At 40.4% G+C, this 72,089-nt stretch overlaps 2 protein-coding genes, 1 long non-coding RNA gene and 2 pseudogenes across 4 annotated transcripts in view; 3 read left to right on the top strand and 2 right to left on the bottom strand.

Annotated features, from left to right (window-relative positions):
- Positions 1–36,515, bottom strand: part of LOC110045142 (uncharacterized) — a 109,863-nt gene extending 73,348 nt beyond the window's left edge. The window contains exons 1-3 of one of the 2 annotated variants that reach the window (XM_020750736.2): positions 36,242–36,515; positions 20,003–20,086; positions 14,019–14,096 (exon numbers count right to left, since the gene is read on the bottom strand). In XM_020750736.2, the coding sequence (XP_020606395.1) occupies positions 14,019–14,096; positions 20,003–20,086; positions 36,242–36,466 (387 nt within the window). In that variant the 5' untranslated portion in view covers positions 36,467–36,515. The remainder of the gene's footprint in view (positions 1–14,018; positions 14,097–20,002; positions 20,087–36,241) is intronic. The other variant, XM_089279784.1, reaches the window with a different exon arrangement.
- On the top strand, positions 24,703–28,095 carry LOC149097258 (uncharacterized; annotated as a pseudogene).
- An 8,066-nt stretch (positions 36,516–44,581) lies between the features above and the next one.
- LOC149097257 (uncharacterized) lies at positions 44,582–45,295 on the bottom strand (annotated as a pseudogene).
- Positions 45,296–57,606: 12,311 nt separating this feature from the next.
- LOC149097256 (uncharacterized) lies at positions 57,607–57,988 on the top strand. The gene is made up of 2 exons (XR_016204194.1): positions 57,607–57,803; positions 57,853–57,988. It is a non-coding gene; the product is annotated as an uncharacterized LOC149097256 (long non-coding RNA).
- Positions 57,989–60,811: 2,823 nt separating this feature from the next.
- LOC110045176 (uncharacterized) lies at positions 60,812–62,364 on the top strand. Its single transcript, XM_089279658.1, has 3 exons — positions 60,812–61,036; positions 61,143–61,297; positions 61,572–62,364. Exons 1-3 carry the CDS (start codon positions 60,968–60,970, stop codon positions 61,729–61,731), a joined length of 384 nt encoding a protein of 127 aa, XP_089135784.1. The 5' UTR covers positions 60,812–60,967; the 3' UTR covers positions 61,732–62,364.
- Positions 62,365–72,089: the final 9,725 nt, after the last annotated feature.

The following is a 72,089-nucleotide window of genomic DNA, read 5'->3' as shown; positions in this document are numbered from 1 at the left end:
AGTCCCGCAGAAAGGGAAGAATCCTATCAGTGGTATGACGTTAGAGACCGAGAATTTACCGAACAAAGAATGAAGCTTTGTGAACAAATCCAGCGCCTTGAAAAAGGATCGCTTTTCACCAAATCTAGCGCCTCGTCGAGCCATAGATCAAAAGTAAGATCCAAGTCATCTAAAGGGTCGACTAGGTCCTCCTTGCGTTCCGTTTCTCAAGCTAGAGCGGACGCTGCAGCAAAGGCAGCTAAAGTCAAAATAGAAATGGAATTTCTGGAAAAGGAAAATGAACTCAGGCGCATTCAACTAGAAAAGGAGTATGCGCTCGCAAAGGCAGAAGAAAGTGTGTTCAAAGAAATTCTAGATGAAGAATATAAATTAAACACGCAAACAAAACAGGGAATTAAACTCGAGGACAAGGAGATAAGCCCCCAACAACCGACAGCCATCACGACAAGAATTGCAAAACAGGAAATGAACACCAACAGCCCTCCTTTTGTGCCTAACACGATTCCAGACAACTTTGGCCAGCAACCAGCAAACAATATACAGAACTTTTAACCATCATCTAGTATAAGTTTCGCCCTGAACCAACTGGTCAACCTTCAAGCCCAACAAACGCAATTAAGCTCAGCACTAGTCAATCAACAAAGGACCTTTCACCTCCCCGTTAAGGAGACTCCGACATTTTCCGGCAACTCATTCAAATATCCAGCTTTCGTGACTGCATTTGATAGTATTATTGCCGCCAACGTCTCCGCTGATAAGGACAAATCGTTCTTCTTAGAAAAATACACAACCGGCAAGGCCAACGAGGTGGTTAAAGGTTTCCTAGCGACAAACTCTGAAACTGCATACAGCGAAGCCCAGAAACTGCTCGATCAGCGTTTTGGAAACCCTGTGGTGGTAGCCGAAGACTACAAAAAGAAACTTAGAGGTTGGCGACAGATCAGTGATGGCGATAGTAAGGGACTGGAGGAATTCTCTGACTTTTTGGTACGCTGTGAAGAGGCTATGAAGACTATGAAATCTGTCGGAGCTGGATTCTGCTCAGATCCTACAGTCGATCTCCGCCAAGTTGCCATCGTACTCGGGCGTCAAGTGGTGTAGGTCCGCTCATGAGACTCAGGTAAAGGGAAAGAGGCTCGTGGGTTTTACGGACTTTGTAAAGTTTGTCAAACAAGAAGCCGAAGTAGCAAACGACCCGATCTTTTCTCCAGACGTGCTTAAGAGAGAAAGGAAAAGGAACGGCCCGGTTAGAGACAACACCCATGGCACAAGGTCGAGGCATCAAGGTGGAATCAATCCAAGTCAATCATTGGTCACTTCTACTACTCCAGTAGGCCACTCTGAACAGACACAATCAGCAGCCACATCGTGGCGCAAACAGTCCTGCCCAGCCTGCAATGGCAAACATACAATAGCGAAGTGCAGCAATTTCACCAAGGCTACTGCAGACAAGAGGTTGGATCTCATCATCGAGAAACGCCTATGCTTCAGATGCTTCAGAGCAGGTCACGTTTCCGCTGACTGCACATCCAAGCAAACCTGTGGTGAGTGCGGAAAGCGTCACACCTTGCTACACGGAGCGACTCTAAAGTCAAAGACACGCAGCAAGCAAACTCCGCCAAGCACTCAGTCGTCACGCAATCCACCCCAACCCTTGCAACCAGACCACGCTGCCGAGTCTGCTCACTCAAACGCTGCCAGCGTCTCCCACAGTTCTGTCGGTACATCGAACGCCATCATCATGTCTCGAATCGTGCCTGTAGTCCTGTACCATAAGGATAATCCCAGCAAAGAAATTAAAACGTACGCACTCTTGGATGACGCTAGTGACATGACGTTCGTGACAAATAAGGTAAAGAGCGAGCTTGGAGTTGAGGGAGTCGACACAAGTCTCAATTTAAGCACAATGCATAGCCGCAAAGTAATCCCTGTATCCCGTATCGACGGATTGATAGTGGAGCGCCCCAACAAACACGCGCAGGTCGAACTCCCTAAGGCATATGCAAGAGACATAATCCCATCCAGAAAGGACCAAATCCCAACCCCAGCAGTAGCAGACAAGTGGCAACACCTGAAGAAAATAAGGGACAAAATACCTCCGCTAGACGAAAACCTCGACGTTGGAATACTGATCGGATCCAACTGCCCGAAGGTGATTAAACCAAAGGAAGTGATAGCTGGTAAAAGCGAAGATCCATACGCAGTCCGAACACTCCTTGGTTGGTGCATAGTCGGACCAGCCAGTCTTTCAGAGACCCCCCTAGACGAAGACGGCGTAGCAACGTGCAACAGGATTATAGCACATGAGAACACGCCTGAAACAAGCCACATTAGTTTTATCCTGGAAGACAAGACAAAGGAGGCTCTAAACCCCTGCTATGTAAATCAAATGTTTAAGATGGACTTTGCGGAAAATAAGCACATGGCTCAGCAAAGTCTCTCCAAGGAAGGCAAGAGGTTTCTAAACATCGCAGAGACGCACATACACAGACGTGATGATGGCCACTACGAACTTCCACTCCTGTTGAAGGAAAGCTTCAAAGGTCTCCCTAACAACAGAGATGACGCTGTCCAATGCATGTACCACCTCAAGAAACGGTTTACGTCACCGAGTAACAGAATACAAAGAAGAGTACATGAAGTTCATGGGAGACATGATTGAAAACGGCTACGCCGAAAGGGTTCCAAGTGATGCTGACGCGAACTCCGGCATGACCTTTTACATTAATCATCATGGTACAAGACATCCGAAGAAAAAGAAGTTAAGAATAGTCTTTAATTGCAGCCAAGAATACAATGGGAAATCTCTGAACAAGAATCTGTTGCAAGGTCCTCTACTGACAAACAACCTTACTGGTGTCTTGAGATTCCGACAAGAACCCGTTGCTGTGACATGTGACATTGAGGGCATGTTCCATCAAGTCCACGTCAATCCCGAGCACCATGACCTGCTTCGCTTCCTCTGGTGGGAGAATGATCTTTCTAAAGATTCTGTAGACTATCGCATGACAGTTCACCTGTTCAGTGCGACGTCATCACCAAGCTGTGCCAACTTTGCACTCAAGCAAACCGCGAATGACTTCGAGGGAGAATACGGTGAACAAGCAGCCAACTTCATGCGAAACGATTTCTATGTAGATGACGGCTTGAAGTCAGTCGCTACAGCAGCGTCAGCAGTAGAATTGGTGAAAAAAGTAAAAGCCATGTGCCACCAAGGAGGATTCAATCTTCACAAGTTCTTGTCCAACAGCAAAGAGGTAATCAAGAACATCCCCGAGAGCGACAGGGCAGAGGGAGTTAAAGAGATAGACCTAGACCTGGACGCACTTCCCTTAGAACACACACTAGGAGTTCAATGGTGCGTCGAATCTGACAGCTTCGAATTCAGCGTTGTCCTGCAAGACAAACCATGCACGAGACGAGGTATCCTGTCGACCGTAAGCTCTATATATGACCCTATAGGTTTTGTAGCCCCCCTAATGCTTCAAGGAAAGTCAATACTGCAAGAGTTATGCAGTCTCCATTTGGACTGGGACGATCCAATACCAGAAGACACGAAGATGAGATGGGAGAAATGGAGAATGGAACTGATGAAACTACAGAGCATCACGATTCCTCGGTGTTACAAGCCTAAAGATTTCGGTCAAGTCGTCAGAGCAGAGCTGCACCATTTCAGTGACGCAAGCATCCGGGGCTATGGCCAGTGTAGCTATTTACGTCTCGTAGTTGATGCAAACAAGGTCCACTGCGCTTTCGTGATGGGAAAATCGCGAGTAGCTCCTCTCAAACCTGTAACCATCCCGAGACTCGAGCTAACCACCGCTGTTTGTTCCGTACGGATAAGTCAACAGATTCATCGTGAGCTAGAATACCGGATCGATGAGGACTTCTTCTGGACGGACAGCAAAGTTGTACTTGGGTACATAAGCAATGAAAGCAGACGTTTTCATGTATTCGTCTGTAACAGAGTACAAGAGATACAAGACAGTACCCACAGAAGCCAATGGCGGTATGTTGACACTAAACAGAACCCAGCAGATGAAGCGTCACGTGGAATGAAGACCGATGAGCTCCGAGATTCACGGTGGATTCTGGGACCAGAGATGTTATGGAAAGAAGAAGGCGAATGGCTGAACGATGACGAACAAGAACATAACTTGAAGTACGACGACCCAGAGGTCAAGAAATCCGTCGCCATGGCATCATCCTTAGTCGACCAAAGAATGGCCACCCTAGAAGAGAGAATCGAGCGTTTTTCTGATTGGTACCGAGCCCGGCGAGCAGTAGCACTCTGTTCGAAGTACATCCAGAAACTAAGGACGGGTGAACAAAGAACCAAGCGAAGTGGTCCAAGTATCAGCTGAAGATTTGGAGGAGGCCGGAAGGTCAATCATTCACGCCGCGCAGTCTAAGGCCTTTCAAGGTGAGTTTAAGTTACCTGCAAGGGAAGCAGAAGAACAGGGATCCTTCCCGAAGCAGAAAACTGCGAAGTTACGCAGTTCAATCAACAAGTTAGATCCGTTCATCGATGAATACGGAGTACGATGAATACGCATTGGCGGCCGCCTCAAGCATGCAGATCTCTCAGACAAGGTGAAGCATCCAGTAATCCTACCCAAAGGCAGCCACGTGACCAGCCTTATAATTAAGTACTACCACGAGCGCAGCAAACACCAAGGCAAAGGCAAAGGAATAACGCTTAACGAGATTCGATCCCGCGGTTTTTGGATCATTGGAGGCTCGTCCGCTGTGAGCAACGTCATTGCTTCCTGTGTGACATGTAGGAAGCTGCGAGGTGCCGTTATTGAGCAGAAGATGTCTGACCTTCCCGAGGACCGACTAGAAAGCTGCCCACCCTTCACATATTGCGGCGTAGACTACTTCGGCCCATTCACAATTAAAAAAGGGCGCAAGGAGCTAAAACGCTATGGAGTCCTATTCACTTGTATGTCGTCAAGAGCTATCCATCTGGAGACTGCAGCCTCGCTGGACACAGACTCCTTCATAAACGCATTGAGACGCTTCCTAAGTTGTAGGGGCCCAGTGAGACAGCTAAGAAGCGACAATGGAACAAATTTCGTAGGAGCTCGTCAAGAACTCAAAGAAGCTTTAGAAGAAATGAATGATAGCCGTATTAAGGAAGAACTCCTAAAGTCACAGTGTGACTGGATCAAATTCGAGATGAACGTTCCAGCCGCAAGCCACATGGGCCGAGTATGGGAGAGGCAAATAAGGACGGTGCGCTCAATCCTATCCTCACTTCTCTCTAACAATGGTACACAGCTGGATGATGAGTCCCTGAGAACGCTAATGTGCAAGGCGGAAGCGATAGTCAACAGCCGCCCCCTCACCACCAATCACCTTTCAGACCCAGATTCGCCAGAACCGCTAACCCCTAATCACTTGCTGACAATGAAATCTAAGGTTCTACTCTCACCACCCGGAAAATTTGAGCCAGCTGACATGTACACCCGCAAACACTGGAGATGTGTGCAACACCTCGTCAACGAATTCTGGACCCGCTGGCGAAAAGAGTATTTACTAAGTCTTCAGGAACGACAGAAGTGGACGCGGCCTCGTCGAAATCTACGTGTCGGCGATGTCGTGATGGTTAAGGACACCAACCTTCCACGGAATGCATGGCAACCCGCCCACGTCACCACGGTCTACCCAAGCCAGGATGGTCAAGTCCGCAAAGTTCAAGTAGCTCTACCAGATGCCTGCCTGGACAAGAAAGGAAGGAGGTCAGGACCCATACGGTATCTGGAGAGACCGGTACAGAAACTGGTACTTCTTGTGCCATCCCCTGAGTAAAGACCGGAGTAGTCCCGGCCGAGGAGCCTGCTGCCAACCATGAACTGTGACATTAGTTTTCATGATAAATATAGGTTATAAACATTGTAGACATTCATGTGCTCATCAAGTACCTATTTCGTTCTAAAGGAAAGAGAAAACCTTAGTTGTTGTTATCCCCCCCCCCACCGGCACCCTGCAAGAAGGTGGGCTCATCAATCATGGACCTCGGGCCTTTGAATTTTTGTGACAAAAAGTCTGGGCATTTTTTCTGTGCGAAGATTTTTTGGGGGAAACTTCCAAGCCACCCACAAATAAAGATTTGGCATTTGTGACAGTTCCCTTTTCCTTTATGCTACGATGACATTTACGACGATTCTTCTGCAACACCTTGTATGTGCTGAGAAGTGAAAAACAAACTTGTGGTCACATGATCTCAAAATATCGGGAAAAAAGACAAGTAAATACAAGAGTGAAGGGAATTTCTCACATATAAAAAAAGCTCCTAATGACCTGTGTGATCTTGGCTTGATAGGAGTCACATAAACAGCAAAATTCAGAGATTTCCCTTAACGCCGCGTTTATAGGTAATGTAAACATATTCAGAGAGTTTTAACCAAACAATTATCGTAAAGCCAGCAAATTCTTAGGATGAACATCTTGAAAATCTTGTTTTAATACAGCACTTATACTGGAAAAGAAACACCTTTTCATTCAGTAATAGATAAAACGACCTTGAGCAAACAAACACGCTCTTTCTACGTCAGAAAAGATATCAAAACGCTAGTAATTTTCCAAACACTATTTGCATACGTGTCGCTTGAATCGAATTAGAACACATGGGTGCTCTCGAATCAATGTATTGTTTTCTATTATTCTGAACAGTTTATTGCGAATGTTACTCCATGTTTCTACGAGCCGTACAGTTCTAATTCGGCTTGCTATGTATGGCTTTGTTTGTTCTTAAAAATGAGTGCTAGCGTAAACAACATACGTTTGAGACATTTGGTAAGATCAAGTAAGTTGCAGGGTAAACAATAAGTCCTTCCTCAAACGTTTGAAATGCTTGTTCAGGTTTAAATATTTCAAATCAAAGCAATGCAAAAATAAATTAAGCTCAAAACAATGAAATCCAAATTTATAATAACTAAACAAGAGGTTATTTTGATGGTTCTTTATTACATGTAAATATACACCTTCAAATTTTCTTTGAACACATGCAGTCCACCTAACGTGCACTACAAAAAAATGAATGTGTTAAGCTAAGTTCTAAAGGCGGCAAAATACAAGAAACAAAAACCCGTATCTTGTATATCACCGCTTAAAGGTGGCGACGATATGTTCAGTACAAAAACTCTCAACTTGGCCTATGTTTCGAGTTTTTCACCTTGTGTGATCAACTTTATAGTTGCAATCAGTACAGAGTGGGTCTAATTTGAGCAACAAATTTTGGCTTTGCTGCTCATTCATCAAAATCACAACTTGTCACGCATATAATTTGCTCACATTTCGTGACAAGTTGAGGGTTTGTGTATCTCGTGAAGCCACCTTAGAGCTTACCGCAGGAAGCCTTCCACGTAGCGAAAAAAATCAACCTTGAATGCGGATGAAAAGCAACAGGAGCCACCATTGGCTACAATGTAATTACCTGTAGCCAATAACAACTTGCGTTACAATTTGCAACTACCATGAAGGGAAAAAAACAAACAAAACGACCCAAATTTCTAACACGGATTGCTTCGCATCTGCATAACAAGGAATAACTACTACATACATATCACTTAGATGCGATTTTAGGCTCTCTTGATCTTTGATTGCTGGATTGCAAAATTGTCATCTGTATACGGGTCCTTCAACCCGGTGAGTTTTAAAGAGAATATCCATTGCCATCCGGCTTTCATGGTCACAGATGCTAGCAACTTGTTGGCATCACCACTCAAAAGACTGCTCAAAATCCACAGACAGCCATCACTGCTGCTATAACATACAGTTAACAAATCGAATGCAGTTTAGTGTTGTCTGTACTCTTATCGACAATGATACATGTCATCACAGTGGTCAAAATGTTCCAGACTCATGAGGCACAGCCGAGTGAGTCCACAACAAATTTTGACCACTGTGATGACACATATCATTGTCGATAAGAGTACAGACAACGCTAAACCACATTCGATTTCTTTTTTACACAATATCAACGTCAAAGAAAATGTTTTTTTCAGAGCACGACGAAGAGCGTGACACATTGACACGACCAGCGTTGTCTGTACTCTTATCAACAACGGCAAATTAGCCAATCAGATTGCAAAATTAGTAGCAATTGTGGTAAAAATCTCTTTTTACCGGAATTGCTACTAATTTTGCAATCTGATTGGGTAATTTGCCATTATTGATGAGTCCAGACAATGCTGCTTGCGTCAGTGTGTCACGCAATGCCTTTTTCAGCTTGCGCTCTGACGTCGATATTGTGGTAAAAAACAAATTGAATTGTGGTTTACAAGGTCTGTACTCTTGTCAACGATACGCGTCATCCCAGTGGTCAAAATTTATTGTGGACGCACTTAGCTGTGCCTCATGAGTCCACAGCATTTTTACCACTGTGATGATGCATATCGTTGTCGATAAGAGTACAGACCAGGCTAAACCACATTTGATTTGTTTAATTGAAACCCACCACAAAAAAACCCACCAAACACTCTGCCATTTTTGACAATGTTGAGTTGACACCATCATTGAAAAGTAAGCGGTTCAGTAGGTACATCATGTATGGTAATACAAATTGTTCCGTATAATATCGTCAAAGATGGCGGCATGTTTTGTTGTGGCTTTTGAAAGAAATTAATGTGTTACAGCAGTAGTGATGGCTCTCCCTGGATTTTGAACGGCCTTTTGAGTAGGATTATCGACAACCTGTTGATATCTGTGGTGATGAAAGCGGAATAGTAGTGGACGTTTTTCTGTTAAAACCTGTGTCAAAGTTAACAGGAAGGACACAAAACTGAACATCTTGAAAGGGTATCAAAATCCAAGAATCAAAGAGAGGGCAAAATCGGGTCAAAGTGACCTGTATGCAGTAGTTATTTCTTGTTTCCATTCTATTTTACACCTGAAAGCATAAGTTGAGGGAACTTGCGAGTTGAATCTTCTGCTGCAGTATTCACATCGATATGCCTCAAGATATAGCTCCAAATATATTTGAACCAAGTTTCTCAAGTGCTTCTTTATGCCAAATTTTTACTCGTAATCGATAGCAAAATACTAAGCTAGTTATTACTTGTTGAGTTCGAGTTAGGTTAAGACAGAGAAATGGCTTTTGTGTTTTATTGGATGTTATGAAATGGCCATAAATCGAAAAGTTATATCTAACAACAACAACAACCATTTATTTGTACTCACAATTTATAAAATAATTGCAATAAACATTAAATTAGTATAGAGTACTGCCTGCCCAAAATAACCATAAGGGCTAAAAAGAATGGGCAGACATTACGTTACATAGATTATTTATACAGTTATCGGTTGGTAACACACTTACACACACACACAAATATAAAGATACAAACAGAATGGAAACTTACAGAGGAACAGAATATATCCTTATGAATTAATTAAAATAATTGTAATATTTAATATGAATCAATAAAGTGTATTTTTAATTTCCTCTTTAATTGAAAATCAAGTAATTGTTTGTCAGACTCATCAAGAGAATTCCAAATTTTAGGTCCCTGATATCTAATGTTGAAGATTCCGAAATTGAAGGGGTGAGTGCAAAACCATGTTAAGTGACGATTTGGGTGAAAAAAAAAAATTTTCGTGAAAGGGCTTGAATTTTTGCATGTGGTCTTCAATGTAATAGAAAAACGCGGCCCTGTATTTTTGTCGCTGGTTTTTGCTTCGTTTTCGAGTTATAACGTATGCAAAAATACTTGGCTTTTCCTAGCCATGTCTTTAGAGTTTATTTGTTGAACAGCAAACAGGCAGACTGTTTATAGTGTATGAAGTCAAAATCAAATCTCCCAGCATATATAGAGCGGAAATCTGGGAACAGATTGTTTACATCAGTTATTGTGACGTGAGCACAACACGTGAATCGATCGAGCGGCAAACAAAATACCATCGAACAAAAAAGAGATGTGCTGCATTAGAGCTCTGTCAACTAATATCTTAAGCATTGTGTTAAAGTACCTTGTGTGCCTGCCTGGTGGTTGAGAGGCATCATAAAGCCTCGATAAACCCGTAAGTCATCAGCACGTTTTAAAGAATCAAAATGTGTTCTGAAACTTCGAAGGCAGCTGATATACCGTAATCCTGTTATCGGCGTTCGAAGTCAGATCGAGCCAGGCAGCAAAGTCCAAGAGCAGTTCTTGCCCAAGAAAAATACCCTCTGGTGAGTCGTGGCCCATTTGCCAAGCGTTGCTAGCGTCAAAGTTTGGAAAGCGAGAACTGGTTTTAGACTTATAAAATTTGTCTTGTATCGACCGCCATGTTTTCCCGCGCACGAGGTGTAAAGACCCTTCCCGGCATGCATTGCGATCATGTTCTGCTCGCATTTCTCGAACTGGTAACTAGATTGTTTCGGCTTTTTTCATTTAAAGATAATAATGGCCAACAAGTAGCGATCGATTGTAACATAGATCTGTGATCCAGGTTGCGTTGATTTTATTTCATATCGGCATGATTTGTAGTGTTTTGAACTTCTAGGATCAGCGGACATGCAGATGTATGGAGACCCGTACGTTGCACAGAAGGGTTAATTTGTTAATCTGTTAGGCGGTGCGTGACATAAAGCTACGATCACGTTTGTCGAAAAATATGTATTTATCTCGTGATTTTTAGCCATTTAAGACGTTGCTGTATTTGGAAAAGTGCTTATTTGATGTTTATTTGTTCAGTGCAGATAGTCATTGTCCCAGATAACCAAAGTAAGTTCCAGATGTTAACACTATTTTCCGGCCGCCATATTTTACCTATTTAAACCTGAAATCAACATTTTTGAGCTTATACGTTGCGTGAAATTAACATTTTCCTGTTTTCTAAGTGAAATCAACATCCTTGCCGTCACGCATTACGTGAAATCAACATATTTACCTATTTAGACCTGAAATCAACATTTTTGAGCTTATATGCTGCGTTAAATCAACATTTTTCTGTTTTCTAAGTGAAATCAACATCCTTGCCGTCACGCGTTAACATGAAATCAGCATTTTTGCCTATTTAGACCTGAAATCAACGCTTTTGAGCTTATACGTTACGTGAAATTAATATTTTGCTGTTTTCTAAGTGAAATCAACATCCTTGCCGTCTCGCGTTACGTGAAATCAACATTTTTGAGCTTATATGCTACGTGAAATTAACATTTTGCTGTTTTCTAAGTGAAATCAACATCCTTGCCGTCACGCGTTACGTGAAATCAACATTTTTACCTATTTAACCCTGAATCAACATTTTTGAGCTTCTACGCTACATTAAATCAACATTTTTCTGTTTTCTAAGTGAAATCAACATCCTTGCTGTCACGCGTTAACATGACATCAGCATTTTTACCTATTTAGACCTGAAATCAACATTTTTGAGCTTATACGCTGCGTGAAATTAACATTGTGCTGTTTTCTAAGAGAAATCAACATCCTTGCCTTCACGTGTTAACGTGAAATCAGCATTTTTACCTATTTAGACCTGAAATCAACATTCTTGAGTTTATACATTGCGTGAAATTAACATTTTCCTGTTTTCTAAGTGAAATCAACAACCTTCCCTTTACGGGTTAACATGAAATCAACATTTAAACCTTTTTTGACCTGAAATCGACATTTGTGAGCTTTTACATTGCGTGAAATTAACATTTTACTGCTTTCTAAGAGAAATCAACATCCTTGCCGTCGTGCATTAACATGAGTCAACGTTTTAACCACTTTTGACCTGAAATCAACAAATTTGAGGTTATATAAGTTGCGTGAAATTGACATTTTGCTGGTTTCTAAGTAAAATTGAAGTCCTTGCGGTCACGGCGGGCCGATCCTTTGTTATAATAAACCGAGGCGAGACTTCGACTTATAACAAAGGCTTGGCTTGGCTATTATGACAAAGGGTTGGCTCTGTTTATCATAACAAAGGCCCGGCTTCATTTATTTGAAGACCTCGGCGGGAAAAGGGCACTAGGTATTTTAATCAAAAGTGAACTTTGTCGAAAACGCTCCAAATTTCGCATGCAGTTTTGTTTAGGTATGTTTAACAATGTCCCATAGTTTTTCCGCTAAGCTTCGCTTCGTTTTCGAGATATTGCGTATGCAGAAAAACCACTCGGTTTTCCTAGCGGCGTCTTTATAAACAAAGCAAAAACCAGCGACAAAAATACAGGACCACGTTTTTCTATTACACTGAAGACCACATGCAAAAATTCAAGCCCTTTCGCGAAAATTTTTTTTTCACCCAAATCATCACTTAGCATGGTTTTGCACTCACCAGTTCAATTAGTTCTGGTTTTGGCCAATGAATAGTATGCCAGCACAGAAAAAATATTGAAGTCCCCAAAATTAACATTTTATGGCTTTTTTGAGAACTTTATTGATTTCTCTCACTATCCATGTTAGAATAATGTGTATTGGTTTTGCCTATTGCAGATATTTGCCATCAATTACAGTGTGTTTACTGAAACCAGGACCACCCAGACAATGGAAACCAATCAGATGGCACAACTGAAACAATAGATTCCAACATTTTCAAATCCAGCCAATCAAATGTCTGGTTCAAAACAATGAAATCTCGACTTGGTCATTGTGGTGCTTGTGCTACTATTACCAAGCTCAGGCCGTTAGTACTTTCGCGTTAGAAAATATTGTGTTACTGTACTTTAGATTTTACATTGACAAGCGTGATTAACTCATTAGATTGACAGTTTTCCACTGTGAACATATGCCACACAAAATATCACTTTTACGGTTGTTGTTTAAAACCCTAGAATAACAGATTTTGACATTTTTTTACATAATAAATTCCACTCCCAGCTTTCGGTTATTTACCATGCAGTTCTCGGAAAAACCATCGTGTCCACTGTCTCAGAAGCTGTACATTTTGGAGTTTGAGCTCCCTTTCTGGGTTATCGGTGTATTGAAATAACATCTAAATGGAGAATTCACACGAATTTTTTCCATGCTGTACTATCAAAGCCTCAGCGTGTAAAATCACTCAGGCAAAAACAAAAGACGATAGCGCCAAACCTCCCCCGGATGGAAAAGTCGAAGATATTGCGAACAAAGAATTCAAGTTACAAGTCCATTTTTGTATTAAGTTAACTTTTCATTTCTACTGCTTGAAGTTTGCTTTCAGCTCCTTTCAGTTACATCAAAAATAATCCCTGCCAATTCCTACATATTTTCAAACCTGTACACATGCGAAACTACTCAGAGACCATTTGAAGGGTTTCTTTTAAACAGCCACGACAATATTCAAACCCTACACCACACACTCTGGTGGTGATATATATTTATGAGTGACACTCTTAAGCGGCTTTTCTTTCCATGTATTTTCTAAACCAAACAACCCATAGAAAGTGGGGCAGTATATAATTCTTAAATCTGCAAGCACGTGAAACTACTAACGGTTTGGGCTTATTAATTGCATAAGCATCACAACGGACAAGTTAAGAGATTTCATTGTTTTGTACCAGACATTTGATTGGCTGGATTTGAAAATAGGACATTTGATTGGCTAGATTTGAAAATGTTGGAATCTATTGTTTCAGTTCTGCCATCTGATTGGTTTTCATTGTCTGGGTGGCCCTGGTTTCAGCAAACGCACTGTAAAGGCTATTCACAACACTACAAAATATGCACCTTACTTAAGATTAAGCCATGGAGAGAAATCAAATTGTCCAGTTGAAATGAATATCTGTGCCTTTAGACTGATAGTTGTACAGCATGATCCAGTGGATTTCATTTTCACATGGTTTTTCTTGTTGTAGAAATACTGAACCAAATATGGCTAATTAAATATGCATAAATTAGTGTCGAATGGCCATTTTGTCGGGGGTCCCCCTAACTTAAAGGGAATAAAATATTTTGACCTACTTTTTTGCCACAATCATTCCCTCACCAAACCCAACATTTGTGCCAAGTTTGAGCAAAATCAGTGATTTGAGCTGTATCACCTTCTGCCTGGTGCTGCCTCATTTTCTCATGGACACACTCTTAATACTAAATTAATAGGTCCTCAAGTAAACTAGACAGTACCTCTGGTGTCTGGGGAAAACCAGTGCAGTTCCACTTGAAATGTTTAACATCATCGAATGAAAGCTCTGGTAGGTTGTCCTAAAATAGATAATTGCACTTAAATTGAACCCACATTTATATCATTGGAAAAATATGAACACTAATCAAAATGACAAAGACGAATATTTTTGTCAACACACATTTTAAATTAACAATTTTTCAACTTTGTACCAAGTAAGACAATTTTCTCAGCTGAGAGAATCATGTTCAAAGGTATTTTTTCCTGTTCCTAGCTTATACTTTACCTTAGAATATTACTTAGGTGATTATAAACAGAGGTTATGTTGCAGTCACTGGTCAAGGATTAAGTCATATCTTACTTGAATCATCTGGTGCAAGGTGATAATTATAATGAAAATGCAAATCACTCATTTTCAAGCTATGATGTCATATGACGTCATTGCTCGATGTCAGGATGCAAAATTCCTTTGGATAAATGATGTCATGTACAATTTATCCAGAATCAAACTGAGGAGACCTGAGAACTAAGCCAGTTTCCTTGAAAACCACCATCTTGATTTTGGTAATCAAGCGACATTGTTTTGCAGCAGCTTGAGGTATCGACAATGTGTCGGTTAGATTTGAGATGGTACAAACCAGAAGGCAACTGACAGCAGCTTTTAAAGGGATTGAAAAGGTGAGTTGTCCAAAATCATTGTTTTTCTCAATCATGCAATATATTTGATACTGTAATGACCCATAATGAAAAGTTCTGATCTATGTTGTTTACATTTTATTGGGAAACAATGAATCTTCCAACTTTGAGTTTCAAAGTCATTTGCAATGAATGCCTTCATAGCAAACGACTTTTTTTTACACGCCGCTTTTGACTTACTGGCTTGTCAATGATATAGAAATATCTGAAATATATCCTGGGCCTTTGTTTTTCAAAATGCTTAAGGTCATTCCTCTTCATGAGATATTGATTGTTAATTCATACCTTCTTTTATTGTTAGCAGAACAGTGAAATGGTTAATGTGTATTGATCTTACTTCAGTTAGTTATCAGTGTATTTTCAAGTATTGGCTACATTTCAACAACAGACAGTAACAACCATGTTTGCAAGATACAGTACAATGTGAAATGTTGTACTTTAAAGCTAAATTATTTAGCTATAGGATTACAGAGTCATATTTGCCTCAGTGTAAATACACTGCCAAGTTTTGACAAAAAAGCAAAATAGCCACCTTATTCAAGTTCATATTTTTCACAATCAAATGAAGCGATTTTGTTCCACTTTTCAGCAAATGTGGTTCATGTGCATAAAAATAGCATGCGCTCCAAATGTGCTTCCCATAGGCCCGGCAAACATATACTAGAGTGACTCAATTAGATTTGTTTCATGTTACCAGTCAAAAACTTCAGCCAAGATTTTTTGATAGAATTTGCTTAAACTCGCTACTCATCAGGCACACTATCTAAACTACAAGTACAGTAGACAGTTTAGAAAGAAAACCTCTAGATGTCAAGAAAATTGACCATGAGTAAAAACAGCATTAACGTCATTGCGTTGCTATGGTAACTCCCATCTCAATAAAATACACCACACCCGAAACTTTGGTCTATCCCTAACAAGAGTGTGGATATCAATCTCCTGTATTATGCTTTAGTGCACTGTGATTTATATTTAAAGTTGGAAGGTATCACCATTGAAAAATCCAATCAAGCCACCTTAATGCTATGGATACCTGACTGGATACTAAGATAATATACCCAGTCCGTTTTATGAAGCTCGCATAGGTGTACAAGTTTTCGCAGAGCACCACACCTCTACGCTTTTACCACCCATCACTTGGGTACTTCTTCTCTTGTGTGTGTATATAAAACGGTGGCATGTTACCATGGTTACCAATAGTTTTTGGTCCATTGTAAAAGTTTTTATTCAACCCTACGCCTGAACTCATTCATTAACAATCATTTCTACATAATGAACTGTATGGCTCTACGACCACACATATTAAGATAATGAACTGTGTGGCTCTGTGACTCTATGATCACACATAACTTATCTAGATAATGAATATACGGTCGTACTAATGTTCTAAAGGAAAGTAAAATATACAGTCAAACTAACATTCTGAAGGAAAGTAAACAAACTATACGGTCATCCTAACATACTGAATGAAAGTAAAATATACAGCCATACTAAAACACTGACTGAAATTAAATGAACGACCATAATGAATGAACACACTGAAATTTACAAAAAAAAAATTATGGCCGTACTAACATACTGAATGAAAGTAAAATACACACAGCCATACATCTACTAACACACTACATGAGAGTAAAATATATGGCCGTACTAACATACTGAATGAAAGTACAATATAAACAGCTGTATTAACGTACTGAAGGAAAGTAAAATATGTGTGCCGTACTAACACAATGAATGAAAGTAAAATATACAGCCATTCCAACATACTGAATGACGGTAAAATGTATACATGTACAGCAGTACTAACACACTAGATGAAAGTAAAATACATACGGCCCTACTAACACTGAATGAAAGTAAAATGTGCCCAAGTACATGAAACTCGACATGGTTAGTAAAAATTTTCGTTAAATTAAGTAGTAATTATCATTCATAGAAACTCTTCTTACAAATAAATATTAATTTTCATGAAAGGCTGAGGTTTCCTTTTTTTGCATAAGATCATTTTCTTTCTTGAACAATTTGTTGTTCTATAAAAAAATATGCTTACAGCATAATTGAACAATGAAAAACACTCTTCACAGAACTCAAGGTAACCAGGCCTTTGTTGGATGGAGAGATCTGGACACAACCTTCATAAAATTACTTCCGCCATTTTGCTTATTTCAGCATTTGTTTTTTTGTTTTTTTGTTTTTTTGTTTTTGGGAGTGGCTCATTAGTGTAAACTGGTTATTATACAGAACAGATGCAGAAACCATTGGATAGCTTTATCAGAAAAAGACTGCCACCCAAAAGTTATGAAGAGGAAACAGTAGATCACAGAAACAACAACGAAGTCACAGAACAGGTACAGTTTCAAACACTACAAAAGACTACCAGAAGCGCTATGAAGAAAAGCGAAAACAAGAAGGAAGAACTTTTTGCCAGGAATGGGAAAAGGTATTTGCCTGGTTGCAGTTCGATGAGTCTACACAAACAATGTCTTCCTCACTCACAGACAAGAGCAGTTCCTTTTTCACAGGTACTCAGGCTTTCCATATCGGAAACATAAAAGCACACGCAAACAATCGTAAGGATGAGACATCCTATGCCGCCAACAGCAAAGGGCCCAACAGGAAAAAGACCATTTCAGAGACATTGTAGAAGCTTTGAGGCAAATGTCACCTGAATCTGAGGAGAAAATGAAAAAGCTTTTCAACATCTCTTAATAATTTGAACCATCCCTACATTAGTTTGTCCTATTTATTAGCACAATTTTCTAATATATTTAAAATTTGTGAACAGATTCTTGGATAATGAACTTCATAATTTGGTTACAGTAGTAAAATTTATGTCCACTAACCTGAAGGGTTTAGTAGTCCAAAAAATTAATTTCGAGCGCTGAAGGCTATTGACAAAGTGGATATACCCTGCCCGTTTTATGAAGCTCAATTAGGCGTAGAAATTTTTGTTGAGCTCTACGACTCTACGATAGTATTTTGAATGTTTAAGCTCCATTTCTCTCGGATATGCGCACACCATAGAGGTGTAGTGGCGTATAGTTATTGTAGCAAATATTATATCGCTTAGGAAATGTTGAGTATTATTACGGATTGCATTGTTTTAATAATTATTGTCAATTTACAATTCTGTATTGAGTTTACCCTGACTACGCTCTACGCTCTACGTTATATGGTATAAAATATAGGTATAAAACTCGGCAAAGCAACATGCCAATAACAGCTGAAATCATGCAGACCTAGACCTATGACCTACCGGTAATGACCAAAGTCTAATGGCTGAACTCTAGTTAAAATTCCTCCTTATGACACAACACAAAGTGCCCTTCATAAACACAAGTGAACCAACAAAAAAGGTCAAGAGACTGAACACAGAACAGCAAATGTACAAATTTCATGTATCATAGGAGTCGTCACAGTAGTGTTGTCAACCCCATTTTATATGTTCGTACACTGTAGATTGGGCATTGTAAACTCCAGGCACCACTAACATGGACAACTAAGTGAACAGGATGGAATGGTCCAATTTGATGATCATACAACAAAGGGACATGAGCAGAAAACTGAGAACTGTAGCTGGCTCTGAGTCTTCAAGTGGACAATGCTTGAAAGTGAGATATAAAATGTTGACACTAAACCAGCAGCTGAAAGTTCCTTGTGCCAACTTTCCAGTAAATGCAAGTCTTCAGATTTTTCGGCTTTACTCTGCTGCTTCTCCTGGAGTTTTCTTCGAAGGACATCCTTCAAATAAACTTGTCATTTCATGATCTTCTTTTTCACCATCAAAACCGCTCGTGCTATCAACGTCGCTCTCACCTAGATCTTTATGACCAAAATCTAAAGATTTCCTTGCTTTTGTCAGGCCTTGGCCTCCTGTTAGGTCCAAATTCCCTACAGAATGCCTCATTTTACAAGAAGTCACATAGCAACAACGAAAAACCACCAAACAAAGCACAAAAATCCACAACGCTAACAAACCAGACTAAGAAAATACAAGGCGGTTCAATATGTATGAATGCCAACTTTAAGTTGTCTATTACTTTTATTAACTTCCAGTTAGCTGATACATGTACCCAGATTCCCTTGGTGGTAAGATAGGAAAAGAGATAAAAATAGAAAGGAAAATGGGAAAAGGAATAGAGATCAGCCTTCCCCTTTGGCCGCCATTTTTTTAGGGTGTTTTTTGGGACGTCAGCGAAAACATGATTGTTTTCACGGGAAATGAAAGACCTCCCGCAGATATCACAGTTCTAAAAATAAAAAGATACAGGACAGGGTTGACTCAAGGGTAGAATTAGTATGGAGGCTCCAGGTAATGGGCTCCTGACAACCCTTGTTTCAATTCAAAACTTTCCTTAGTACATTAGTACGACCCTTGCTTCTATTCAAAACTTTGCATGGCAAGTAAGTACATTGGTACAACCCTTGTTTCAATTCAAAACTTTCCCCTGTAAGTTGGTACAACAGTACGACCCTTGTTTCAATTCAAAACTTTCTTTAGAACGTTAGTACGACCCTTGTTTCTATTCAAATTTTTTCTTAGTACATTATAGTATGACCCTTGTTTTTATTCAAAACTTTCTTCAGTAAGTTAGAACTTTAGTATGACACTTGTTTCTATTCTAAACTTTTTATTGCATTAATAACTGGGAGCAACAGAAACAAAAATTAGGTTTTGTTTACATTTTTCAGCAAATGTGTCAAGTAATTACTACAGTTTGAAGAAGTACAAGAGAAGAAATCGAGATAAACAATTCCTTTTGAGCTGTATCTTGAGTTTATTGTCTCAAAATGTGTGATCGTAGTGCCATAGAGCCGTAGTGTTTTAGATGTGTGATCGTAGAGCCATAGAATTTTATATTATCTAAAAATGTGTGATCGTAGAGCCAAAGAGTTTTATATTATCTAGAAATGTGTGATCATAGCGCTGTAGAGCTGTAGAGTTCATTATCTAGAGGTGTGTGATCATAGAGCCATAGAAATGATTGTCAACGAACGAGTTCAGGCGTAGGATTGAATAAAAACTTCTACAATAGACCAACAACCATGGTGACATGCCACAGTTTTACATGTACATGCAAGAGGAGAAGTACAAAGTGATCAGTGATAAATGCGTAGAAGCGTAGCGCTCTATGAAAACTTAGAACTACTAGTCAACAGCCAATATGAGGTTCATAAAACAGATGCAAGTTGTAAGATAAGCACAAGCTGATGGGCCACTTGACTCTAACACACACTTCACCTACACTGTACCACCAATTTCAATTGCCACAATTAATTAAATTACCATTGGTGAAGGCAACTTTTCAGTACAACTCCAGTTACTTATTTCTTTCTTGTACTGTTTGATTGAAATTTTTCCTCCATTGTTCTGTCAAAAAATAAAAACCTTGATTACATAAATTATTATACTGAAAGTAAAGGGTGAATTAAAATTCCAGTTATAGGCCCTAGGCTTACATCAATTTATCCAGGGAATTGGATTGGTTTATATCTTAATATATTGCAGTGGGATTTATAAGCAGCATAAACATGTGTTTGGAAAAATACCACCAGAAAACCCATAATGTGTTGAAATGTGTAATTTGCATTCACAGTTTTTGAGTCTTCAGTTGTGCTAAGTGTCATTTTGGAATTTCAGCAAAGTGCCAAATTGGTTTTAAATATTAACATTGTCTTGTTAACCAACTGCCTCCCTATGAGGAGGCTGGGTGCCTACGTCACCAAGGGGCTTCCATTGTGGCCAGATAGCCCATAGATAGAACACTGCTAGAATTGGAATACTGGATTCCAGTTTCCAAAATTCTGCATTTTAGGGTTGCCTACTCAGGTCTTGGTTTTTGAGACACCCTACCAAAACGGTATGATTTGGTATTTACTGTACCCAAATTCAGCCAAGTGAGCATGGTATCGTAGCCATATCAGGTCAGTGACTTGATATCACAGGATATCAGGACAGTAGACACACCTCTTGATTTGTTAATTGCAAATTCCTAGTAATACTGCATAACACAGACAGACTGGAAATTACTAGCAGTGAGTTTGAAGCCAATCAAATTTGACGTGTTTCATCAATACTGCACAATATATAAGTCTTAAGCTTAATATTGTTGGCCCCAACCCTCCTGAATGAATGAATGAGTGGATGAATTACTTTCTTACCGTGTCAAACATTCTAGTTTACTGTAAACAGTAAGCTGATTGTTAACACCAATGTATACATATAGGTAATCATATGGTTTCAAGTTCAATTTGGAATTAATTTGCGCGAGTGAGTTTTTCAAAAAGCTGAAATTGCACAAGCCGCTTCGGCGAGTGCAATTTCAGCTTTTTGAAAAATTCACAAGTGCAAATTAATTCCAAACTGACCGAGAAAAACTGTTTCAACCTTTCCACACAAAATTTTCATCATCATTTTGCATATCACTGGCTTCGAAAATTTCCTATAGTCTTTCAGCCAATCATAATCCAGAATTACGATGTGTAATTTGCACTGGTGATAAACTTTTTACACCAGTGTTACACTTTTTGCATTGGTGTTACACTTGAACTGCACTGCTTTCAGCCAATCAGAATCGAGTAATTTTTTCGTGTATATCATTATACAATCATGTAATACTAGTAGTAATCAAAGATTAGAGCAGTGCGTTCACGTGAGTACTTTGAATGTTTGGTCTACTTTGGTGGCCTTCGAATGGCTCAAGAGAAAACTAAGTTTGATCGCATGTCAGATAACAATCTGCATGATTGTGAAGTTGAACTGGCCAAAAATAGATGATAGCCTGCAGTAAAAGTGTTTTTAATCAATTAGGTACTAACTTGTACTGGAGAAAATATTTTCCAGGAAAGGTATTTGAACTGTTTCAGATCGCCAACACTTGTAACAAATATTTCTTGAGACAATAAAGTTTTGACCAGCAACCCTGCAAGACAGCACGTTGCCAAATGTTTTTAAGTTTTGTGTTTGTATTTGTTTACATAGCTCAAATTTACATCTTGTTCAGTTCACAAATGAAAAAAAGGTGAACTAACCTTTCTGACAACAAAACACAGCCTTTTGGTGAGTCACATAACACAGAAAGTTTGCTTTCTGACAACCAATTATGGGCACAACAAATTTGCTGAACTACAAATCAGAAAATATATTCCTGACCACAGATCTGAGGGTCATCATGGCGATTTGCCGAGCTACACAGAAGATTTGCTTTCTTACCACAAGTCAGGGCCATTTGCCATCGCTAAACTACAAAATATTCTTTCCTGATGATGCAGCCTTTAGCTACTTGTTGTCGAAGGCGAGAGGGTCAAAATACATGCAGCTTCGTAGATCATATGTACACTTTTTTCAATTCTATACAGCGAATACATGACTGCATGCATGCACTCATGATGAAATTTGGCCCTCCTGTGTGTGTGGGGGCAAATCAGTGAACAAATCCATCCCAAAAATTCTCAATATAGACTGGATTAGGATTGCATTACACTATGTGAACGCAAAAATAGGTCTGCAATGTGTACTTGTGGACTTATGCTTAGTTTGATTCCATTTGGTTGTAGTGTTGTTTTTAAAATAAATGTCAGTATCTGGGAGTTGAATTGCTGCAAGTGAGAAGGAAATCACTGGAAAGATAAAGGTGTAGAAATAAGTGACTTAGGAAACATAGTTTTTAGTGTAGAGCACACTTTTGGGATGGTTTAGGGGGGTTGCTGTTTGCTAAGGCACTAACGCAACAAGGCACAATACACTAACACAATAAGGTGTTAACTTAAATGTTTGTTTAATTAATTAACCCATTGACACCTGAATGAAATTGCCCGCAACCCACCCCTAATTCCCTGGCATTTTTTGGAATATTTCTGAGCGAGTGAAAGCACAAAAATAAACCATATGCGCAGTAACCACAGACACAAGATCAGGTTTCATGACATCGTTTATTCAAAGTTGAATGAATGAAGGGTCAAAATATTAAAAAACATTAGCAAAAAGAACTCAACCTAATGTGTTAAACTGATGAGAAAACAAGAAATTATATTCTTTCTTTACCGCGCGACAAAATGTCCACAGAAGCTGAGAAAATTGACTTTGCGAAAATGAGTTAATTATTGACTTTGGAGGACAAAAAACGAAACCAAATTCAACAGAATTTTATTCTTGTACTATAACGGCTAACATTTGAGAAAACAACAAAAAATAAAAGCGAAGAACTCATGTAAAAATCAATCTGAAAACAAGAAATCAAGTAATTTCTTCGCCGCGCGACAAAATATTACGGCGCTGCAAAAGAAAGATGAAAGACGACAAAAACAAGCCAATTATTTTGAGATCAGTCGTATTTCAACTGTGTTAAATTAGTGGCCATTTAGTTCTTTTCTCAGCGGTTCTGTAGCAGCTGAATAAGACTCCAAAAAATATTTGAATGAAGCAAATAAACTAAATAAACAAAGTGCCTGGAGGTCGCCATAAATTAAATATGCGGAGCAACTTCAGAATACCCGGCCACTTTATTTACATGTGTCGGTGGGCTTTGAAGAACGAGGTATATAACAATAGTTGCTATTCTTATTCACTGAGATGCTAATAAGTGGCCGGGTATTCAATCCAGCGTGCAAGTTACTGTTCGCTTTTAAAACCTAAAATTCCCAAATACAGGGAACCAAATAAAAGAAATGCGAAGGGAAGTTCAATAACAATAAATTTTCATCCAAGATGAGACGAAGAAACCTATTTCAAAGCAAAAAATTGCTCAAAATTTCGCAGATGTGCTTCGCTGCATGACCGCATGTTCAAATTAATTCTTCACGCTAACATGGAAGCTTGAGTTTTTGTCGACCGCTTTTGCAGTCATTTTAACGCCCGTGGCTTTATCAATCGTTCCAAAAGTTTAATTCAACTTCGAAGTAATAATGTACATTACCATTTTTGTTTCTGAAGTCCGCAAAGCCGCTTTAAACCTGCGATCTGTCGTCGAAACTTACTTGAAAGCACTCCCATCTTCACGTTTTCTCGGCGGTTGTAGGAAGAAAAACTTCTTCACCAGAACGTTTTGAGGACTCTGTACTCCTTGATCCTCCATTCTGAGGTCACCTGAACATTGATTTGTATTTTTCCTTTCTATTTTAAAGCCCAGAGCAGTAATTTATCCGTGTTAGGAATGAAAACAAGACCTAGGAAGTTTTTTAGATTTGGCCCACAACGCGCCATGATTGCCTGCACTTTTCGAGCGCGCGATTTTAAGAAGAAAAACCGTCTTTCTAGGACCCCTAAAGTCCTCTGAAAATATGCTCAGGAAGTCCATTCTGATTGGTTTATTTGTCCTCAGGAAAAATAGAACAATAGGAGAACCAAAAAATCTTCAGCGAGGGTAGGAAAGGCAATTGTCCCCACGTGCTTTTTTTCGGGCGGTTACAGGCGGCACAGGGAAATGGAGGAGTTTTTCGCACGGGCGGTTACGGGCGGCACAGGCGTCTTTATTCCGCTCTTAGTCCCAACGGGATATAACGCAACAACAATCTCTCCTCACTTAACCCTATTTTGTGCAGCATGTTGTGCCTTGTCCCATGTGACTTTTAACTCTCTGAGCTCGCCACTGTTTCCACTTGCCAAGTGAACTTATACATAAATGATGTGGTGTTAAGATGGTTTGCTTCAATAATGACTATTAGCCTGTTACATAACAACATCAACAACTGAGTCCAACATACACCTTGTAATTGTGTTGAAGTGTGTTGAGGTTCTAATAAGTTCTTGCCATGACTTTAAAAAAAAAATAGTGACATGCTAAATACCCAAAGTCAATTTGCATGTACAAAATGTGGTTTCTGCTGATGATTGCCCAGCATTAAGATGGTACCAAATGAGGTAAAATGTTACTGTAAGTGCAGTAAAAAGTAAACAACATTGCTGATGTACACTTTGTATACTTCCTATTGTTGACTGTTGTAAGGTTACCAGTGTGCACTGTAAAATGTAGACAGTAGTAATCAGTGATGACAGCTGTGTGTTCCAACTGCTGCGGAGCACACTACAAATCCCGTAAGGCTTGCTGTTTCATGTCTGGAGAGCAGGTAAGCTACTACACATTGGCTATTCATAGCTTAGTGATCAGAGGATTTTTCGATGCGCCCCACAGGTGCCCTGATATCTATAATGACGGACAACATGAATAAAAGGTACTTTTGTTGGTTTTCCTGTCTTTTCTTCAATGGGTGGCCATTTTGAATCGTTTAGGCGTGGTTGATTTCCAAGAGGCTTTGGACCTAGTTATAAATATAGCAGTTTATCCGAGTTTTGCGATCACCCGTTGAGAACGATTTCTGGATGGCAACTTGGTCCCAGTCCTAACTAAAATTCAACTGCGCTTAAATAATGACTGCTTGAAGACAGCAACAAGAACAAAAATGCGAGGGCGGCCTTTGGCATTGGCTAGGAAACACATACAGAGCTTCCACAGTTACATGTATTGGAGATCTTTGTGGAATTGTTACTAATCTTGTTCATAATTTGCTAATCCATTTTATTACACTTCAGGATCCTTACTCAGACACCTTGGTGATTGGAGACAATATCAAGGAGTCTGATTCCGCCACTTTCTCTGTCATTACTGTATGAGAGGAGACCACAATGCCAGCCTCGGTGTGTGCAGAGGTCTCAAGCACTGGTGAGGGGTCAGAAACAGTCTCGTTGCATTCCCATTCTTTCCACGCCTCGATACCAGAAGAAGAGATAAGTATATGGGTTGATGAGATGGAGGAACAAAACAGCAAACGGCAGAAATTAAACGAAGCTGTCCACAGCATCTCAGGTGGCCAGTACAGCCCTGTAATGTCCACCCTGAACATGACCTGGGATGACGTCTCTGACACCCAGCAGCCATATTACATCCGCAAAGCTAAAGAAGCTATAGGGACCTCATTGTCTGTCATCACTCCCCGCCAAGAAGAACTGGTTTGGAAGGCGTTACAAACAGAGATACTTTTGGATCCAAACAGAGACAACCAAGGAAAGCGCAAGCCTTTTGATCCCAACTCTGGTCTTGTCAACATTTTAGTCAAGGCCTATGAGCAAGCAGGTCATTCGCAAACAAAGCAACAGATCCTTTCCCACTTTGCCGACAACTTTTCAAGAGCTGAGCTTCTCCAGACCAGAATTTGTCCAGGACGTGGTGTTCGGGACAAAAACTTTTAAGCTTGACTCGGGAGAGAAGATTATCATACCAGCAGTCATTAGGACCATCAAGGACCATCCTTCACGCATCATCAGACAATATTTAGACTATTGTAAAGAACAAGAGTTCGAGCCAGCGAGCCAGCATTCTCTCTACCGAATGATTGAGGGGTGTTCAGCCTCTATGCAGAAATCCCTTCAGGGACTTGACAACACTACTGCAGAGGGTACAGAGGCATTTGACCAGGTATTTTTGATGTTGGAGGGCTTAGCAGATCAGGGCATCAGCGTGACAGCCACTCAGAAATTACTAAAGGATGGAAAAAGGTACTTGAAAAATGACTTCAAGACACACATCGGACGGGGTGAACATTGCGGTGATCACTGCATCGTCCACACACTAAGTGACAGTAGTGCATGGGAGTTTAGGGGCGAATGTGATCACCAGCATTGCTACGAATGTGAGCGCTGTGAGAGTCTGGAAGGAGTACTGAGAGAGGTGGCAGAGATGCAAGACAAAACGGCCATGACAGAAGAGGTGAGGGGTAGGCTGAGGTTTGAGTACACAGAGAGTGTGCGCAACATACAGGCTTGGAAGGCTCACTTGCTACGGTCAAGTAACCAGGACAAAGCCAAGCAAGATATCCTCCAGAAGCTAGACAAGAACTCATGTCTTGTCATAATGGAGTGGGAAATGAAGTTTCTGCCTGTGCAATACAGAGAACAGATGAGTGATTTTTTGGGCAAGAGGGGAAGAAGCTGGCATATCAACGCAGTAATTACTAGAGCAACAGTGGAGAGAAACCATGAAGTCAAGTGTTTTGTGCACATTTTCAACAACTGCTCCCAAAATAGCTTTGCCGTTCTTTCAATCGTAGAGGACTTGCTGCACAAAGTCAAACAGGAGTATCCAATTGTGACAATAGCCTACCTCCGATCACATAATGCTGGATGTTGCCACAATGGGCATCTGTTGCTAAGTCTTAGAGAAGTAGGGGTGAGAACCGGTGTCAGGCCAGTGCAATATGATTTCTCAGAGTCACAGGCTGGTAAGGACATCTGCAATAGGAAGACTGCTGCTATGAAGGCACACATAAAGCGATGGGTTAACGAGAGGCATGACATCGTCACTGCTGAGGATATGAAAGCAGTACTAGAATCCCATGGTGGTATCAAAGGGTGCAGAGCAGCACTTGTCGAGGTGGACACTACCAGGGAGAGAAACAAAGATAGCAAGATACCAGGTATTAGTGTGTTGAACAATTTCCATTATGAGGAGTGTGGCATCCGTGTGTGGAAAGCATACGACATCGGCCCTGGACACCTCATCCCCTGTAGTGGTCTTGGAGTTATACCACAAGGAGATACTGGGCTAAGGGTGATAAAGCCACTTGGTCAAGCCACACACAGGGGAAGTGTGGGTGAGAGCGTCAGGCACCAGTCCGAGATCTACTCTTGCCAAGAGACTGGATGTGTCCTGACGTTCAAGACCCAAGCAGAGGCAGACAACCATATGGACACCGGCAAGCACCATCTTGAGGTGGACTGCGAGTCCATGTATGACTGCCTTAGGAGGAAATCGGCGGGAATTATGACAGGGGTGATGTTTGCTCCGGATGTGCCATCAACCTCATCGCAAGGTGATAGTGGCAGCGCTGTCAGAGGATATGACCCTAGACCATTAGGGTGGGCTCTGAAGATAACAAAATGACCCACCAGAATGACTGATAACGTCAAGACTTTCTTGATGAAGAAATTTGAAGAGGGTGCAAGAACTAGAAACAAGGCCGATCCTGTGCAGGTAGTGAGGGAGATGAAGACCCTCAGAAATGAAGACAGAGAGCTCACGTTTAAGCATAAGTGGAGGACTGCGCAGCAAATCAGCAGCCTGTTTTCATGTCAGACAGCAGCCCTGCATCATAGGGGTATTGATGTGGAGGAAATCCCTGAGGAGGCCGCAGAGTTGGAAATGGCCTTTGACACCCTTAGAAGTTTGGTGATGGATGATATGGGTAAACCAAGCCATCCAATCATAGCGGGTGTTGGCAATATCTGTGAACTTGTAAAGAACAAGAACCTTGACTCACTCAAACTGGCAGTTCTGAAAGAAATCTGCAATCAGCTACACTTGACGACAAGTGGACCGTTGTCAAGAAAAGACTTTCTTTGAGGCCATTGAAAAATTTTCTGAGAGTTGCACATGTTTTCAAAACTAATGTCACATGGTTTCAGTAGGGAGGATCTCTTTGCTTCTACCCCCATCTTCTCCATTGGGGCCTTTTAGATAGGTGCAGGGAGACCCTTACATAACAGGGTTTATAAATACTTCTAAAATTGTGAGCAATATAAGACTGAAAACTAAATGAATGCTATGGTAAAAACAGTAAAACGAAACCTGCAGGGATTTTTACGTACTGCTAAATGCCAGCTGTCCATTGCTATGCTTAAATGTTATCTTGGATAAAACCAATCTGGGTTTTCTTCATCGACGAAAAAGCTGTGCTTAAAGAAATAGGAGGAAGATTTCAGCAACAATGAACAGGGAATGATCAGCTTTAGTAACGTTTTGTCACTTTCCCAGCCAGGAATCTATTACGTAACAGTGTATTAAGTTTCGACTCACTAATTTGCACAGCCATGTTACTTAATGTTTGAATTACGTTTCCTCTTCCACCGAATTGACTGTCATTTCGGCAACTTGTTTGCCTTCCATCACACTTGGTGAAAACATAACTCTGGTAGTCTCCAAAACTGTTCACTAACTTACAAAACACAATCTTGAGTCTCTCTGGCATACTAATTTGCATGTCCGTGGTTATTAAAATGACAGAACTTGATTCGGAAGTGGTGTGTGCGGTAAAGAGCAGAAACTGCACCACGCTACCCTAACTCTAAGCAATTGAAAAATACAAATGGCCACCTTTACTCAAAAACAATCATGCAAAATACCGGTACCCAGTCTACCTCTCAGACTATTCATGCTCACAAAGATCTGTTGTCAAACCCTCAAGATAGGCTATTGAGAACATACCCGTGGGACATAATTTAGCTAATTACAGCATAAAACTAGGGAGACAATGTCAGATAGTGCAGAGTGCAATTGATACATTGTAGCTCTGGCATGGTCGTCGGACAGGTACTCACCCCTGCTCAGTTCACTTCTGGTTTGTATCTACCTTGAGGGTGGTAGTCTGCTAAGGCTTTCCCCCCTAACAGTGTGTATGTTTCACGGCTGTATTTTCATTCAAGGTCCAAAAATTACGAACAATTACTGTTTATCATGACAGCTTTTAAATTTTACTCTGGTGTTTTACGGTGATTTTTGTTCATTTTCAATTCAATAATACCTTGAAGCAGCAAACGTGACAATTTTAGCTCTTTAGGCCAACTTTGTAACTTGATACCTTTGTTTTCCTCGCAAAGGTATGTAAAATGAAACCCTTGTTTTGTCCAAAGCACATGGAATGATGTGCTTGGTTTTTGGACATAAATGAAAGAAAGCTAAATATCTGACAAAGAAAGAAACAATTTTGAAGAGAAACAATTTTGTTTTACTCAAAGCGCAAATTTTCTTTTCACCAATGAACAAGAATTAATTTAATTATCAGATAGTCACGGAATACCACTTTCTTTTCTGTTTCCACCTTTCTTGTTAACAATAAAACAATTCAAAATTAATTCACAACGATATCGATTGATACAACTGAGAAGCATTTCAACAAGAAGTATTGAAGGTAAACAGTGCTACTTGGCCGATATTATATCCTGAATCGGTGAATGACTGTCCTCAAAGACTGATTAAATTAATTTGTGCTTTCATTAGGTGCCACGGACTCAACAGCAATATTTGAGCACTTTCCTGGATTCTTTTGTCACAAATTTACAATTTGCAGAATATTAAAGCCGTTAACTCGGGAACTTTTTGGTCTCTCTCACAGATGCAATTAAGGCAAGAAATAGACAAGCCCTTAAAGTGGTACTATGACGAAAATCGCATCTTTCCTATCGCATTCATTTTAAAGCATAAACAAGTAGCCTGTGTGAGAAGAAAAATGCTGTTTACTATATTCAAATATCTCTTTTCGTTCCAGAGATATTCAAGTTTTTAATATATGCAAATTAGCCCAGTGATGACGTCATACACTCAACCAAATTTTGATCAAATATGATAAAAAAGATATCTCAACCAATTTGTATCAGAAATGTTTGATTCTTTGCAGTAAGATTCTACTAAATGTGCACCACAATATGAGCTTAACAGTTTGGTTACCATGGCAACATACTGGGTTCCAGACCTCCCCAATGTTAAAGGCATTTCTGGCCACCTTTGGCATTCCATTTTGATATTTGCTAATGGTGCCTCATATGCTTGATCCAGCAAGCATGTAAATATGTTAGCTCAAGTTTGTGGCCTCGTTTAATGTTTTGCGAGCTGAAAATCACTAACATATTGAAATCAAGTGGGTGGGGACTGGAAAAGAGTGAGTTGCCATGGGAACAGAATTTTATATAACAGTAGGTGTGTTTCCTGCAGAACTATTAGCCTATCAAGTTTCAATGGTCTGTGCTGCAAATTACCCAAGATAGCTCTATTTATATACTTGATATAAAATTGGGTTGAGTGTATGACATCATCAGTCATCTCATTTGCATATTTTACACATTTTTCAAACTTAAATATCTCCGGAACTGATGCAGATATTTACAAACGGTAAACAGCGTTTTTATTCTTTCATGGAATTCTATGTGATACACCTAAAAAATCGAGGGGGAAAAATTTGATCATAGTACCAGAAGAAGCAATACATTTCCCTCCTTTATTTGAACCCCAACAAAACACTATTGTAGTTTGAAACAGCAGATGATATTTGTTGAACTGACCTGTGGGTAATTCTAAAAGATACGCAGCCACAGTAACGTTTCACTTTTGCACTAAAAAGGGACAAGTTGTGCTACCTGAAAAGTATCTGCCGTCCTCGGCCACATCACATGACATATAAATAACCACGTGGAAACATAGTGTACAACACAAAGGCTGCTAGAACGCATGCGTCTCACATGTTAGGTTCTACCATAAGGAAAACCACTCAACATTTATGTGTGATCCCGTATGCAATGTATCTTCCACATAATATATGAAAGACACAAATGCTAACTAATCAAATGCGTTTGGAGCAAATTGGCTTAGTTCTAAAGAGAATAGTACCACAAGGAGAACAAGGGGTTACCTGAAAAACAAATATATAGCTTTGCGATGTTCACACCCAACTGGCATAGATGGAACATACTTTCAAGGGGTACACATGTTCCTTTCCCTCCCCAAGGTACATGTGTACCTTTCTTAACCCATCCTCACCACTTACCTGCCTCTAGACTAATTAATCAACCCATTGACTCCCATGCCACCCATAACCGCCCAGGTGAAAAGCCCCACCAATTTCCTGTGCCACCTGTAACCGCCCGATAAAAAGCATGTGGGACAATAGCTTTTTGGTTCTCTTATTGTTCTATAGTTCTTGAGGACAAATAAACCAATCAGAATTGACTTACTGAGCATACCAGTATTTTTAGACGACTTTATCCTAGAAAGATGGTTTTTCTTCTTAAAATCGTGCACACGTAAAGTGCAGGTTACCATGGCATGCTGCAGGCCAAATCTGCAAACTTCAAAGGTCTTGTTTTCATTCCTAACATTGAGGAATTACTGCTTTGGGATTTAAAACTCAGACCCTTTGCTCTAGTGTGAAGAATAAATTTGAAAATGGGGTCGTGCAGCCAAGCCTGTCTGCGAAATTTTGAACATTTTTTTTGCTTTTAAATAGGTTTTTTCACCTCAGCTTGAATGAAAATTTATTGTTATTGAACTTCCTTTGGCATTTCTTTCACTTGGTACCCCGTTTTCGAGAATTTCAGATTTAAAAGTGAACAGTATTTTTGCTTGCTGGATCTCTGCACACCTAATTTATCACGACCTCCGTGGTTTGTTTGATTAGCCAATTAGCTCGTTCAAATATATTTTTTGGAGTCTTATTCAGCTACTACAGAACTACCAAGAAAAGAAGTAAGTGGCCACTTATTTAGCACAGTTGAAATACGATTGGTCTCAAAATAATTTGCTTGTTTTTGTTTTGACTTACAATTTTAATCTTTCTTTCGCAGCACTGTAATATTTTGTCGTGCAGTAAAGAAATTACTTGGTTTCTTGTTTTCATTCTTGTTTCTACATGCCTTTCGTGTTTATTTTCTGTTGTTTTCTCAAATGTTAGCCATTATAGTACAAGAATGGCAATTCTGAAGTCAATAATGACTCATTTTCACATATTCAATTTTCTCGGTTTTTGTTGGGCATTTTGTCACATGGCAAAGAAACAATATAATTTCCTGTTTTCTTATCAGTTTTAAACATCAAGTTGAGTTCTTTTTGTTAATATTTTTTAATATTTTGGCCCTTCATTTATTTAACTTAAAATAAACAATGTCTTGAAACCTAAACTTGTGTTTGTGGTTACTGCGCATTTTTAGCACTCATGCTCATTGGGAAATGTTAAAAAACTGCCGGGAATGTAGGGGTGGGTTGTGTGCAATTTCTTTCAGGCGTCAATGGGTTAATTAAAATTGTTATACAGCCCAACTCAAATACGTTTTCGGACTGGAGGAGAAGGTGTCACATGTTGTGGGTCAAAACTCACTAACTCCCTAGGGTGAACAATACTCACTAACTCCCTAGGGAAACAACAACTTGGACTTTCGACTCACACGTGATCTGGTCGTGTTCCTTGAAACCATGGCAAATTTGTGAGCCAGCCGGCATCAAGCAAACTATTTCTTCGCAGTTTTTTTCTATTTTCAAGTTGGGAGGTATAACAAAACACTTAATGACTGGTGCCATGGGAAACAGTGAGTTTTGTTTCCCCTCGACCTCAATGTTCCCCTCGGCTTCTCGTCAGGGAACATTGAGGGCCTTGGGGAAACAAAACCAGTGTTCTATTTAATTTTTTTGGGCAAGGGGTTGTGTAATTTTTCAGGGGGGTTGCACAAAGCAGGTCTACCTGGCTAACTGCAGCTGCTGCACTACATAAAGCTAAGGGGGTGGGTTGGGGGTGGGGGATTGTTGGGCAAACAGATAAAGGATTGACTTTCGGGAGTCTAAAAATGTTTGGCATTTGATACCTCAGAATGCTTTCTGGTACTACAGGTGGTATGGGCCATGTTTAATATAGTTTGTACACATTCTGAAGAATACATAGCAAAAATGAACAACCAAATGTGGCATTTGTGTTTACATCAAACACTAGCAGTTTATTTTTGCATGCAACAGTTCGGGTTGCAGTGTAAACTGTTTTGTTCGCTTCATTTTGGGGCAAATGATTTCCTGGTGCTGGGTTTGCATGTTTGGGCCGTCACATCGGCCATCACGGCTTGGTTCTCATGCGAAAATATATTTGGATTTGACATTCCCACCAAAGCACGTAACTGGTAATGCGAGCAGGAGACTTTGCTGAGCTCTGAGAGAAAAATAATTTTTCCCCTCTTCCTTTACTTTAAAATTAACTCATCAATATCGAGAAAGTTGAAAGGTATCGCTTGTTTAATTCATGAAAAGTATCGTAAAGCGACAATAAATATTGTCAAGCTTCCACAATTAGTCAGGCGTGACTTCAGAAAATGACCTTATACAGACAAAAACAAAAACTTAAACTAGCTTTTTACAGACCTGATTTTTGGCAGATTATTTACAGTAGTTCTAAGGATTAAACAATGAATTTTCTCCACAATTTTCAATGATAGTCGGCCTGTTGGAGTCCGGCTGCTGTTCATGTAACATTTTGTAATCTTGTTTACAAAGAAATGAAATTCGATTGGGGAAGAAATTGATCAAATGCTACGTAACCGAGGAGAAAATCACACAGAGACATTTCTGGGGCACATTCTCTTTTATTTGCTAAATTAACAGAGGACCAAATGATTCGCAAGTCAAGTCACTTTTGGAATTTTGTTGAGTTGTTTTTTCAAACTTCTTTTCCTTGATATCTTGTATTACAGTAATTTTTTTCAATCGTTTTTCATTAGAAACTTCACTCTTTTATTTACTTTTGTTTTCTTTCATAATTATACTACTTTAATTTATATGAGTACTTTAGCCGATTTTCCTTTTCGTCAGTGTCGGGTCAGGTAGCGGTTGCCGTCGGGTTTTTGACCCAAGACCCATCTCTTAACTGGAATACTGCGAAACTCCCTGTTTCCGTTGGGGCCAGTCATTAAGTGTTTATTATTTAATTAGACCAACATTAAAGTTTACACCTTAGTGCCATAGTGCAACAGCGAATAGTGCGTTAGCAGCAAGCAGCCCCCAAAACCATCCCAATAGTGCACTCTGCACTAAAAAAAGACTAGGCTAATAAAAATGATTAAAACTACAAGGTTAGTTAGTACATAAGCTTAATAGAGAATTAGGCCCAGGTCAAACGTAGTACTTCACATGAACTGAACTAATGACAGTTTGGGTCGACTCAAATAATTAAAAGAACGCCTGTTTGAGTCAAACGTCGAACTGAACTGCTACACCAAACAATTAACACAAGTGGTCTTGTTGGTCAGTAGTTTTTCAAGGTAAAGTCAAAATGGCGGCTTTAGACGGGTCGGTACAAAACGAAGACCCCTTGATCAGGATCACTGGACCCCCTTTTGGACCCCTTCTGGACCCCCTTCTGGACCCCCTTCTGAACCCCCATTTGGACCCCCATCTGGACCCCCCATTTTTTCTTCCAGAAAATACGGGCTTCTGATTTAAATAATTAAACTTAGAACATAACATGATGAAGTCTATTTAATCAGTGAGCACGATGTGAAGAAATTAATGAATTCATGCACCATTGTGTCTAGAATAATATAATGGGTGCAGCCGCACTATGAGGGTTAACCGGGTTATATCCAATTAATCAATTACAATTAACCAGGTTACCAAAAAATTGTGAGTGGCTGCTATTTTTGGCAGTTCATTGAACTTAAACTGGGTTTACGGTTATCATGGAAATTAATTGAAGAACAATAGATTTTTTAGGTCAATTTTACACTACCTATCCACGTGGTATAAACCAGGTTAGTGGTCTCTTATCAGTGCTGTGCATTGGCTTTTTTGTGAAATGTGTCAGTCATCATGGTCTGTTTGGGAGATGTTGTTCACTGTGGCACAAACAAGTGTATAATCTTGTACTGAACGCGGCGAGTGGTAACAACAGTTTGAAACAGTTGTATTACTGGAGTGGATTTCTAGTTTTTTCCTAATATGTGTCGGCTACACCATATCAGCCAAGTTTGCAAGGAACCGTCACACTTGAACCATGATCTGAACAGGAAGCGCTCATTCACCTTAGAAGGAGAAATTTTAATCGACCTCCGTAAAGAACACAAGAGTACGTCAAAGGGAAGCGGCAGCTCATTAAAATGGCGAGAAATGCAGAGGAATGAATGAATTCGTGAACAGTTTTAGGTGAAGTGCATTTTCGAAATATAGCAGCTGTGGACCAAGAGCATTTCACAGTTTCTAGATGCCATAATTTACACTTGTCTATCGATAAAGATGCTCCAAAGCAAGTGTTTCTTTTTGTCATAAATGAAAGAACACGCACAGTTCTTAGTCCAGAAGGGGGTCTAAATGGGGGTCATGAAGGGGTCCAGATGGGGGTCCAAATTGGGGTCCAGAAGGGGTCCAGAAGGGGTCCAGATCGGGTCCAAAGGGGGGTCTAGTAGAGGGTCCAGATTGAGGGGTCCATGTTTTGTACCGATCCTCTTTATGCGTTTGGTTCAATTCGGCGTTTGACCCAAAGTTGGTCTTCAGGCATTATTCACGGCTGGCTAGGCATGAAGAACGCCTCAGCCACTCCACATAAAATCAGTCGAACTTAACTGGGTCAAACGTTGAACTTCACATGAGCCTAATTGGTTGAATTGGGTTCAGCTCCTGTGAAGTACGGCGTTTGACCCGGGCCTTAAGCTTACTACAATTTTCGCTGATTAATTCCCTAAGGTTCATTGTTCTTCGTCGACTTTAAATTTGTCGAGAGTTTCTGACTTTCTAAGGTCTAACACCTTCACTAGCTCTAGAACTCTTGCTAGTTTTGATACCAACCATTAAGCTTAAGCTTAAGACTCAACTGTACCATTTGTTCCACGTACAAGTTTGGGTAAACTCGAGAAGGACTCATGCATACCGTAGCTGACCGTATATGTTCTGACGAAATTTTGGGCAATGTATAAACGTGTCTTTAAAGTTGGAAACATTGCTGTAATCATACAAATGGAACCTTCGGTATAGTTACGTAAGAAATAAATACATTTGGCATTAAATTTTAATAATCTTACCTTCGCTGCAGTTGAATGAAGATTACTAGTGGTTCTCTTAGTCGGTACCTTTACCGTGCTGGGTATGCCTTTCGATGTTGTAGATCCTTTGGAACTGCTTTTTGTTGTCAGCTCTAGCTCTTCAGATAACCTTCTTTTCGGTAGAAAGTCGAAATTTAGCAGAATTGTTAAAACTATGACTATGGTTCCCACAACAACATAAACGCCACACTTCCACGTAGCCATGTTTGCCGAGCGTCAAACGCATTTATAATCCCCACACCAACCTCGTTCCCAGGGTCCTCTCTCTTCCTCCCTCAAGAAAGTATCCTGGTTGCTGCCAACCAAAGCCGCACAGAGGGTGGGTCCTCAACTTAAATTTAGTCAACACTGTCTAGGGAGGTGAATGATGCGCTGCTATACAGACGTTATTTATTTTGAAAGTGAAGCAAGTTGTTTGTCAGAGATCCTGCCTGACTAATGCTTCGTCGCTATGATCTAAACTTCTATCAGTATGAGATGCTAATTGAGAGGGAACTTTGCTTATTTTTCAGTGCTTTTTTAAAAACCGTCAACAACCTGCTTCGGATTAGTTTAATCAGTTTTCACAGCAAAAGAATTAAGTAACTGTCAAATTATCCACAGGATGCATTCGGCTAAATGAGAAGCTAGTTTCTTGGCTGAAAATTGGACTTACCGCTAAAACAGTTTTAAAACGAAAGCCGTTGGATTTTGCAAACGCGCGACCGATGTCGCTGTTGTCAAGTTCTTCATAAAATTTCTCACAGCAAGAGAACCGAATGACCGTCAAACTGTCGATTGGATGAATTCAATCAAATTCAAAGCTAGTCTCTTGGCCCAACACTGGATGTATCAAACTCTACACGAAGACATCGATGTCTCCGTTGCAGACCTCCCAACTCTCCCGGTTTTCCCGGGAGTCTCCAAGTTTTTCATCAAATCTCCCGGTCTCTCGGTTAGAGCACCAAATCTCCTGGGAACTACCTACCTTGGCTCTTTTTAATTTTTTTTTTTTCATTAATTTCGTTATTTTCGAGACGTCGGGTACGTTCGGAAGGTCTTCGGGTGATTTTCGGAGAGTATTCAGACATTGTCGAAAATTATATTCTTACAATGCAAAGATTTCTAGCCGTCTCCAGGTTTTTGTACTCTGGGGGTTGGCGGGTATGCCGTTGTGATTTTGCCGATCGAAAAATATAAGCTGCTTAATCAAGTTATTAGTATTCAGCACTCAGTCGTTGTTGATGTCAAGTTCTTCGTAATTTGTTTTCGCCGCAAGAGAATGGAATGACCGTCAGACTGTCGATGGGAGTAATTCAGTGAAATTCAAAACTACCTTTGTAGACGAACAAACGACGTATTTAACTCTAAAAGATTGAGTAAATACCTACGTTGTGATTTTGCCGAATGAAAAATGAAATTAAATTCACCGCGCGGTTCATTTATTGTTGTGGTCGTCATTTCCAAGTTCTTTGTCGATTATTTTCACCACCACGAATTGCAAAGACCGTCCAACTATCCATGGAAAAATTCAACCAAATGTAGGGCTGACCTTTAAGCCGAACTTTGTTGCATTGAACTCCGATATCGAATGCGTCAATGCTTTCGCTGTGAGTTCGGCAGAGGTTAAAAATTCCACTCCCTACTGGGCTTAGTAGGTGAGCTCAGTGGAGACAAACTTTAACTGTCCTGCCCCTCCCTCCAATCATTAGGGGACTTAAGCATGGGTCGTTAACCACGGGTAGATTGTGAACCGCGCTCGACCCATGGCCGCGCGGTTAATAATAATAAACCACGGGTAAACCATGAACCGCGCTCGACCCATGGCCGCGCGGTTAATAATCTCAACATTAGCAAACATTATCGGGAACTTTCAATACGAACCATATTCACAAAGGTTGACTTTTCGTCGCCAAACCTTAACAATAAATGACTTTCAGAGAAAAACTATGCAAAAGTTGCTTTCCTTGCAGCGGTTATCAATCACACGCGACCTCGAGCGGAAAAACATCTTGACAAAACCTGGTGGACGTCAATCATCTCCGTCTCCTTGCCAACTGTGTGCAAAATTTAGCTGAAAAAAATGTGAAACCTTGCAGCGGTCCACCCGTAAAAATCATCATTTTACTTTCGGTATGTACGGCTAGCTCACTAAATACAGCGGCATTAAATATTCCTTGAAATCTATAAATGAAGGCATTTGTCTGGTTTCTCAACGGCCATTCGCATGCATGAATGACCCCGAGATCAAGCAAATCTGCACGCGAGCGAACAAATTATTTCTGTACGTATTTTTCTTGGGGCTACGGAATAAACTTTATCAAGAGTACCCGTCGGATCCACTCCGCAAAATATCCGCTCTGCAGACTAAAGTTGAGCTGGCTGGGAATCTTAGCAATAAACAGAATCTTGCTGAGAATTTAGCTTATCGAGAGCTAACTAGCTGGGAATTTTTTTTTGGTGTTCAGATAGCTTACATTGTGGTTTTACAAATCAGTTCTGACTGGAAATTACATTCCGGATAGGATCACTGACTGTGTGTCACTTGACACTCTGACTGCTTGACCTTTTGTTTGAAAACATGCTTACAATATAATGTTAGTTGTTTATTAAAGTTTTATTTACCAGCAAACAATGAACAGGCTACCGTACATATCTTTATAAACCGAACTCGCTACGTTAATGCTGAATATGGACATCATCCATCACCTCCTTGTCTGCTTCCGTTACTTCTACCGACGGATAAAACTTTTTGCCGTGGGCGTTGCGAATGCAAGACAACTTCGGGGGATAATGCACTGGCTCAGGCTTGATGGACATCCTTAACTCCCCATCACGATTAGGGATTGGCCTGAGTGCCAGTCGAGCAAGAACAAAGTGCAATGTGATTCTACTAATAACCAACTTGCACGTAGGGTAATTCCCCAGTATTGCATTGCGCATCCCTACTACGCATAATTTCACGCGTGATTAGCGCGCGCGCATTAAACAATGTCGGCTTTTTCTTTACAGCTGGACCTCGCCATAGAGGTAAATCGTCATTTTCTCGCAACCGAATATAGTGACCTATCATTTTTTCTGTTGTTTTGGATTGAGTAATAAATTTCTCTGTGTAAACTACATATGGACCAATTCTCAGTGTAGAACAAAAAGCAATCGTCGGAAACGTGAATTTAGCAAGCAATCGTGACTACAATCATGGTGTTATCATAAGGATTTAAGGGCCCATTAACCGATTTATGCGCGCGCTCGCGCGCGTTGCTAAGAAGGTGAAATTTCACTTCCGGTTACTTACGTCAGCCTGAGCTCAACAACTTCCAATAACTTCCAAATTCGCTTACATTTTAGATGTTTTTCTTTGTGTTTCACAAAATTCAAAGTAAAAAAAGTACAAGCAAAGACAAAATAAGAGAAAGACAGAAAAACAAGAGCAATAGAAAGAGAAAAACTAACTCCGTGTGGCTTTGTTTGATCTTACCGAAGTGTGCTGGTAGTGTAAATTGCGCACGCGCTGATAGGGTTACTTCTAAGATATATCGGGCGCTCTTCCGGTTTCTTTAAATGCTAAAGGAAACGTGGTTTTTCCTTAAATTAAGCCTTTTTTGACGGATTTTGATTAAAGCCAACGTTAGAAACATAGCTATGCATTCCTTTTTCAAAATCATGCTTTTTACAGAAAATTACGAACTTTTTAATATGTTGAAATTCTCTCAAAATCTGATCTTTTAGAAATGAAACAAAATCTATGCATAGCGTAATGAGGATTTAAATTAAAATATTAAATCAATGAAAAGAATTTCGATAAAGTAGTTTGCCTGGGAGCCTTTGCGTTTTTTCAGTATTAGTCACATGACCATGGGCGTGGCCTGATGACGTCATCACTAGTGTTGCTGATCATGAAAAAGTTAAAACCCATGAAATAACTCCGGAGGAACTAAAAATGGCGAGGTTATATGAGAATAAATTTTCCCTAGCAACGGCTCGAAGAGATCGGTTAATGGGCCCTTAAATCGGTGGATATAACCAAGGTGCTTTTGCTCCTAAACGAACACGGGGACCCCTCATTTTTATTTCATAATTTCAGTTCCTATAATATAAACAATCGATGGGCAAAGTTTCACAAAAATCTCAGTACAGGTTCTATTTCAGCGGAATGACCTTAAAACCGCGAGGGCTGACTGATCTGCAAATTACTAAAGGCATGCATCGTCTCAAATGGGGTCGTATAAAGCCTTCTACATCCTGAACCAATTAAATTTCAAGAAAACCAGGCAATATGTATTCTGTGTAAGCCAGAGGTTGGCATGTTGTTTATGTCGATATTGGCCGCTGGAAAACCAAGTGATGGAATTGCTCCCCACTAACAAACCATTTAGGCAAAGTGCCTCGGTCTTTAAAGTCTTAAAGTTCGAGGAAAAGAAGGCTTAGAAAGCAAACAAGTCTCGATAAAGGAGAAAAAGATCTGTAAGATCGACAGTAATAAGGGAAAAGTTTATCCGAAACATCAACAACAACAAAAAAACTACAAACAAATTGGGAAAAAAAAAATCAGTCAATCAATTTAAAAAAAAAAACACCAAACAATTTTGAAAAAAACCAGAGGTTGAAAAAAATTCTAATTAGATAAATATATCAATTAATTAAATCAAAAAATTCTGTGGCGCCGCTCGGGATTTTCTTCTCGGTCCGAGTTCGAGTCTTCTTGTCTTCGGTTACTAAAGGTGTTCTCTCTTGCTCGGAGTTTCGGCTCAACTTATTGGCGTGGTGGCAGCGCAACATTTCCAAAGAACCCGCAGAGCCAAGGACTGCAAAGTGTTCTTCGATTTTAGCCGCCTCTCTGAGCAACCGGGCCGGAATTCGTGATCGCATGAACCGTAGTGATGACTTCACACAGAGCGCCGAAAGAGTGGTCGCTTTCTTCTAATGAAACTATCACTTCGATCGACCCCTGGGAAAACAATTTAAAGTACATCCTGCCCCTCGATCCGAACTTTGCAGACTTTCTTACTGATGGATCGTCGTAGGGTAAAAAAAAACAAACGCTACGCCTCCACGTGGTTTCTCCAACGATCCTGAATCTGTTCCAGCGGCAAGAAGAAGGACTGCTGCTCAAAAGGTATCACATTTGGAAATGATGCTCGGCCAAATTGCGAATTACCCCCTATTGTTTCCCGGAACTCAATCGTCAAGAATTCTACATCTATTAGCGGCGTTTGACAAACGATCCGACAGCATTATGGCTTGCAGTTAACCCGTTCCCGTTTGTTGGACCTCGCCAACATTTCTCTGAAGCCTGAACAACACCCCGAGGACTTATGCCAAAGCTTAGTGGCCTTTATTGAGGACAACCTGCTCACAACATCCAGCGGAATTACTCATCATGGCGAGATTCCTGATGCTGACGAAGAACTATCTCCATCTCTCGAAAATTTTGTTGTTCTTACCTGGTTACGCTTACTCCATCCCAGCCTTCCTCGGCTTGTGAAACAGCATTATGGAACCGAGTTACGTAGTAGAACGTTGGCCTCTGTGAAGCCTGAGATCTCTCAAGCTCTCGAGTCGTTACTTGACGAACTCCACACCACACCACACTCCTCACAAGTCGAAGGTCTCACGCTCTGCTCCCCCGACTAATCATCGCTCATTTGTTTCTGCTCGACGCAGGCTACTGCCCAAGCTGCGAGCTGTCAAGTCCTGTCCTCTCTGCCAGCAGGCTGGTCGCCCAGATTTTCGGTCTCATTTCCTCAGCAGTTGCAAGTTTCTGCCCAAGCCTGACCGTCTCTTCATGTCCAGGACTCGCCAAGTGGCCGGTATTGAATTAGATGAGAGCAGTTATGATTACCAGCACAGCCTTGATCAGGCAGATCCTTCAGAGTTTCAAGAATTCTCAAATATGCAGCACTGTTCCTCCGGAGTCCTACCTACTATGGAACCTCCTGTCACTCGTTGCGTAAATGTCTCCCAGTCTCCATTCCTCCACGCCTTTTACAGTCATCACTCCTTACGCCTTACAATCGACACTGGCGCAAAAACTAATATGATGAGAGCTTCTCTAGCTAGGCATATCAGTGCTAAGATGACTTAAAGTTCCCGGACCGCTTTGCAGGGCGATTGTCGTACCCCGTTAACTGTTGTTGGTGAGACCCGCCTTCATCTGATTCGTCATGGCAGATCTCTTACTCTGGAAGCTCACTAAGATGTCAGAGCTTGCCACCTCCTTCGCGCCCCGAACACTAACACCACCGTTTGGTGAGTTCCTTGAAATTGATGTCCCCTCAGAGCTGCTTAAGGATTCTTCACTTGCCATCAAGCCCCGTATGGATTCGGTCTCTTCTAGTCACCTCAAACCTACTCACACCTAGCCTCAACCAGACATCGTCCAATCCATTGGCGGTAAGCTGAGACTTCTCAACAATACCGAGGAGCCCTTGCTTGTCCGTAAGAACGACCATTTATGCCCAGCACGTCTAACTGTTTTGGAATCTCCCACAGAGCCCTCCTCGACGCAAGCAGCCGAGCCGTCTCCCAAGTTTACTGCTCCTCCCTCTTCTCCTGTCGAGTCCGTACACGTAGATCTTGACGGATTGTTGTCCTCCTCTGAGAAAGCCGCGTTCATTTCGCTCCCGAAGGAATTCCAATTGGTCTTCGATTCCCGTATCCCTGGTTTTAATGGAGCTGCTGGTCCGATTGAAAGAGTTGTGAATATGGGACCTGTCAAGCCTGCCCAGCGCAAAGGGCGTGTTCCTCGATACTCCCGCGAACAACTCGACCAGCTTCAAACCAAATTTGACGAACGTGAGGCTCGAGGTGTGTTCCGTCGACCAGCAGATTTAAAGGTTGTGGTGGAATATTTGAACCCGTTCTTCCTAGTAAAGAAGAGGAATGACGGCTTCCGCTTGGTCTCAGCCTTTACTGACTTGGGCCGCTACAGCAAGCCTCAGCCCTCACTACTGCCGGACGTGGACTCCACCCTTCTCAAGATTGCTTGTTGGAAGTACATCATAGTCTCTGATTTGTCCCAGGCGTTCTACCAAATCCCCCTTGCAAAGAACTCCATGAAGTATTGTGGCATGATTACACCCTTCAGGAGGGTTGTGTTGCTAATTAAGATTGCTGACGACTTGTATTGCGGCGATAATACTCATTAGGAGCTCCTTACAAAGTAGCGAAAAGTCCTCTCGGCTCTGGATCGCTGCAGCCTTCGCCTCTCACCTGCGAAAACCATAATCTGCCCAGCTTCGACCACCATTCTCGGTTGGATATGGTCCCAAGGACCAAGAACGTCCGTGGTCTCCGTGCTTTTGTTGATTCGTACAAAATGCTTGGCCGAGTCCTTAGTGGAGCTGCTAAACTCCTCGCTCCTCTCGAGTCCCTTACGGAAGGTCGTCAATCTCAGGATACGATTTCCTGGTCTGATGAGCTCCTGGTGTGTTTCCGCTCCTGTCAAGAAGCACTCACGTCTAACAGATCCATCACTCTTCCCAAGCCTGATGATCAGCTCTGGATCGCGACCGACGGTTCTGTCAAGATGAATGGCCTTGGCGCCACTCTTTATGTACTTCGTGACCAGAATCTCCACCTCCCCGGATATTTCAGTGTCAAGATTAAAAAAAACCATCAAGCTTCCTGGTTGCCATGTGAAATAGAGGCATTATCTATTGCAGCCGCTGTCAAGCATTTCACCCCTTATATAATTTAATCAAAGTCTAAGACTTATGTACTGAGTGATAGCAAGTTGTTTGTCCAGGCCTTCGAAAAGCTCTGCCTTGTCCAGTTCTCTTCCAGTCCTCAAGTGACTTCATTCTTATCATCTGTTATCGAAGAAGCTGACAAACATCAAAGACGTCAAGCGTTACCTGAACTTGGTCTCCATTTCCCGTGACGGCCTGCTCGTCGTAAAACGCGATAAACCTTTCGCTGCGTCCCGCGAACGTATAGTCATCCCGCGCTCTGTCGCTGATAGCTTCCTTGCTGCCCTACACATGATGCTGGACCACCCTTCCCGTCACCAAATGAAACTGGGGTACTTACCATTTACATGGGAAAACCGGAAATTCCAGTTGGAAAATCAAATGGTTCGCGCCATTCCGTTTGGGAAGCTTCTGAAAATATGGGCTGTGATTTGAGGTGATGCTATTTTTCTGCTCTTTTAAGTCTCTCTAGCTGATGTGGATATACTTTATAGCGATTCCCTCTCCCGCAAAGTCGCATTCAACTGTTTAATGTTTATGCCTGAAATTTCCAACCGGATGGTTTTTGTAAATGGTAAGCACCCCTGGTTTCGCAGCGTTACTTCTTCGCCTTAGATCTGGACAAAGCTCTGGATCGGTGCTCGCAGTGTTGCCACCTGTGCTCTTCTCTGCAGAAAGTTCCCTCTAGTCCTGTTGAACAACAACTGATCCCCTTGACGGCTTTGGTATTTCCTTCGCTTCAGACGTCATAAAGCGCTACCGTCAGCTAGTACTTGTCGTCCGCGAGACTTCCACGTACTTCCACGCTGCTTGCTTGCTGGATGACGAACGTCGTGAATCCATTCGCTCCGGTCTCCTCCGATTGTGCCTTGAGCTGCGCCCTCTGTCTGGCCCCCTTTTCCGTCATAAGGGTAGATCCCGCTTCGGGCTTCACTTCTCTGTGCGGTTATGAAATCCCTAGGCAGTATGGCTTTGCTGTGGAAGTTGGTCGAGTCAAAAACCCAAACAAGAATCCTGTGGCAGAGAAATGCGTCGCCGAACTTGGCGATGAGCTTCTCCGTATTTGTCCTGAGGGTGGTAGAATCACTCCTCTCTCTCCTTAGCTGTGGCGACAGCCAATCTCAACACCCGTATCCGTAACAGAGGATTGTCTGCCCGCGAGATGTGGCTTCAACGCGACCAATTTACCAACGCACAGGTCCCTTTTTCTGACCTCCAAGTTGTTCGACAACAGCACTCCTTGCGGCTGGGTAACCATCCCGCTAGTGAGAGATCCAAAGCCCCTGGCTGCTGTCCTCGTCCTGCCATGTCCGTTCAGGTTGGCAATTTCGTTTACTTTACTTCTGATGGCTCCAAGACACATGCCCGAAATCAGTATCTTGTGGTCTCCGTAGACGGCTTGTGGTGCAACGTACGTAAGTTCGCTGGTTCACAGTTGCGCTCTACCTCCTGTTGCGTCAAACTGTCACAATGTCATCGCATTCCTGACCCAACAGAGACCACGTCTAACCTTTCTCGCTGTTACAACTACGATTCCGACCCTGAAGATATCGACGAAGGGTCTCTTACTTCTGGGTACGTTAACGGGGAACTCGCTCACGTTCCTACCCCTCAGATCACTCCGAATCCTGCCCCTGCTTTAGTCCCTAGCGAGCTCGCTACTCCACCAGATCCTCAGACTGACAATCCTCCTGTGCCCGAGTCTTCTCCTCCCCCGGGCGGAAGCGTGTCTGACGATATTGATGCCCCTATCTCGGAGTCTGCCTTCTCATCTGGTCCACGCCGGTCTGGCCGTCCAACTAGTCGCCCGGCTTACCTCAAGGACTATGTTACTTAGCTTTCCCTACGAACTCCGTGCATGACTCTACACTAGTACTCGGCTTTATTATATGGCTAGCTCCGAGAGCGGTCAAGATGAACCAAATCCTGCGCTGTGATTGGCTACCCGAGCGAGCAAGATGGAGCTATCTTGCCCGCTCGGGACTCCCCGCCGTGTCCCGCAAGAAAAATGTCCCCAAAAGCCATATAATAAATCCTTTATTGACCAAGTTTGTTCGGTTAAGATGGCTGGATATTGCCCTCGTTCTTTTTTTGCGAGTTTATGAACCTCGACTCCGTCTCCGTCCATAAACACGCAAAAAAAGAACTTGGCCAATATCCAGCCATCTCTTGACCTCACACTTGGTCAATAACCTATACATGTTGTAATACTTCATTTACGCATTGACCTCTAGCTCTTTGTAACTGCTTGTTTACTACCAATCCACAGCCTAGCTTTGCTTTATGTTTAAGGCTCATCTACTAAGCCGAGCGGAAGAAAGAAGGAGTCACGCCATATTTCGCATTGTTGTTTAGTTCCCGCCATTAGCTCGCATGACGCATTGTGCACGCTGTCGTTTAGCTTGCTTCATTGTTTCGTTTCGTATGCACGCTGTTGTTTAGTTAGCCTCATGGTCTCACGGTTCGCGCGTTATTAGCTTGGTACCTTTGTTACCGCTTTTACCTGCTTCGTTTGTATTGTATTTGCTTCTTGTCTTCGGTTAGTAAACGTGTGCTCGGAGTTTCGGCTCAACTTATTGACGTTCAGTGAAGAATTTGGAGCAATTTGAGTTTTAAGAATAAAAAGCAGCGATATTAAAGAATGACGTTTCGACGGCTCCATGCCATCATTCTCAAATTCAAATAAGATACGTTATGTGAGTTCGTTATATAGTGAATGTACGTGTGAAGGTCTCAATGCATATGATTAAGAGATAAAATAATCAATGAATAAAAATAAAAATACCAAGCGTGGTGCGCTTGAACTGTCAAATAAAAAGTTTTGCTTTAATGGAGTCAGATTGAATGTTAAGTGGTGTTTTTTGTTTTTGATGAAGAGCATTTCATAAATTAAACGATCCAGTTTCCCACGGCATTTCTTGAGGATTGTAAATTGGTCACGGAGATCTTTGTTCCTCAGATTGTGTACGTCCCGCAGGTGTTTACCAATGACAGAATGCTTATGCTCGTTAATGCGCTGAAATAGGTGTCGGCATGTATAGCCCACATAATCTGCGTCCCACAGATCACATTTGTATTCACAAACAACGCATTGTTCATTAACAAGAGGTGGTTTGGGTTCCGTCACTTTGATCTCTTCAGCAATTTTCTTGCTCGTAAACACGGGGCGCAAGTAAATGACTTGATTTTTTCATTTCATGGGCACTTAATAAAATAGTAACTGAAGCAACGTAAACAATAATAGTCTTATGGATAATAAAGTTTAAAAGTTTACAGTGCATTAGAAAAAATACAATGTGTTCATCACTTACAAAATAGGGGCAATTATATTTTCACTTTTGAAGAGCAAGTTGCCAACCTATAATTTTTCCTTACTGTAACAATACAATTTCAAGTAGCCAGGTCATGAGAATAAAGAAAACCATCAACAAAGGGAAACTGTTTTGACGTCAAATTTTCCAATTGTATTGTCAATATACAATGTCCACAATCACGAGAGTATGTAAATTGGAGTAAATCAGTATAAAAGTCATCCTCCGTGTAGTTTTGCTATGTACGGAAGTAGCAGCCCTTCAATTTTGTCATCACCAGTATGTGTGCCTGTTAGGGATGACCGCAATGTTTTCTGGATCTACTATTCCAAACTTGATATAAAACATTTCGTTTGCTCAGTTTCTGTTACAGTTAGTGTGACTATACAGGCGCTGTTGCAAATATGCAACCTAACAAACCTAGTTGGCCATATGCAGGCCAAAAATTCCTCCTGTAATTACAATGAATGCAAAACTTTGCATATTTAACAACGATTAAAATTAGTTTGTGAGTATTGATAGCATACAAGTAGCTCAATTAGATTAGATCACCCAATTAGATTTCCAAACTTTACATTAGTATATACTAGTGGATCAAATTTTCGCAAACTAATTTTACATCTACATCTACATGTTTAAGTCGGGAATTCTGTTGGCGTGATTTCCAAAACTCGAAAACAGAATTCTACTTTTTATGAATCGCTGTGTGATTAGACGTCCGACCGGGAGTCTGTAGGCCGTCGAGTGGTTCCTTAAGAGAGTTAGTGCCGTGCAAGAGATTATCAAGGCAAGGGAGTGAATTCCCATATAGGCCTCATACCCAAGGTAATTCCTCTTAAGTTATTTTTAGACATTGTACCCAGTTCTTCCGCGGATAGTACTCGCGCGTTGCGTGGATGTTTTCGTACCGTGGAGGATCTGTTTGTGCCGTTTCGTTTTGTTTCCTCTCAAAGGAAAGGAAAACCTCCAACGCTGTGGGGAGGTCTTCTTTGATATTTTAGTGACAAGCAAATGAGCTTCGGCTCTCGGTATGTTTTAATACATTTCGAAACTTTAATAGGAGTTTAAATAAGAGACTGATGTCTTCTACACAAACAATAACAACTGAATGAACGGCAGAGAAATGTTAAGACGAACGAGTGCAAAGCAAACAAACGCCCAAACACAAGCTAGGCAACCGAACAAACAGATGGTCGAAAGTGCAGGCAGACGCTGGCTGCCCAAGTAGCAAAAAACAGTTTTAAGCAGCAACGGCAACAACACCAAAGGCAACGTCGATTAAAAAACGACTTAATATTCAACCTACGAATTTCGCGAAAATTTAGATTCACTCAGTTTGTCTATACTGTCAGAAACATCCCAAACAGAATATGTAAGACATCGTCAAAATTCGCAAAAGAATTGTAAAAATTGGCCGTCGTATAGTTCACTTTCTCTCGAATATGCAGAATGTGACTATTTCACGTTGTTGTTTTGTGATAATTTGTAAACAATGGCAAAGAAATGAACAAAGAATTATAAAGCTCCGGTAATACGGACAACATTTTCCTTCAACTTGTCTCGCAACATTGTTGCATTGCAAGTCGAAACACATTGTTGCGCGTATTACCACGTTTGTGACCAACTTGTCTCGCAGCAAAATACAGTGTTGCAAGTCTGCAGAATTCTACAGGTATAATTGCTTAAACGTGTGTAAATAAAGATGGCCCCTTCTTTAATATAATTTAGCACTTCGACGAAGTTCCACTTCGACTTCTGGCCGTCATTTTCTTCTTAATTTTCAGTGCCAGCGAAGTTCTCTCAGTATGAAGCTCAGTGTCGTTTCAGGTAGCTAGGCGAAACGGTGTATTTTTGCGACAGTTCTTCCAAGCCTTTTGCATTTTTTTCTGCTTGTTTTGAGGGGACAAACGAGGTGTCCCAAAGACTATGATAGCCCTCGAAGTCTTTGTAAGGGACAAAGTTATGACTTTCCCAGAGATACTGGTCTACTTCTCGCCTTCACCGTCCGCCTTGTTTTTTTCTTTTTATTTGCCGCGCTTCGCGACAGCCAATCACAAGCGTTGAATTCAAATTTATTGCGAGACAAGTTGCTGCTTCAGTGGTAATACGAGCAGCAAAACTAAAATTTGTTGCAGAAAGTAGAACTCGAGTCTACTTTGGGAAACATGTTGCCTCAACTTGCAACACTGTATTTTGGTGCGAGACAAGTTGGTCACAAACGTGGTAATACGCGCAACAATGTGTTTCAACTTGCGATGCAACAATTTTGCGAGACAAGTTGAAGAAAAATGTCAGTTGCCTGTATTACCGGACCTTGACGCACGCTTCACAGAAAGCCCGCCGAACAAAAAGGCGGCTAAGAGTGCAGAAAACGTCTCTACTATGAAATGGAAATCAAAACTTATAAAATGACGTTCCCGCCATTTCGTCTTAGGTAGTTTCGAGAAAGTCGCTTCGGCTGTCCACGCATCGCGCGAGTAACATCCTCGGAAGAACTGGGTACCATGTCTAAAAATAACTTAAGGGGGATTACCTTAGTTAGAGGACCTATATGGACGATTCACTCTCTTACCTTGATAATCTCTTGGTACCGTTTGAAGTGTTTCATTTGTATCTGCTACTGATCTGAAGTATCGTTGGCGCACCGAAGACGCCATGGTAATCAGTCGGGACAGTAGCCTTTCCTTACCTTTCTGGCCTTTCCTTCTAGGTTTCAAGGCTTGTATCGAGCTTGTAAGCTACTCTCTCTGGTGTCTAGAAAACCCGAATAGCGAATAGCGAATAGTCGCGAACAGGAAACAGCGAATAGTCTCGAATAGCGAATAGCGAATAGTACGAATAGTGCGAATAGTGGCGAACAGTCTCGAATAGCGGCAAATAGCGGCAAATAGTGGCAAATAGTAACAAACAGGGTACCCAGTATCTCGCAGTTAACCTCGTAGCAACTTAGAACGGGATTTTTCCGCTGAAAAGCACAGACGCTTATCAGGACAAAAGGTGTTTCTAAACGTAATTTCTTCTGTTTTAACCCCTGCTAAAGCGTAAATACGTCTTTATTAGGTTATCCTTGTGTTTTCTCTTTTCTTAATGTCGGCGATGGACAGCCTACTAGCCTGAGTCCGGAGAAGAAAAGGTAATAAATTCACTGAAATTCTGTTGCTTATTTGGATAATTTATTAACGCTGGATATTAGATCTAAAGCGGTGACTATATTGACGACTATTCGTCACTATTCGCCACTTTTCGCGACTGTTCGCCACTATTCGCACTATTCGAGACTATTCGCACTATTCGGGACTATTCGCTATTCGCTATTCGCTATTCGCTATTCGGGTTTTCCAGACACCCCTACTCTCTCTGACATTTGCCTTGCAAAAAAGGACTAAACTGAAATGAGTGAGTGACCTGGGGTTTTCTGTTAGCTACCAGTCGGTTACATGTGTATCGTGGAAATCCACGATAAGGATATTATTTCCTTTCCCAATTTTCCATCAACAAAACAAGGACACGAATCAAAGCGAACGAAGACCGAGACTTTTGTTTTCGTGGAAGCTCTGAAAAGAGCCGTTTGTAATGTCTTGACAATGGGGTGTTTTAATTTCTTTCTTGAATTTTTTTGACCAGAATTAGATTAGGACTATTTGAAAGGGATCTGGCACACAGGCATGGTGTTTCTGTAGCAACAGTTTCTGATATTTTAGTGACATGGGTAAACTATCTGTACATCATGCCGGGAAGCCTGCCAATATGGGTTCCCGAGGATAAGATCAAGAAGTATCTGCCTGAGGGATTTAAAGGTCAGTATCAAGATATCCGAGGGATTTTTGACTGCACAGAGATTAAGTGTGACATGCCAAAGGACAAACACATTCTGAAATGTACTCTGATTACAAATCCCACAATACATATAAAGGCTTTTTTTGCATTACTCCCAACTGTTGGGTAACTTTTGTCAGCTACCTGTATCCTCGCCGCATAAGTGACAGAGAAATTGTGGAAAAGAGTGACTTCTGTAGTCTTGTGGAGCCTGGGGATAAATACCTTGCTGACAAAGGATTTGATGTACATGATCTTATGGCTTTGAAGGGTGCAAGTTTGTATATTCCGCCCAAACGACAGTCAGTGCAAGATCAATTCACAAAGGACGAATGCTTTGAGACTATGAGCATTGCTAATGTGAGGATCCACGTGGAAAGATCAATCAAACGAGTGAAGGCATGGCACATATTTGATCAAGTAGTACCATTGTCTATGCATGCCTGCATAAATCAGTTGTGGACTGTTGCATCATTAATTGTCAATTTTCAAAACCCTATTCTTTCAGTCTAATTTTGACGTTTTAAAAGTTACTGTGTTTACTTGAGGTCAGTTCATGTGGACTCAATTCATTGTATAAGAACATTTCTTTGATGTTAGTAAGTTTTAGGTTCATTTAACGAGAAAAAAATCCAGAGCATGGTTGAAACAAAGTGAGTTCAATTTAGGAATCATAGTTTTGGACCACAAGTCTTTGTCAGGAAACACTTGTTGTTTGAATATGTCTCCTATGCCTGAATGTGCCACAAAGTCAATCCATGAGAGCACAGAAAGGCCCAACTGACCCTGAAGTTGATAACAATATGAATGCTCAGTGTTCAGAATAATTTGCCCATCTTTTGAAACCAAAAAATGGTTTGCTGTGAAAGATGGGTGGTCAACAGTTTGAGCTATCGAGAGACCCATGGATCTTGCCTTTGGGTTAGTTTTTATCTCCACTCCTCCAAACTTATCATTTGACATTGGATCAAAAACAACACGATCTAGAGATGCCCCTAAATGAGGTAGGGATGGGTTGACACTTAAACCAAATTCTGCCACTCTCAGTCCAGTGTTACCTTCCTCATGCATTTTTTTGACATACATATCTGCAACTTTGTCCTCATTTTCTCTGCCATATTTAACAAAGGGCAAGTTGCTGATATCAATTGGGTCACAGATTGCTCGGATAAATTCAGGTGTTGGTTGATTCTTTCTTTTAAAAATTTGCCAAACTTTGACGCTGTGATGCGGCGTTTTCTCTCCTCATACTATACATTGTTATTTGCTTGACCAGTTGTCTTGGCGTAAAGCTCCTGTGCTGCTTGAGAGATACTTGAACCTTATTCAAGATATTTGGAGCATTATAAAATAGATTCAAGTCAACAGCTTCCTCACAACATTTGCTGGGTAGTAGAGGAAAATTAGTAAACCCTTGGCTGGGGGAACTGTTGTTGAAACACTCGGGTTCAATGGGTGTATGCCTGGGCTGACTGTCAGTAGAATTTCTGAGTGGTTAGTAAAATGACCATCCGTAACATTTGAATTTGTTTGGGTAGGAACATGCCCACTTTAATTACTACTTCCATTCATTGCTGGATTGGGTGACTGGTAAGAAATTGGATCACAGGAGGCGACAGGATTTGTGCTAGCCATTTGAAATCCTTGAAGCTGTTTGTGGAGCACTGATCCTCTTGCCACTGACCCAATCAAGGTGTTTACAGTAGGAATATTTCTGTCTTCTGGCAGCATCAAAGCAAATGGAAGTTTTGGATTGATCTCTTGAAGATTTTCCTTTAATTTAACTATGGAGTCAGGGTCAATTTTTCTTGACTTCACCGGTCTAGGATCATAGAATTGACTATGTATCCCCCTTTTTCTTTTACCTGGCCCATCAGAGGCATGCCTTGGTTTTACAATACTTGCGGTCATTACCGGTGAACAGTTAACTTCTCTTTTTCCTCGTTTGCCCCATTGTTGCGGTTTTGACGTACGTGTTCTATTGTTGGACTCTTTCAACGCTCCCTTTCTTGTCATGTCTTCCAGTTTCCAAATAACTGCCATTACATGACAGCAGCATTCGCTTTTGGATGCTGGGCACTGACGATCGCAGGATGCTGATTTAATTTTATCAGTACACGTACTACCTCCTTGCACTGTTAATTTAATATTGTGTTTACGATCTCTCTTGAAGAGGCCCAACAGCAGGCTCTCACAAAGACATAATTTTTTTGTGGATCCCTGTACACTTGTAAGTCATGGACAAATCTCATCATTCGTAACCCTTTGTCATTTGAGTTCAGAACATTAACATTATCATACTTCTTAATAGATATGTGGAAACGCATCCATCGGAACAAAATTTGGAAGAAATGAAAAGTTATTGTTGAAAACTTCATTTGCCACTTCATCTGTTGGGAACAAAACCTCTGGATTTTCGGCTGACGAAGAAATCGACAAATTATCTGCCACGTTCTCTTTATCATTTCCTAAATGTCCTTGAAGTTTCGCCTTTGTGTAGCTCTTTTCTGGGTCTGGTCGTAAATATTATCACGGTATTTCGGTATGGCCTTGAATGCCAGCACTCTGTCATAAAAAGGAATAAAAATGAAACTTCAGATGTAAGTGCATTAAATAGCAACAATAGTAAAATGTAAACATCAACCGGCAGCTGTCACTGGCCGAGTTATTACTTTTCTAATTAACAGTTGCTTTTTATTTCCTTGCTGGTTTAGGCGTCTACATTTAAACCAAAACTTTCATTTTTGCACTGTCCACTTTCCAATCTGACTTTCATTTTCTATGACTGGACCAGGAATATCTTCTGGTTTCAACTTTTCCACCTCTAAATTGCGAATCGAAGAGGTTTCTGCCTCCATGTTAACTCTTTCAAAGTTCGCGGGAAATATCTGGAGGGCCCTTAGGCCTCGCTTTCATGCTACTTCCGGCTTACGGCGTAAGTGTGTATTACGTGCTTTGCAAATCCATGTGTTACAAATCCAATCCAGTCCAATCCAGTCCAATCCAGTCCAATCCTTATTTTACAATATGGCGCCGCGCCTGAAAAGCTCGAGGATTTCTCGATATGGTTACATCAGCCCCTGAAGTAATTAAAACTAAGCCTTTTTTCCTTCTTGACTAACGTCAAAAGTCTCGCTGCTCGCCGTAATGGACAGAACTGAGCGACGAAAAGACACAACATTCACAAAACGTTCCTAAACGTCGCGAAAGACCGCGAAGCGACAGTAGAAGAGAGCGCGACTTAAGCAGGGAAGGAAGCAGGGATGTGGGGAGGGGCTGGGCGCAAAAAAATTACCGTGCAAATGGACCCCTCCAACTCACCCTGGAGTAGTTCTGTAAACGATTTGGAATGTTTTGGTCGAAAAACAAAAATTGCAAATTGATTGCAATTTTCAATTTTCAACTTTTAGACCGTCGTTGAAAACAGAAAAACTAAGCCGTGCCACCGACTGCAACAATTTGTCGGAAAAACAAAATAGCCGCTCAAATTCATTTTTCTCTTCATTCTTGACAGGATTAAAGTAAAAATATAAGTTCTGTTTCAACGTTCTACCTAAAGGAAAAAAAGAAAATATTTTCGATTTGGCACTTTCTTATTTTTTTTTTATGATAAAAATCATGAAAATCAAAAATTGACATCAATTTTCAATTTTTGATTTTAAACGAAAAGTGAATGGACGAATGACCCACGGACCGGAGAGAGGTATAGAGTGTATTCTTCTGTGTTGATAGATCGGACTTCGAAGAAGCGCTGACATAGGTTTTCACTTCGCTGAAGTTAGGTGAGAACAGAGAGTCGCCTTGAATGCCGTCGCTTGAAACACGCTTGAAATCTTGTCTAATATTTTACCAACGGGTTTCGTTGTGCATTTATTCTGTGGTGGACCGTCTAGAAAAAAACCGGGATCGATAGCTGTGTTCTTGTTGTTTCATCCCTTCATATTTTGGTGTCTATCTTTGATTGACAGAAGTTAATGTATGGGAGCGCCGCCTAAGCCTCAGCTCGGCGTAGTCTCGCTCGCACGCGAGGATGTGCCTGAGCTCGAGATTTCTATCGCGCGATAGTTGACGAGGTGCAGCCCGAGTCAACTATCGCCCATAGAAATCGAGGGCGAATAATCTAATTGTTTTAGTATAAATCTACTAGTCGCTCAAAACTTTATCTAAATACTCTCCACAGGCACCTCGAAAACGCAAAGAAGCGGCCGTCATTCTGTTAACAAGCGCACATTGTACGCTACCCACTATCTATCACAGATTATAGTTTACCACTAAATTTTCTCCGATTCTTATTGGTTGGAATTGATCACGTGACGCGATAGTGTTCATCCGCGGAGAGACACTATCAGCCCCTAGTGCTCGTCCGAGGAAAATACCCGACTGGACAGTACTCGTCCGTGAATTTTTTCCTGTAAACAAGGGTGCTTATAGAAAATAAACAATTAAAATTGTATAAGTGGGTTTTTGTCTGTTTTTCTTTTTCGAATTTTACATTTGGCTTTCACGGCTTTCATCTAAAAAAGTTGAAAATAATTCAATAAGATTTTTTGAACTGGCGCTCGGAAGAAAATTTAGTGGTGAACAATAAAGACAATAGAGTCTTTCTGTTTCGGAATTATCGGTCTGATAGTTGCCCCTTGGAAATTTAATGTTCTTAAGGGGGTATGGTACCCTAAAATATGGCGATGTTCATGAAAAATTCAATTTCTTGGAAATACAAGACTTAAGACCCTTGAGGACTTGTCAAAAACATTTTGAAACGATCTTGCAGAATTTCCTTCCGGATGAGTGTGAAATTTAAGGAAAGTACACAGTGGTATAATTTTTTTCACGTGGCAACGGCCATAGCAACGACTGTTTACTATAAGAACCTGACCAAAAATATAGATTATTTTTAACTCATATGAACGAAACCATTTAGAAAAAACTTTTAAGACATGCACAACTCGATTGGTATAATTATTTGTGAAAAGCTTTGCCTCAAATTGTCATCACAGGCTCATTCATTTCCCTTATGACAAGGAATATTTCCCACAACTGCGGTAACTTTTTACAAAATAGAACAACCATTGCACCCCCTCCCCCGAGATCCAATCTGCACCCCCCCCCCCACTATTTGTGGCTCGTTAAATGCTTAATACTTCGTGTAAGAAACTTAAAGTGCAGTTTTCTCATAAGTTTACTCTTGTACCGACTGACTTCGCGCCAACATTTCTACTTCGCAAGGTTTTTAAGTAGAATTTCTGAAACTTGGACTCATCAAAGACCAATAGTGTCGTGATGATATAAACCAAAAAAATCGTAGCATTTTAAGGTCTGTCACGTGACATGAGATGATTTGTCCACTGGGTGTGGTAAAAAATAAGGTCATATCCAAATAAAGCTGTAAAAAGCACTGAAAATAAGAGTTAACTGTCAAAACTTTGGTTCATATCACAGAACAAAACAGAAACTTACATGATATGCTTATTTGACAGTCAATTCTTGTTTTGCAAAAGAGCAGGAAATGTTGGCGTCAATACTATAAAACACTACTTCAAAAGGCTGTGGCTGGTTTCCATAGCAACCATTTTGAGTAAAACACTAGAAATTTAATTTCTCTTCTTGAGTGCAATAGCACACAAGTGATCTTTCTTCACCATATTTAAACAACCTTTTTGGTCCATATTGAGGGTACCATACCACCTTAAGAGCAGCTTCGCCTAAATATCAACTTGACTTGGAAATAGCGAAAAAATCGAATTTCTTCAAACTCGCCCAGAATGAAGCCCTACGGGCACTAGTTACAAAAATATCGTTTTAAGTTTGATAAATCAAAAATTATTTTTTTCCGCAATTTTTTCGTTTCGATACCCCAAATCGGCCAAAATCCATCGAAAATGAGCGGCATATTCAGAGGCTCGTAAACTCAAAAGTAAAAATCTTCATTACAAACTGATTGCACGTCGTATTTGTACTTCCTTTCTTGTCTATTTACAGCTAAATAGATCGTGATTTGATTAGAACTTAAATATTTGACGAATTTTCTAAATTAACGACCCAACACAGCTTTACAAGAGGTCTACATTTAGCCTATTTTCAAATACTAAAAATGCGTTCTGGTACACGGCTTTTCCCAAAACGACTAGTTTGGTCTGAAAGAGCATTGTTTCTTCTTCAAATTAGTGAAATAAAATTTTTGGGTAAATAAAATCGCGAGCGCTGAGATAGCGAACTAAATGCAGCACTTCTTCCTAAAAACGTGACCTTTGACCCGAGCGTAACGAAACCGATAACTGCAAGAAAACCCGGAAGAAAAGCAAACACTTCGTTATTTTGAAACAATTTCTGGTGATATCTCTCCGAAACCATGATTGCAAGAAACTATTTCCAGATATGAAATCTTACAGGGTGAGCTAAAGGGCGCATTTTGACGCAATAACTTTGTTTGCTGAGAATTGAAGTCAATGACCGTTAACGAATTCCAGTGAAATTTGCAAACTTGAAGTATGTTAGCCGATACTTACCTGAATATTTATATTTATAGGAGAGTTGTCTTCTAGGATTAACCTTCAAAAGAAGCTGGACCCAGATTTGGAAACCTCTAAAAGAAGAAATGTTTAATATTCCGTGACCTGCCCGATGCTATAAATTCCATGCAAATGCCAATCGCATGTTTGTCGTAAAACCAACTGAACTCCGCTGACAGTTTCCATGGCGGCAGGTTTCTTTCACAGGTCACAGGTCACAGGTCACAGGTCACAGGTCACAGGTCACAGGTCACAGGTCACAGGTCACAGGTCACAGGTCACAGGTCACCAAAAATATGCCAAAACGTCATGAAACAGATGCATACAAGTGCGTCCCAAGTGCAACTATAAGAGCTCTTTCTTGAAAAAAAAAAAGCGTGTAGGGGAAATCAGTTGTAGCACTGAAATAAAAAATAAAAATTGATCCAAAGAAAGCCAAGACTTAATTCTGTTGAAAACATAAATTGTTTTTAGCCTTTCAATATAATATGAAAACGAAAGAGGCTTACACTGATCCGTGAATTATGCATTTACTTACGCGTGATTTGTGAACCAACGACTTTTGCGGGAATAATTGTTCACTTGTTTTGGAGATTTTAGCGTCATTAAAGCTCGTAAACTACACCAAACTAGATGTAAAACCTGTCCATTCCACGCGACTGAGAACTAACCACAGTGACAGTGAACCAGGAGGACCTAGAATCTAGTCTGTCACGATGTGTCACATGCACACACGCACACGGCATTTCGATGCATCAAAATGGAGGGTTCTGTATGTTTTGCGAAACTTGGAGAGAATTTGTATGTTTATGTAACACATGATTTAGCCTTTGCATTTTTACGTGAAAAGTGATTGTTTCTGTTAACGTGAGGCTGCTTTCGAATTTTTTGTGATGCGTGACAAGGCCGATTACTTATGCGTGAAATTGTTTTCAGAGTAGGTATAGGGGACCCTCTTGTTTCTGTTTAGTACATACTCGTTGTAAAGATTTAAAAAAATGTATAGAAATAAAACAGTTCAATTTGCTATCATAATGAATTATCTTATTACGATAAAATATATTAACACTACATGTTTGAAAGCTATATTTCAACCCATTTCGTACATATACCACCCCTAGAAATTTTTTCATTAACATTATAGAGTAAAACATTTTTAGTTAGGGTTTGTTGCATGGAAACATCGACAAACCTCTCGGGAATCTCAGTAATTGTTACATCGCGAAATTTACTGAGTGTTTTGATTGTGACCTGTGACCTATGACCTGTGACCTATGACCTGTGACCTGTGACCTGTGACCTGTGAAAGAAACCTGCCGTTTCCACGGGCAACCCCAAAATAAACAATCCCCAAAAATGTTAAGTGAAATTGGCTGTCTTCATGAACAGTTAGAAGCTAGAGTCAAGTTCCATTACCTTTAAAAAGTGCTTGATTTTATTTGTTTGCGTCGACTTTGTTCACTACTCTCAGGTTCGAATGCCGCGAATCGGTCACGCCAAAACAGTGCAGACCGTGCAGACTGCAGACACTTGTTTGGGCTTTTCATTGCGACTTCTTTTTTTGGGTCTAGTTACAAAATAGTGTTAAATATATATGAAAGTTTGTCATTTATCCACAGGCTGCACAAGCGCAGTATTTGACTTTTGATTCAAAAGACAAACGCGTACAAGACTTTGTATGGGAAACTCACTCAGTCTGCACGGTCTGCAGTGTTTTGGCGTGACCGATACTACGGAGTATTCGAACGTGACAGTAACTACTGAGGGAACAAAGTAGAATCAAGCACTTTTAAAAGGTAATGGAACTTGACTCTAGCTTCTAACTGTTGATGAAGACAGCCAATTTCACTTTACATTTTTGGGGATTGTTTATTTTGGGGTTATCCATGGAAACTGTCAGAGGAGTTAAGTGAGTTTTACGACAGACATGCGGTCGGCATATGCATGGAATTTAAGCTAATTTATAGCAGCGGGCAGGTCACGGAACATTAAACATTTCTTCTTTTAGAGGTTTCCAAATCTGGATCCAGCTTCTTTTGAAGGTTAATCCAAGAAGACGACTCTTCTATTAATATAAATATTCAGGTAAGTATCGGCTAACATACGTCAAGTTTGCAAATTTCACTGGAATTGACTGCAATTCAATTCTCAGCAAACAAAGTTATTGTGTCAAAATGTGCCCTTTAGCTCCTTCTTTGACCCTGTAAGATTTCATATCTGGAAATAGTTTCTTGCAATCATGGTTTCGGAGAGATATCACCAGAAATTGTTTCAAAATAAAGAAGCGTTTGCTTTTCTTCCGGGTTTTCTTGCAGAAATCGGTTTCGTTACGCTCGGGTCAAAGGTCACGCTTTCAGGAAGAAGTGCTGCATTTAGTTCGCTATCTCAGCGCTCGCGATTTTATTTACCCAAAAATTTTATTTCACTAATTTGAAGAAGAAACAATGCTCTTTCAGACCAAACTAGTCGTTTTGGGAAATGCCGTGTACCAGAACGCCTTTTTAGCATTTGAAAATAGGCTAAATGTAGACCTCTTGTAAAGCTGCGTTGGGTCGTTGACTTAAAAACATTCGTCAAACATTTAAGTTCGAATCAAATCACGATCTATTTAGCTGTAAATAGACAAGAAAGGAAGTACAAATACGACGTGCAATCAGTTTGTAATGAAGATTTTTACTTTTGAGTTTACGAGCCTCTGAATATGCCGCTCATTTTCGATGGATTTTGGCCGATTTGGGGTATCGAAACGAAAAAATTGAGGGAAAAAATAATTTTTGATTTATCGAACTTAAAACGATATTTTTGTAACTAGTGCCCGTAGGGCTTCATTCTGGGCGAGTTTGAAGAAATTCGATTTTTTCGCTATTTCCAAGTCAAGTTGATATTTAGGCGAAGCTGCTCTTAAAACTAGCATATTTGTTTCAAGAACATCAAATTTCCGCGGAGCAACTATCAGCCGATAGTTCCTCAACAGAAATACACCATTGCTTAAATAGATAGAGACTAGAGAGTAGCGTAGCCAATCAGAGAACGGCATTCGTGATAGAACGTTAGTAGATTTATACTAAAGGGTTTAAGTAAAGTTGTGGTGCTGATGATGCAAATGATATGCTAACGATGTCCTTCCATCATCTGTAAACTTTTTGGAGTAATTCCGTTGACTAGTGGGGTTTAAGGTTGGGGGGAGGTTGAGGTCTTACATGGAATGGCCACATGGAATTCTCGTCCCCCGAGTGCCTCCGAGTAGCACTGGGGACGAGAATGGGCGCGCAGCCAAAACTCGCGCATGCTTATTACGTTTTCCGCTCTGAAACTCCAGTCTTTGTCATACTTCACTTCTAGTACTGGCAGTCGTGCTAGTAATACTTCCAGTTAGCACAAAGCATACGCGTTAGCTTAATGCTAGCCATGAATTTCACAATTTTCACAGACCCGGCAGTCCGCCTTAAAATTGCTGAGCAACAAGAGGTATTTTAAATTAGGTTTGGTTATTTAACTTGTGTATTTGTGATAGCAAGTCTACGAAGACACGGTAACGGTCAGTAACCATTTTGATCTGGGTAATGGCCGACAGGTAGCCACCAGCTCAACTTCAAGCAACCAGTCACCCCTTCCCCTAGTGACGTGGTCTACAACAAAGACGCCGTTGAACGAAGGAAGACTATACAAGACGGACGGGAAAAGAAGAGCTCGAAATGTGGAAAGCAGTCGAAAATACAGGAAAAGAAGGTGACTTTGCTAACAGATAAACTAGCATAAAAAATTCAATTGGATCACAAAAGACGTTACAGTTGACTTATTGAGATTCTCTGGAGAAATTGTTTCTCCAGAGAAAAGATATATTTTTAAGGGAGTTGCGGAGCTATTTTTTATGACAAAAAATTTAAATGTTCCAGGGACTGAGTAAACTAGACCTCCGAGGCCAAGGTCACACTTTCTGTTATTGAAATGAACACGCCGATAAGGTTTGTAACATCTCATATCTCCTTACTTTTCTTTTCAGGAGGGAACGTTTTCAAAGTCTGGAGCTGGCAAATAAAAGACTGCAGGAACAAATTGAGGAAGTAGACAGACAGCTTCAGGAGCTGAATTTTGCTTTCCATCAGTTTGTGCAACATGCAGAATGTTGTGAACACTGCTGTAATATAAGGATAGGAGAATGAGTTCCCGCATCTGTAGTGTATATATTGGTCATGACTTTGACCAGGTGACCTTCCAGACGTCGCAGAAGCAGGCGTCAGTTTTATGCATTAATAGTTGAGCACTTTACTGTGGAATTTGTGATTTCAATACTCCAGATTTATCCATGTATAAGGATTTTTTTTCCACTTAAATTTAGCGATGGCTACCGTAATTTGGTATTTTATGTCAAAGTGTCATTGCGAAATAAAGTTACACTGGCCCACGTTATTTTGAAATTTCTTCACTATACGACCAATTTCTGTTGGAGGAAAAACTACAAGGTAATGACAACATTCTGTCTCTAAGATCAATGTAGCCCATAAGTTTTACTTAAGAGGGGTGCTATTGCTGTGAGACAATGTTTAACCACTCAGGCATTTTTCTTAACCCTATTTAGCCTGGGGTGGGGTGGGGGGGCTGATTTCACATTTTTATAACTTAGACAACATTGAAGCTGTCAGATCAAACTTGTGACTTTTCCTAAAATTTATCACAGATAATTTTGGTGTGTCAATTGTTTGGTCGCGTGACTTGACATTTCAATGGACACCAGGTCTTCGAAGGGTGTTTCACCAAAAAAAAAAAAAAACTTGAACAACTGTTTATGAGAGATTTTGGAATTTATCGAGATTCTAAGCCAAAATCTTTACAATTCTTGTATTTTTTCTTAGGGTTAGGTAAAATTATGGTGCCATATCATCATGACATGCTATATTTGTGCCATTCTGGTGCTACTGTTCCTGGCACATCAAGTCAGAGATAACTATCATTAGGGCTTCAAGTTCATTCATGTCACATCTGATTGGTTTTAGCTAGTGACGCAATAACAAATAATTTGATTGTGTGTTCATACTTTTCTAATTTGAACTAGTAATATAGAAAAAAAACTCTATTAAGCAATTAGATTATGAGTTCGAGATTTCTATCGCGCGATAGCTGATGAGGGTGCAGCCCAAGTCAACTATCACACATAGAAATTCAGAGCGAACAATCTAATTGTTTTAGTATAAATCCACTAGTCATTCAAAACTTTATCTAAATCCTCTTCACTGACACTTCGAAAATGCCAAGAAACAGCCATCATTTTGTTAACAAGAGCATGCTGCTACGCTACTCACTATTTATCACAGAATAGATAGTGAGTAGCGTAGCCAATCAGAGAATGGCATTCATGATAGAATGCTAGTAGATTTATACTAAGATATCATAGACTTATGACATTTAACAGTATGGCTGGCTTAAATCTCTTGGTTTTATTCAAAATACTGTTAGCTTTTTTATTCAAAATATTGCAATTCTTAACTCTGAGTAGTAGGTCAAACAAAGCTTAAAAAAACTGACATACATATAATATATATATTTTTGCTGGCAGGTGATTGGTCTAAATACAACATGAGACTGAACATGTCCCAGCTAAAACTCGGGAAAATCACAATGATATTTCCCAATTTTCAAAATTTGCGTGTTGGGAAAAATATTTAAGGATAATAAACAAAAAAGTCCCCATTTGACTGTGAAAATATGCTTGGATATTTATCTGCAGACATTATCTGTTACTTGAAGCTCAAAATTTTCCTCGAGCTTTTGTCTTGGAAAACTGAAGTGTTAAACAGTATACTGAAGTGGTGTAATTAAGGTGATTTCCTTGAACTTCAAAAAACGTTTTTTTTAATTGAATTTCTTGATACTTAAAAGAAAAATAGTTATTTATCTAGTTGACAGCTTGTTTTACATCATCTCCTCTCTAAAAAACAAGTGCTAACAAAATTCCATGTGTCAGAATTTAATATTAGACCTTTTTCGCTTGGGCAGGTTGTTTTCCCATTACAGAAAACATGATATTCTCTAGACAATTGAAAGGCCGCGTGCAAGAACGTCCCCTAGATTTTTCGGCCATTTTTGAAAGTGCTTAAAACTAGCTGAATTTTGGCATGTGGGCTTCGTTTCACCTGACAAACATTGCTCTGAAGTTTTTTTCGCTGGGTTGCTTTTCGTTCTCGAGAAATAACGTATGCAAAAAGGCACACAGGTTGGAAAAACCGAGTGGTTTATTGCATACGCAATATCTCGAGAACGAAGCGAACTTTAGCGCGAAAACTACGGGACATTGCTTAACATACCTGAACGAAGCTGCATGCGAAATTTGGAGCGTTTTCGACAAAGTTCACCTTTGATTAAAATACCTGACGCCCTTTTCCCGCCGAGTCCTTCAAATAAACGAAGCCGGGCCTTTGTTATGATAAACAGAGCCGATCCTTTGTTATAATAGCCAAGCCAAGCCTTTGTTATAAGTCGAAGTCTCGCCTCGGTTTATTATAACAAAGGATCGGCCCGCCGCGACCGCAAGGACTTTGATTTTACTTAGAAACAAGCAAAATGTCAATTTCACGCAACTTATAACGCGCGACGGCAAGGATGTTGATTTCTCTTAGAAAGCAGCAAAATGTCAATTTTACGCAACGTAAAAGCTCAAAAATGTCGATTTTACGTCAAAAACGGTTTAAATGTTGATTTCATGTTAACCCGTGACGGTAGGGATGTTGATTTCACATAGAAAACAGCAAAATGTTAATTTTACGCAGCGTATAAACTCAAAAATGTTGATTTCAGGTCTAAATAGGTAAAAATGCTGATTTCACGTTAACGCGTGACGGCAAGGATGTTGATTTCACTTAGAAAACAGCAAAATGTTAATTTCACGCAACTTATAAGCTAAAAATTGTTGATCTCAGGTCTAAATAGGTAAAAATGCTGATTTCACGTTAACGCGTGACGGCAAGGATGTTGATTTCTCATAGAAAACAGCAAAATGTTAATTTCACGCAACTTATAAGCTAAAAATTGTTGATCTCAGGTCTAAATAGGTAAGAATGCTGATTTCACGTTAACGCGTGACGGCAAGGATGTTGATTTCACTTAGAAAACAGCAAAATGTTAATTTCACGCAACTTATAAGCTAAAAATTGTTGATCTCAGGTCTAAATAGGTAAAAATGCTGATTTCACGTTAACGCGTGACGGCAAGAATGTTGATTTCACTTAGAAAACAGCAAAGTGTTAATTTCACGCAACTTATAAGCTAAAAATTGTTAATTTCAGGTCTAAATACGTAAAAATGTTGATTTCACGTAACGCGTGACGGAAAGGATGTTGGTTGCACTTAGAAAACAGAAAAATGTTAATTTCACGCAACGTATAAGCTCAAAAATGTTGATTTCAGGTTTAAATAGGTAAAATATGGCGGCCGGAAAATAGTGTTAACAGCTGGAACTTACTTTGGTTATCTGGGACAATGATTATCTGCCCTGAACAAATAAACATCAAATAAGCACTTTTCCAAATACAGCAACGTCTTAAATGGCTAAAAATCACGAGACAAATACATATTTTTCGACAAACGCGATCGTAGCTTTATGTCACGCACCGCCCAACAGATTAACAAATTAACCCTTCTGCGCAACGTACGGGTCTCCATACATCTGCATGTCCGCTGATCCCAGAAGTTCAAAACACTACAAATCATGCCGATATGAAATAAAATCAACGCAACCTGGATCACAGATCTATGTTACAATCGATCGCTACTTGTTGGCCATTATTACCTTTAAGGTGGTCTTATACCTAAATTTTTTTTTTTGCAAAACAACTCTGTGGAACAGTTTTGGTATCACGTTAAAGGACTTTGCACTCTGACTTCAAAAATGAGCTTTTCCAGCTCACGTGCCATGATAGTTAATGAATAACTAGCTCCTTAGTGTTAAAAAGTGGTGTTCATTATAAACACGATAACGTAATAATGAATGGTTCGAGAAGTATGGAATTAAGTTCATCCTGTCCATAAGCAAGTTGTCCAGGAGACAAACCTCAGAAAATAGTGTTTTGAGGGGGTTTTTCTCGTGAAATGTTGAAAAAGTGTATTAATATTAACTAATATTAACTATATTAACTAAATAACAGGAAAAATTTCATAAATTGCAAATTTTGGAGGTTTAAGACCTAGATAATTGTGACCTTCATCAATGTTGAAAATTTGACAACATTCGGTTAAAATCCAGTGGAGATATCGTGTGCGAGATATTGATGATCCGTCTATTTGGTCATTTTGAGAAATAAGGCTTTAAAGTTTTACTTCGGTCTCCGAGAGCCCAAATTAGCCCTGTGAACTAGGGGGGGGGGAGGTTAGGGGCAGGGGGAGGGGTATATTTAAAGGTTTTACATAAATGTTTCATTGAACACCCGAATACACACCAGTCATAGAAATGTTATCCAAGTATAAGGAGCGTATAAGATGGTAGAAGAAATAATGTTCAGGACCATGATGCAAAATTCTCATAACTACACATCTTTAAAGAGTTTGTGTAAAGTATCATTAAAATGTATTGAATTTAATCCATTTTGTGAGTACTTTTAGACTGTAAACAATGGTTGCTATGGGTGTTGCTATGTTGAAATATAGCTAGAAGTGTTCAAATTTCTTAATTTACACGTAAATTCAGGAGTAATTAGAGGAAAATCGTTTCAAAATACGATTTACAAATGGACAGGGATGTTGAATCTCCCTGTTCCAAAAAAATGGTTTTCTGGAGAAAAATTTATATCTGAGAGTATAAGACCCCCTTAAGGTTACAGTATACCTTCGGGTCGGCAATTTTCTTCAAATTTGGATTTTTGGGTCAAAATAGTGGTCGAAGAATAATCTCTTATTTCTGAAAAAATTTTTTGAAAAAGGCTTAATATTGGCGGAGAAATGACGGTTTTACGTTTTCACCGGAAGTAAAAGTTTACCGCTTGATTGACAGCCCTATGGCGCGTATGCAATCAACCGAGACGATTTTCGCGGGAATTACCTATATGGATGTCACGAATTGACTACTCAGTTGATCAGCATTGTTGTTCTGACTACCCAGCATTTTTGATATTAGGCGTGTCTCTATTAAGTTATAAGTAAACATAGACCACGTTTAAACCATGGACCGGTTCGAAAAAGCGAAAACAGCGAAGAACGAATGAAAATACATCAATGAGTGAAGAAGCGAAAGTTCGCCACGCGGATGAAGCTATAGCTATCGTATAAGGCGGGCAAATATTCGTGGTAAGAGAAAAGAAAGGTTCTGTAAAAATGTCGGAACTTGACAGCAATAACAGGGATGCTGACAGAGACTCTTCTGATGAGTCCGATATCGACGAATCGTCGGACTCATTGAGACCATTTGAAATATTATCCATGCACATTTGCCCACACACAGTTGCCCTCCACGCTATCTTTTCTTTGTTTCCTTCGCTCAGCCACTCTAGCGTTCGTATCCTTCTTAGTCTTCCCCATTTTGCCAGACCAGCTTCAAGAAAAACCGAGCTGCAGAAAAATTATCTCTCTGCCTTCGGTTCCTTGAGCGCATTGCGAAACACAAGAGTTTTTTAGGGATTCGCGCGTAAATTTCACCAGGAGGTTAACGGTAGTAAAGTTTCCCTGCACTGATTGGCTTAGTTATCTGAGAACCCAGTTGAAGGCGTTTGTGGGCGGAGTTTGTTTGCGAAGCAGAAAATTTTTCTTAGCGCTGTTTTCTCGAATAAATTTTTTCACTTGAAGCAGACACTTTAAAGAGTTATAACTCAAAGGGAATTTGTTCAATTGCTCTTAAATTTGGACAGTGGCTAGTTTAACATATAAACTACAAAAGCGTGTCTGGGAATTGTTAATTTCGAAATACTTTTTCTTCGAGAGCGATTTTTGTACGATCACTCCACATTTTTTTAATCCTATTTCGAAAGTGTTCTGTAATTTTTTACTGCAATCGAATATGCCAAAACGCAGACACGTTTTTTAAGCGCTTTGGGCCCTGAAACCGAGGAAAACATTAAATTGGCGAAAAACGAAATTCGCTTTGACTTGTAGCTTTCGAAAGGTGATTCGGGCGCTCGTATTTAGTGGTCGTAAAAAATTCGACAATTCATTTTCTTTCAAAATTCTTGGTATAGTTTGATAGCCAGCTCCATAAGCTTTAATTTGATATAGGGGTTTAGGTATCTACAGCTTAAACTGTACGCGCTACATCGCTTGCGCGCGAGACACCCCTGAAGGTATACTGTAACCTTAAATGAAAAAAGCCGAAACAATCTAGTTACCAGTTCGACAAACGCGAGCAGAACGTGATCGCAATGCATGCCGGGGAGGGTCTTTACACCTCGTGCGCGGGAAAACATGGCGGTCGATACAAGACAAATTTTATCACTCTAAAACCAGTTCTCGCTTTCCAAACTTTGACACTAGCAACGCTTGGCAAATGGGCCACAACTCACGAGAGGGTATTTTTCTTGGGCAAGAACTGCTCTTGGACTTTGGTGCCTGGCTCGATCTGACTTCGAACGCCGATAACACGATTACGGTATATCAGCTACCTTCGAAGTTTCAGAACACATTTTGATTCTTTAAAACGTGCTGACGACTTACGGGTTTATCGAGGCTTTATGATGCCTCTCAACCACCAGGCAGGCACACAAGGTACTTTAACACTATGCTTAAGATATTAGTTGACAGAGCTCTAATGCGGCCACTAGGGTTGGTAACGCTACCTGACAAATAGGGGCGTCTGACATATAGGGGCGCTATATCAAAATACCAAAAGTTTATCATTACCTCTGCATGGTTAATGTGTCACACTACCAATAAATGGTTTGTGTTAAAATGACAGCTTTTGACTTCTAGTCAGTAGCGACTATTAGAGGAAGGAAAAGACTAATAATAAATCGGTTTGCTGAGCTGAGGTTCGCAGAATGGAGGTGTCAAGAAATCTAGATTCACTAGATCCACAAATTCAAGTCTCAGTATGAATAATGTGGAGCATTTTTCAGGATTTCGTAATTCTTAAGAGATCTATAAATGGCTGAAGTCTCCTACACGTATTGCCACTCAAGTTCAGTAAACTTTAATTTGAATGGGGCGATCTGTTTCTCAAATTGTTACAGAATTGATCCAAATAACTTAAGCCACGCGCAGATCTGGGCTGTTAGGTTTTGGTGAATTCATAAATGCTTCATGTTTTCAATATTGATTAATTTATCTCGTAGTCTCTTTCGCAGCCGTTATTGTGAAGGAATCTGCATCGTATCTATGACGGGAAAAATACAATACTGATCATTTTAAATGTCACGCAATAAAAAAATAAATACAACACCAATACAGTACCAGTGGATAAAGTCAAGAAATAGATAAAGAAGATCATTATTTTTCTTAGTGTTAGGTCTTTGCGTTTTCCCAGAATTAAGACATTCGTATAACTGTTTCGCACGAAATTACGGAGCTCACAGTATGGAAACGCCGTGTTGGAATACTTTCGTGGTCAACCAATATGGCGGCCGGAAATAATCTGGAGCTTATTTTCGCTATCTAGGCTACTGATTATCTGTACTGAAAAAAGGAGCATTTACAATTAAGCACTTTTCCTAATGCTCTAACTTCTAAAAAGGCTAAATAACTTGAGATAGTTATATATTTTTCTACAAACGCGATCGTAACTCTGTGTCACGCTCAACTGCCATCAAAATACGCGTGGTTGAAGTGTAAACAGATATAAATTAACCATCTCTTATGCCTGGCTCTCAAGTTTTGTTTTATGTGCATGTATTTAGAGAGGTAAGATTGGAGATATTAATAATTCCCATTTACGACAAACAGCATATATTAATGTTTCTGCATTTCTCTTGTATACTTCACGCACCTGACATATAGGGGTGCATGACAAATAGGGGCATCTGACATGTAGGGGCATCTGACATATAGGGGCGTCTGACATATAGGGGCACATGACATATAGGGGCATCTGACATATAGGGGCATCTGACAAATAGGGGCGTCTGACATATAGGGGCATCTGACATATAGGGGCGTCTGACAAATAGGGGCGTCTTACAAATAGGAGCATCTGACATATAGGGGCACATGACATATAGGGGCATCTGACAAATAGAGTCATCTCACATATAGGGGCATCTGACAAATAGGGGCACATGACATAGGGGCATCTGACATATAGGGGCATCTGACAAATAGGGACGTTTGACAAATAGGGGCGTCTGACATATAGGGGCGTCTTACAAATAGGTGCATCTGACAAATAGGGGCATCTGATATATAGGGGCACATGACATATAGGGGCACATGACATATAGGGGCATCTGACAAATAGTCATCTCACATATAGGGGCATCTGACAAATAGGGGCACATGACATATAGGGGCATCTGACATATAGGGGCATCTGACAAATAGGGACGTTTGACAAATAGGGGCGTCTGACATATAGGGGCATCTGACATATAGGGGCGTCTTACAAATAGGTGCATCTGACAAATAGGGGCATCTGATATATAGGGGCACATGACATATAGGGGCATCTGGCAAATAGGGTCTTCTGACATATAGGGGGATCTAACAAATAGGGGCATCTGACATATACGGGCGTCTAGCATATAGGGGCATCTGACTAATAGGGGCACATGACATAGGGGCATCTGACATATAGGGGCATCTGACAAATAGGGGCGTCTGACATATAGGGGCGTCTGACATATAGGGGCACATGACATATAGGGGCATCTGACATATAGGGGCGTTTAACAAATAGGGGCGTCTGACATATAGGGGCATCTGACATATAGGGGCATCTGGCAAATAGGGTCTTCTGACATATAGGGGGATCTAACAAATAGGGGCATCTGACATATACGGGCGTCTAACATATAGGGGCATCTGACAAATAGGGGCACATGACATATAGGGGCATCTGACATATAGGGGCATCTGACAAATAGGGGCGTGTGACAGATAGGGGCGTCTGACATATAGGGGTGTCTGACATATAGGGGCACATGACATATAGGGGCATCTGACATATCGGGGCGTCTGACATATAGGAGTGTGAGATATTGGCGATGCCGGTTTCTAAGAGTTGATCGGACATCATAGTTTTTTTCTACCAAATGTATTCTGTTGCCATTCATTATCTTTTGAAAGTGGACACTCTCGTAAGCGGACAGCTCTAGTTACTACCGCCGTCACAAAACCCTGTTTGAACACCCATACAAACTCTGTATTGAGTAATTCCCGCCAACGGAAGCTTTATGTGAAAATTCTCTCATTTATATCTCGCGCGCCTTCCAGCTACTGTACTTAGCTCATGCTCACCCATATTACATTTGAAACTGAGACAATTTCTGATCTTTTACTTTGTGTGAAAAAGTTTCTCATTTCAATCATTCGCCCTCTCTAAACTGTACTTAGCTTGTTTTTCCCATCAAAACGGGGCCCATTTACATTGGAAAGACAATTACGGTTTTTTTACTTTTTGTGAAAGAGTCTCTCATTTCAATCATTCGCTCGCTGCACAATCTACTTAGCTAACGCTTCCCCATGAAAGATAATTACGGATTTTTTACTTTGTGTGAGTCACATTTCAATCAATCGCCCTATATAAGCTGTACTTAGCTAGTGCTCCCCGTGAAAACGGGGCCCATTTTCATTTGAAAGACAAGTACCGTACGGATTTTTTACTTTGTGTTAAAAAGTCCCTCATTTCAATCATTTGCCCTCTATAAACTGTACTTAGCTAGTTTTTCCAATCAAAACGGGGCCCATTTACATTTGAAAGACAACTACGGATTTTTTTACTTTTTGCGAAGAAGTCGCTCATTTCAATCATTCGCCCTCTACATACTGCTTCCCCATGAAAACCGGGCCCATTTTCATTTGAAAGACAACTACGGATTTTTGACTTTGTGTGAAAAAGTCTCTCATTTCAATCATTCGCCCTCTATATACTATACTTAGCTAGTGCTTCCCCATGAGAACGGGCCCTATTTTCATTTGAAAGACAATTACGGATTTTTTTATTTTTTGTGAAGAAGTCGCTCATTTCAATCATTCGCCCTCTATATACTGTACTTAGCTAGCGCTCCCACATCAAATCGGAGCTCATTATCATTTGCAAGACAAGTACTGATTTTTTACCATTTTCATTTGGAAGACAATTGTGGATTTTTTACTTTGTGTGAAAAAGTCTCTCATTTTAATCATTCGCCCTCTATATGCTATACTTAGCTAGCGCTTCTCCATGAAAACACGCCCTATTTTCATTTGAAGGACAATTACGAATTTTTTTACTTTTTGTGAAGAAGTCGCTCATTTCAATCATTCGCCCTCTAAAAACTGTACTTAGTTAGCGCTCCCACTTCAAATCGGGGCCCACTTTCATTTGGAAGACAAGTTCTGAGTTTTGACTTTGTGTGAAAAAATCTCTCATTTTAATCATTCGCCCTCTACATAATGTACTTACTTGGCGCTCCCA

Source organism: Orbicella faveolata, unplaced genomic scaffold (genome assembly GCF_042242905.1).
Source record: "Orbicella faveolata isolate gen_17 unplaced genomic scaffold, um_ofav_v1 contig_47, whole genome shotgun sequence".
Taxonomy (NCBI): domain Eukaryota; kingdom Metazoa; phylum Cnidaria; class Anthozoa; order Scleractinia; family Merulinidae; genus Orbicella; species Orbicella faveolata.
Note: the sequence above shows the minus strand (reverse complement) of the source record. Positions and strands in the feature narration are given on the sequence as shown.

Coding starts and splice junctions, on each gene's coding strand:
- LOC110045176 (XM_089279658.1), top strand. CDS start 60,968: ATGCTAGCCATGAATTTCACAATTTTCACAGACCCGGCAGTCCGCCTT. Junction 61,037..61,142: donor AAATTGCTGAGCAACAAGAG/GTATTTTAAATT, acceptor AATGGCCGACAG/GTAGCCACCAGCTCAACTTC. Junction 61,298..61,571: donor CGAAAATACAGGAAAAGAAG/GTGACTTTGCTA, acceptor TTTTCTTTTCAG/GAGGGAACGTTTTCAAAGTC.